Source organism: Pseudophryne corroboree, chromosome 11 (genome assembly GCF_028390025.1).
Source record: "Pseudophryne corroboree isolate aPseCor3 chromosome 11, aPseCor3.hap2, whole genome shotgun sequence".
Lineage (NCBI taxonomy): Eukaryota > Metazoa > Chordata > Amphibia > Anura > Myobatrachidae > Pseudophryne > Pseudophryne corroboree.
The window spans coordinates 183,209,512-183,281,600 of record NC_086454.1 but is presented as its reverse complement, the minus strand read 5'-3'; the positions used below and the strand labels follow the sequence as shown (position 1 = coordinate 183,281,600).

The following is a 72,089-nucleotide window of genomic DNA, read 5'->3' as shown; positions in this document are numbered from 1 at the left end:
AAGTCTTTTCAGAGAAGCTCAGTAGAGCTCCCTAGAGTGCATCCAGTCTGCCTGGGGACATTTCTAAAACTGAGGTCTGGAGGAGGGGCATAGAGGGAGGAGCCAGTACACACCCATTGAAAAGTCGTAAGAGTGCCCATGGCTCCTGCGGAACCGTCTATACCCCATGGTCATGAAGTGGACCCCAGCATCCTCTAGGACGTATGAGAAATTTAATCTATCAATTTGCGTTCGCGGATGACAAACTGAATTTGCAAATGAGCACATTTTTCAATGTAATAAATTACAGTAGGTAGAAAAAATAAGAATCTACTTACCGATAATTCTATTTCTCGTAGTCCGTAGTGGATGCTGGGAACTCCGTAAGGACCATGGGGAATAGCGGCTCCGCAGGAGACTGGGCACAAAAGTAAAGCTTTAGGACTACCTGGTGTGCACTGGCTCCTCCCCCTATGACCCTCCTCCAAGCCTCAGTTAGGATACTGTGCCCGGACGAGCGTACACAATAAGGAAGGATTTTGAATCCCGGGTAAGACTCATACCAGCCACACCAATCACACCGTACAACCTGTGATCTGAACCCAGTTAACAGCATAATAACAGAGGAGCCTCTGAAAAGATGGCTCACAACAATAATAACCCGATTTTTGTAACAATAACTATGTACAAGTATTGCAGACAATCCGCACTTGGGATGGGCGCCCAGCATCCACTACGGACTACGAGAAATAGAATTATCGGTAAGTAAATTCTTATTTTCTCTGACGTCCTAGTGGATGCTGGGAACTCCGTAAGGACCATGGGGATTATACCAAAGCTCCCAAACGGGCGGGAGAGTGCGGATGACTCTGCAGCACCGAATGAGAGAACTCCAGGTCCTCCTCAGCCAGGGTATCAAATTTGTAGAATTTAGCAAACGTGTTTGCCCCTGACCAAGTAGCTGCTCGGCAAAGTTGTAACGCCGAGACCCCTCGGGCAGCCGCCCAAGATGAGCCCACCTTCCTTGTGGAATGGGCTTTTACAGATTTTGGCTGTGGCAGGCCCGCCACAGAATGTGCAAGCTGAATTGTACTACAAATCCAACGAGCAATAGTCTGCTTAGAAGCAGGAGCACCCAGCTTGTTGGGTGCATACAGGATAAACAGCGAGTCAGATTTCCTGACTCCAGCCGTCCTGGAAACATATATTTTCAAGGCCCTGACTACGTCCAACAACTTGGAGTCCTCCAAGTCACTAGTAGCCGCAGGTACCACAATAGGTTGGTTCAGATGAAACACTGAAACCACCTTAGGGAGAAAATGAGGACGAGTCCTCAATTCTGCCCTGTCTGAATGGAAGATCAGATAAGGGCTTTTACAGGATAAAGCCCGCCAATTCTGACACGTGCCTGGCCGAGGCCAGGGCCAACAACATGACCACTTTCCATGTGAGATATTTTAACTCCACAGATTCAAGTGGTTCAAACCAATGTGACTTTAGGAACCCCAAAACTACATTGAGATCCCAAGGTGCCACTGGAGGCACAAAAGGAGGCTGTATATGCAGTACCCCTTTTACAGACGTCTGAACTTCAGGTAGTGAAGCTAGTTCTTTCTGGAAGAAAATTGACAGGGCCGAAATTTGAACCTTAATGGACCCCAATTTTAGGCCCATAGACACTCCTGTTTACAGGAAATGCAGGAATCGACCTAGTTGAAATTCCTCCATCGGGGCCTTACTGGCCTCGCACCACGCAACATATTTTCGCCAAATGCGGTGATAATGCTTTGCGGTTACATCCTTCCTGGCTTGACCAGGGTAGGGATGACTTCATCCGGAATGCCTTTTTCCTTCAGGATCCGGCGTTCAACCGCCCTGCCGTCAAACGCAGCCGCGGTAAGTCTTGGAATAGACAGGGTCCTTGCTGGAGCAGGTCCCTTCTTAGAGGTAGAGGCCACGGGTCCTCCGTGAGCATCTCTTGAAGTTCCGGGTACCAAGTCCTTCTTGGCCAATCCGGAGCCACGAGTATAGTTCTTACTCCCCTCTGTCTTATAATTCTCAGTACTTTTAGTATGAGAGGAAGAGGAGGGAACACATACACTGACTGGTACACCCACGGTGTTACCAGAGCGTCCACAGCTATTGCCTGAGGGTCCCTTGACCTGGCGCAATACCTGTCCAATTTTTTGTTTAGGCGGGACGCCATCATGTCCACCTTTGGTTTTTCCCAATGGTTCACAATCATGTGGAAGACTTCTGGGTGAAGTCCCCACTCTCCCGGGTAGAGGTCGTGCCTGCTGAGGAAGTCTGCTTCCCAGTTGTCCACTCCCGGAATGAACACTGCTGACAGTGCCATCACATGATTTTCCGCCCAGCGAAAAATCCTTGCAGCTTCTGCCATTGCCCTCCTGCTTCTTGTGCCGCCCCGTCTGTTTATGTGGGCAACTGCCGTGATATTGTCCGACTGGATCAGCACCGGCTGACCTTGAAGCAGAGGTCTTGCTTGGCTTAGGGCATTGTAAATGGCCCTTAGCTCCAAAATATTTATGTGAAGTGATGTCTCCAGGCTTGACCACAAGCCCTGGAAATTTCTTCCCTGTGTGACTGCTCCCCAGCCTCGCAGGCTGGCATCCGTGGTCACCAGGACCCAGTCCTGAATGCCGAATCTGCGGCCCTCTAGAAGATGAGCACTCTGCAACCACCACAGGAGAGACACCCTTGTCTTTGGTGACAGGGTTATCCGTTGATGCATCTGAAGATGCGATCCGGACCATTTGTCCAGCAGGTCCCACTGGAAAGTTCTTGCGTGGAATCTGCCGAATGGAATTGCTTCGTAGGAAGCCACCATTTTTCCCAGGACCCTTGTGCACTGATGCACTGACACTTGGCCTGGTTTAGGAGGTTTCTGACTAGTTCGGATAACTCCCTGGCTTTCTCCTCTGGGAGAAAACACCTTTTTCTGGACTGTGTCCAGGATCATCCCTAGGAATAGAAGGCGTGTCGACGGGATCAGCTGCGATTTTGGAATATTGAGACTCCAACCGTGCTGCCGCAGCACTATCAGAGATAGTGCTACCCCGACTTCCAACTGTTCCCTGGATCTTGCCCTTATCAGGAGATCGTCCAAGTAAGGGATAACTAAAACTCCCTTCTTTCGAAGGAGTATCAACATTTCGGCCATTACCTTGGTAAAGACCCGGGGTGCCGTGGACAATCCAAACGGCAGCGTCTGTACCACAAACCTGAGGTACCCTTGGAGAAGGGTAAATTGGGACATGTAGGTAAGCATCTTTGATGTCCAGAGAGACCATATAGTCCCCTTCTTCCAGGTTTGCAATCACTGCTCTGAGTGACTCCATCTTGAATTTGAACCTTTGTATGTAAGTGTTCAAGGATTTTAGATTTAAAATTGGTCTCACCGAGCCGTCCGGCTTCGGTACCACAATAGTGTGGAATAGTACCCCTTTCCCTGTTGCAGGAGGGGTACCTTGATTATCACCTGCTGGGAATACAGCCTGTGAATGGCTTGCAATACTGTCTCCCTGTCTGAGGGAGACGTCGGTAAAGCAGACTTTATGAAACGGCGAGGGAGAGACGTCTCGAATTTCTTGAGACGGGCCCCCACCGTGCCTGAGACCGCTTGTAAAGCCCCAGCGTCATGCTGAGGACTTTGCGGAGGCGGGAGAGGGCTTTTGTTCCTGGGAATTGGCTGTTTGCTGCAGCCTTTTTCCTCTCCCTCTGCCAGGGTGCAGAAATGAGGCGCCTTTTGCCCGCTTGCCCTTATGGGGCCGAAAGGACTGCGCCTGATAATACGGCGTCTTCTTAGGTTGAGAAGCTACCTGGGGTAAAAATGTGGATTTTCCAGCCGTTGCCGTGGCCACCAGGTCTGTTAGACCTACCCCAAATAACTCTTCCCTTTTATAAGGCGATACTTCCATATGCCTTTTGGAATCAGCATCACCTGACCACTGTCTTGTCCATAGCCCTCTTCTGGCAGAAATGGACAGCGCACTTACTCTTGATGCCAGTCAGCAAATATCCCTCTGTGCATCACGCATATATAGACATGCATCTTTTAAATGCTCTATAGTTAGTAATATACTGTCCCTATCTAGGGTATCAATATTGTCAGTCAGGGAATCCGACCAAGCCACCCCAGCACTGCACATCCAGGCTGAGGCGATTGCTGGTCGCAGTATCACACCCGTGTGAGTGTATATACATTTTAGGATATTTTACTGCTTTCTGTCAGCAGGTTCCTTAAGGGCGGCCGTATCCGGGGACGGTAGTGCCACCTGTTTAGACAAGCGTGTGAGCGCTTTATTCACCCTAAGGGGTGTTTCCCAACGTGCCCTATCCTCTGGCGGGAAGGGGTATGATGCTAATAACTTTTTAGGAATTAACAGTTTTTATCGGGGGAAACCCACGCATCATCACACACTTCATTTAATTCCTCAGATGCAGGAAAAACTACAGGCAGTTTTTTCTCACCCAACATAATACCCTTTTTAGTGGTACTGGTATTATCAGAAATGTGTAAAAACATTTTCCATAGCCTCAATCATGTAACGTGTGGCCCTACTGGAAGTCACATTAGTCTCTTAATCGTCGACACTGGAGTCAGTATCCGTGTCGGCGTCTGTATCTGCCACCTGCGGTAACGGGCGTTTTAGAGCCCCAGATGGCTTTTGAGACACCTGGACAGGCACAGGCTGAGTCGCCGGCTGTCTCATGTCATCAATCTTTTGTAAAGAGCTGACACTGTCACATAATTCCTTCCATAAGCTCATCCACTCAGGTGTCGACTCCCTAGGGGGTGACATCTCTGTTACAGGCAATTGCTCCGCCTCCACCTCATTTTCCTCCTCATACATCTCGACACAACGTACCGACACACAGCACACACACAGGGAATGCTCTGATAGAGGACAGGACCCCACTAGCCCTTTGGGGAGACAGAGGGAGAGTATGCCAGCACACACCAGAGCGCTATATATATATATATATGTAATACACTCTTAGTTGATATTAAGGCTGTGTAATTACTCTCTCTCTGAAGACGTACCTTTCCCTGGATTCTTCCTTAGTTTAACAAAGATGGTAAGTTGATGGACGTACACTCCACCAGTATTGGATAGTTCTAAAAGTATAGTCCGTTTTATTTGTAAACAAAGGAATATAACTGAATTGTTTTAGTTTTAGTAGGTGGCATTAGCAGAAGACAATGAATTACAATTAATACAATTTGTACCCACCTTTGTTTTTACAGATATATTAAAGAATTCTCCTCTGGAATGCAATATTCAGGTAAGTAAATCCTTAAATATTTTATTAAGACTTCTATATCTTATTCATATATAGATATATAGGTAGCATCAAACTTTGAGCAGTTGACCATTTTATACCATATCATAACAGGTTACAATTAATAACATAACAATACATTAATACAATAGGTACCCTCTTGTTATTTCACCCTAACGTACAGATCTATAAGAATGTATTTTTAGAACCGGTTCTAAAGGATAGTTGATACCAACCAAATGATTTACAGCATGTATAATTAAAATCCCGACCCTATTGGGTGGTATTCTAGTGGTATCTCATCGTGGCGTTTAATATTAGGATGAGGAGCTAGTCGTTGGTGCACAGTTGGGGCCCTTAAGTTCACTTTATATATATATTCCAATAGCGGAGATAGTATAGCCGTAAACTCCTTCAAAGGGATTTTAGTATGATGGTGACCAAGATGCAACTTGTTAATCCCTTGTTTCTTTAATGGAAGCAATCCGTAGTCAAATATATAATTCCTCCGCCCCTGGAGGTAAATATGGATGGATTCAGAAATGCTTCCCCAACTATAATGTTTATACTATCAAGAAGGGATGACTTCAATAAGGGTATATGGGGAATCCGTTTACACTTTATCCACTTTATCCCCCTCTGGAGGTAGCATATATATATATCTCGTCTGTCCTGAACTAACCGATTCAAGAAATTTATTGCCTCTTAGTAGTAGCAAACTGTGACGCCATTGGGTAACCATGCAGCTGCGAAGCTTCTCCTCTAACTTTATCTATTAACAGTATGATCTGCAGAGTGGCGCTATACTTGTCTTTTGTCAGGCTGGCGGAGTAGTAAATATATATATATATATAGTATAACAGGGTCATATGACGAATAATCAGTTCCTGACTCAATAGGCTTCAAATACCGCAGTTATCGCTAATTTCCTGGCTGCTTCTTAAGGCGGTTTCTGATAATGAGGGTGTCAAGAATATTACCAATTACAGCTTATTTTGGTATTCCGCTAAGACACTTATTTGTTATAATGTTGTGTCGCTTAGGGATTGTAACTGCCACTGATAATGTCCCTCAAGTAGGTTCACTTAAGCTGTACTCCTTAGCAAGGGCTATTCATGACGTGTATTGGCAGTAATTACATCAGTTACTATAATAACTATCCTGATGTGCTGCCACCGTCAACTACACAGTCTACCTTATAAGGGATTTAGGGTTCTTCATCCAAGACCGCCCGCTGCTTAGTTTGCGGGGGGGAAGATCCGAGGGTTATCCCCACCTGCCACTCACTGCTCAGTCCCGCCTCGGTAAATTCAATCCCCGGCAGCTCTATCAATGGTCCGCCCAGAGGGAGGTGCCGCTCTCAGATCCCTTTGTTCGCACTCCCCACAGCCGCACTGAACATCACTCGGAGCCGCCTCCTCTGTTCCTCCCCACAGCAGATGACTATGGCGGATCCCGCTGCTGCTCACCGCTCCGGTCTCTGCTGAAGCCTCGTCCCACCCAATAGCCACCGGGTGTTCTCCGCCGCCGGGTACAGCTAAACTCAGGTACCTCAGTCTGTTCCACTGCCCGTCTCTGGTGAGTGCTGTCGGGAATCGCGATACTGTGTAGCTGGGTTAGTCGCTCGGCGTCTTTTCTCTATGTGCAGCTCACCTTGCTCCGTCTGCACTCTAGTCGTTGTCGATCTCTCTCAACGGTCTGCCAGCTCCCTCCCTTTATCCTCTCTTTCCTCGTGGCTCTCTCTTCACGTGCATTGCACGCACTTACTGTCCCTCGTGCAGGCTCACAGCACAGCTCAGTCCCTGGAGCCTCGCTCATGTTTCTGTTGGGCCACCAACCGCTCCCGCTGCCCTATCTACCCTCCATGAGGGGTTTACAATAAAAGTACTTTCCCTCTGTGATGGCAGCACCACGTTAATAACCTTACCATACATACATCTACTTTTATTATATTACTCTTTTATCTTACCTAGGGATTATTATATCACATATACACATATGTGAGGGTATTACATACATATGTGAGGGTATTACATATATATATATATATATATATATTCAAATTTGTACTCCGGCGGCACTCACTCAGGACTTGTACAGCAAATCAATAAAGCAGAGACAACGCTCTTAACTTAGTTAACGTTTCAGATTTATATCTTTCGTCAGAACAGCATATACACAATAATCCACGTACCTTTATACCCTTCACCATCACCCGTGCACTGTATCCCAGGCTCGTCCACGCCGGCGGGGGACGGATGACGTCATCAACCTGCACCACTCTCCCAGACGCTCCTCCCCGTCGACGTCCCGGTTGCCATAGGGACCATCTATAAACAACAAGAGTGCAATATACATTATACCACGTCTCCAGTAAAAACGCTGGAGTCAGCTACCAAGTTACGCATGACTAACAATCAATCATAATAAGTTTCAAGTATAAAATCATTTTGACCTATATATTATCCACTTTTAATCTATAAAACAGTTTAAGCTAAAATGCTCATTAAGCCCACCTGGGGCAACTGTATTTAAACGGTGTATCCACCTGGCTTCCCGCTGTAATAACAACCTACCTCTATCGCCACCGCGAATATTTTTAGGTTGTTGGTCAATGATTTTATATTTGAGGGTTGCCAACCCATGTCTAAACTTGGCAAAATGCCTGGCCACTGGTTGTGCCTGGCTCTGTCCCTCAATAGCTGCACGGATCGCGGACCTATGCATGGCCATTCTCTCGCGAAATTGTCGTGTGGTTTTACCCACATAAAAAAGCCCACATGGGCATCTTATATAATAAATCACATGGGTACAAGTACACGTCAGAATTTTGTCTATTTTTATGAACTTCCCCGTATGGGGATGTGAAAACCCAGGGCCCACCTCCATGTAGCTGCAAGTTGTGCAGCCCACACATCTGTAACACCCTGGTTTTTTAGTCAAAAATGTAGTTTTCTGGATAGGTCGAAAAGAAGAAATGTCATTATGTACCAAGTAATCCTTCAGGTTCCTATTCCTAGTATAACTAGGCAATAGGGACATATCCTTGAAGGTACTTGTTTCCTTATCCGATGCAATGATTGACCAGGCTTCCCTCGTATGTTTAGAGATTTCACCACTAATAGTTGTAAATCTCTGAACAAAGGGGATTTTATACTGCGTCTTATCTATCTTAGCACTTGATTTTCTAAGTAGATCCCTTCTATCTAGCTTTAAAACCTTCACTTTAGTTTTCATCAGTTCCTTCCAATTATATCCCCTTGACTGAAAATTACGGGCCATACCATCTATCTCCAATTCAGTATTAACAATATTATCTGAGATTCTGTGTGCCCTTAGGAACTGGGAATATGGTAAACTATATTTGGTTGTAGCGGGGTGAAAGCTAGAAGCCTGCAATAGGGTGTTTTTATCGGTCGGTTTTTTGTAGAGACCAGTATGCAACCGTCCTTCTGACAGAGTAATTTCGACATCCAAATAATTTACCCGTACCTCACTAATAATTGCAGTAAACTTAATGTTTACATCGCTCTGATTGATCTCTGAGATCAATAGATCAAGGGATTCCCTGGTTCCAGACCAAATAAGAAGCAGGTCATCTATGTAACGAGTAAAGAATATTATTCTTTTTGCGTTACTTGGGTTAGAGAAGAACAAATCTTTTTCTATCTCGAACATAAAGCAGTTCGCAAATGCTGGGGATACGCAACTACCCATTGCGCACCCCTGCAGTTGTTCGAACCACCTGCTGTCGAACAGAAAGTAATTATGTGTCAGGGTCAGTCTCAACAAGTCTAAAAAGAATTGTAAATCCGGGCCCTGATACAATGCGTGACTGGATAACAGACGTCTTGCCGCCTCTATACCCCTATCATGTGGGATGTTGGTATAGAGGCTGACCACATCCAGCGTACACAATATGGTCTCAGCAGGCAGATTGGGCAATGATTGTAATTTACTAATTAATGATGTTGTGTCCTTAAGGTATGTAGACTGTGCCTGAATTACAGGCTGGAAATAATGATCTAAATATTGCGACACCTTGTAAAAGACAGAGTTGCGGGCTGAAATGATCGGACGACCCGGTGGCTCTGTCATATTTTTATGAATTTTAGGTATTGTATAGAAGAAAGGAGCCACCGGGAAGTCCTGTACCAGTGCCTCCCGCAGAGCTGTAGTAATTAAACCCTCCTGCACTGCTTCCTCTAACATGTCTTTAAGTTCACAATTATATATGTCTGTCGGATCTATCAACAAACTTCTATATACCGAAGTATCTAATAATTGTTTGTACGCTTCCTTCTTATATTGGCATAGACTCTGTACAACGATACCACCCCCCTTATCTGCAGGGCGTATAACTATGCCCTGATCATTACTCAGCTTGACCAATGCTTCCCTTTCCCCTTTCGATAAATTAGACCTCTGCTTCTGATGGGATTTAGCTGATTCCCCTACTTTAGAGTCTAAGACCCTCGCAAAGCACTTGAGTGAAGTATTAGATGTAACAGGGTCAAAGTTCGAGCGTTTTTTCAATGAGCTGGGAATGTCCGACCTCTTTGTCAATTGTGGTTGTATTGAGAAATGTTCTTTTAACCTTAGCCTTCTATTGACGTTATAAGAATCAATTTTCCACTGGAAATCATTAAACTCTGTAGTAGGTATGAATGACAGGTCTTTACCTAATACTGAGAGTTCATCTGTGGTTAACACCCGTCCTGATAGATTGAAAATTATGTTGTTTTCTTCGTTTTGGTGGTTGTTTTTTTTACTGATTCTTTGGTTTTGCTTACTGCGCCTTGTGATGTATCTGCTTTGGCGCCTCGCATGGCTCTTGTATTGACCCCCAAAGGGGGCTTATTTCTCTGTGATCGGCCAGCTGACTCATTTTCACTAAAAGTGGACTGTTCACCACTAGATGTGTCTGTCCCATATCCCCTACGGGGTCTCTGCTTGAATCCACGTCGTTATTGTTGGCGTCGGCCGTCCGGGTTATTAACCCAGCTGTAAACGGTACCTTCCTGATAGTCCTTCTGTACCGTAAGTAATTTACGCCTTTTGAACTGTACTAGCTCCTGTTTGTATGCTTCCAATTGCTCTGTTAATTTATCCATCCATTTTACTTCTGGATCAGCCCTAAGTGCAGTCAGGTGTTTCTCCTCAAATGCCACAGTCATCTCTTTCAACAGATTCATTTCACGTGCCGATTCCTCTATTACTAGAAGAATCAGATCGAGACTACACTTATTGAGAATGCCTATCCATTTCCGGCAAAATTCAATATTGTACTTTCCTATCGTAGGAATGTTACGCACCCTGAAACCCCGTGGAATCTGGCGGTTTCGGTGATAATCCGATAACGTTACACCATGCATAAAAAAGTCCGTTTGTTTCTTATGTAAACGCAATAATTTCTGATAAATAATATCATTGCTTTCCAGGCCACCTGACGTGGCCAAATCTTCTTTAAATCTGATATTTTCCGCGTCAGCATCTGAAAAAGACCATATGTCGCATGCGGCAACATCGATATGCCGGTAACCTCCAGGTTCTCCTGGATCCGTACCATGTGCCATGGTCACCTTAAACAGCAAACCTTAACTGTGAAACACCAACACCAGATGACTGATTGAAGATAGAAAGTCAGAAAAACGTTGACGGTGCCTTGTATAATCCAGATCAGATACTCTCACTCAGAGTGTCAGTATCCGACTTCAGGACAAAATGCAGTTAATTTGAATACATGCACGAAAGTGACGGAGGGCACCCGGGCGTACTACATTTAAGACAGTGAGTGCCGGTAATTTGTCTTATATATATATATATATATATATATATATATATAGGGATAACCTTATATAAGTGTTTTTCCCCTTATAGCTGCTGTATTGTTATACTGCGCCTAATTAGTGCCCCCCTCTCTTTTTTAACCCCTTTCTGTAGTGTAGTAACTGTAGGGGAGAGCCAGGGAGCTTCCCTCCAACGGAGCTGTGAGAGAAAATGGCGCCAGTGTGCTGAGGAGATAGGCTCCGCCCCCTTCTCGGTGGCCTTTTCTCCCGTTTTTCTGTGGAATCTGGCAGGGGTTAAAATTCATCCATATAGCCCTGGGGGCTATATGTGATGTATTTTCGCCAGCCAAGGTGTTTTTATTGCTGCTCAGGGCGCCCCCCCCCTAGCGCCCTGCACCCTCAGTGACCGAAGTGTGAAGTGTGCTGAGGAGCAATGGCGCACAGCTGCAGTGCTGTGCGCTACCTTGGTGAAGACAGGATGTCGTCTGCCGCCGATTTTTCCGGACCTCTTCTTGCTTCTGGCTCTGTAAGGGGGCCAGCGGCGCGGCTCTGGGACCGAGCTCCGAGGCTGGACCTGTGTTCGGTCCCTCTGGAGCTAATGGTGTCCAGTAGCCTAAGAAGCCCAATCCACTCAGCACGCAGGTGAGTTCGCTTCTTCTCCCCTTAGTCCCTCGATGCAGTGAGCCTGTTGCCAGCAGGTCTCACTGAAAATAAAAAACCTAAAACTAAACTTTCACTAAGAAGCTCAGGAGAGCCCCTAGTGTGCACCCTTCTCGGCCGGGCACAAAAATCTAACTGAGGCTTGGAGGAGGGTCATAGGGGGAGGAGCCAGTGCACACCAGGTAGTCCTAAAGCTTTACTTTTGTGCCCAGTCTCCTGCGGAGCCGCTATTCCCCATGGTCCTTACGGAGTTCCCAGCATCCACTAGGACGTCAGAGAAAAAACATTACTGCATTTACCTGGCTCTAATGAGGAGCATACAGAGAATAGCGTATCTAGATGCACAGTCGCTCATTTGCATTTGGCACCTATTCAACTATGCAATTTCGTCACGGTACGTAGGAAATCAGTGCTGTATCACCTATGTGTGGTACAATAAGAGTTTAAATACCCTTACCTTCACATCTCGTGTCTGCAGCTCCCTCCCTCTTTATTGTCTCCATCCAATTGGATGTACAGGTTGTACTACCTGCAGCCATATGATGGCTGGCAAATATTTCTTCCATCCACATACGGGCCGCAGGTATGAAATTAGACATTCTGTAACATGCACGAGTTCATACATTGTCTATCTGATTAAATGTCCATGTGGACTTTGTTATGTAGGGAAAACCATCCGGACCTGTCGGGAACGGATGGCCCTACACAGATCCGCAATTAGAGCGGCATTGGGTGGCAAATGCTCTGAACAACCGATTGCCAGACATTTTAAAGAGGCCAGGCACAACATGGCCAATTTACGACATATGATTATAGATCATATCCCCGATGACGGTAGATTGGGGGACCGACGTAAGAAGCTCCTACAATGTGAGGCCAGGTGGATTCACCTCTTGGAAACAGTAAAACCTAAAAGGGTTAAACGATCAATTAAATTTAAGTGTATTTCTATAACTAGTTCACGGTTTACATTTATCAGAATGTTATCTCAGGTTGCCTTTAGGGATTATACAGTATCATCTATTATAGGTTTTGTGACATTGGAGACTGAGTAACCTTTTGTTTTTAATTTCAATATTATTGATTGTTTTTAAATGTTTTGTATTTTCACATGGTGTTTTTTCTTTCATGTGATGTGTTTCAGTGATCCCGACCGCGCTACCAGCAGGCTGTCTTACATACTGGCCCCGGGGAAGCACGGGAAACCCTACATGCCAGCACTGGTGAGAGAGCTATGCTATGGTTAGCGGCAGGTTGCTATGGCAACGGACAGCGAGTACTGTGCGAGGGACAACGATGCTGCACCCGGAAGCCGGAAGTGACGCCTGTGGGCTACCTGTATGCTTTGATTACACTTTTCATATACTTAAATCCTCGAGTGTCGCTGTCTTCATTTGGGAGTTTGCAAATTTGTCTCAGAAGGCACCGGGGTATAGGAGCAAGCCAGGAGAGTGCCGGTCCATTCTACAATATAAATATATATATATATATATATATATATATATATATATATATATATATATATATATATTGTGGCAGAGACAGCAGTTTCCATGTGAAAGTAATGTGGAGGATCCAGACCAGGTTTTAGAAGCAGTAGCAGACTGCCAGGTGTGTGATCAGCAGCACCTGGGATTTCCTGATATAAGGGTTTCCAGGACAGAGTCACCTTGCTCTCGACGGTGGAATAGCTACCTGAGTGATAGCCCGGGTTGTGTGGGTTAGACTAGGGACCACTGGAGCCTATCAAAAGTCTGCTATGCTGTGAGTACCTGTATGCTACTGCCTGCAAGAAGGCAGCCACACCATTTTCTACAGTGGCCCGGCTCCTGCCGCACCAAACAAAAATGGAATTCCCTGAGATAGGAGGTGGGGTTATAGGGAGGCTGGACCATTGCACACTGGGAGTTCAAAAGCTTTAACCGTTTGGTGCCCGTTCCTCTGACGCCACCTACAACCCACGGTATATCCTGTGGATACTACTGTGGACACTGAAGGAGAAATAGTGCACTTACTTGCAACTCAAAATAGTATAAAAGAATGTATCCATTAATTTAACATGATGTGAAGCCAGTAAGCAACAATGATGATGAATGTCAAATCTTGAGTGTTCCCCCCGCAAAAAAACTGCACCACCAAAAGACTATGGCAGGCTAACCGGGAATCTCCCAGCATGGGGTCTAAATAAAATATTCTGTATTTCAATACTTATAGACTGAGCTTTTAAGAAAGGACACATGAAAATGTTAGAGAAAATCATTTTTAATGAAAAAGAATCTCGAAACATTTCATCAGTGCATATTACAAACATCATCCAAATAACATAAAACAAGTTTTAAATAAAAAATACAAAAATAAAATTTCCATTTCTTGTCCAATATCATTACCATTCTCAAATGTCTGACGTAATCAATGCTACTTAAAAATTGGTCTAAAAAGTATTGTGCAGCAGAAAATGTTTATATATTACAAATGCTTGTCTAATGTAAAGCTACAGTATGGATCCGGTATGAAATATTGGCTGCAAGTTCCCTCGCGGGCTTGCTGCGCTCGACGTGCTACGGGCCCGATGGCAAGTTCAGCAAGGATATTCTAGCTATCCTTTTACTGAATGTACTAATGATAGCAAGACTTTGATTGGTTGTTATGGGCAAAACCTCCCCTGTCATCTTTAGGAGGATTGAAAAATCTCCTCCATAGGCTCTTAATGACATTTCACAATCTGTCTGGAAATCAGACAAGCATTGCTACCAGTCACCGTAAACAAGATCTTTAAAAAAGACCTAAAGGAGTATGTATGGAAACAGTTTGCGACTAGACATTAATCTGCTATGCTGCTGCATCACGGTAAACCTGCTATAAGAAACTAATAAATCTGCTTTGATGATCAAAGAAAGCTTACAACAGACAACAATCATTACACATGCAAGGTGGTCGATTACATGCTAGAAGGTACAAGCTCTCTGAAGGTACGTGCACATTAATAACCCCCTTCTGCTCACAGAGAGTGCCATTTGATTTTATGTGCATGACTGTTTTGCTACTGGGTCTGAAAAAATTCCCGTTAACATAAGATTAGGCAGTAGACTTCTAAGTGGACTTTTCTCTGAGGGACTGTTTGCTACAGAAGCAAAATATTATAGCATCAAGATCCTAATGTTTAACTTATGCAATTGGTTTGTCATAACTAAGGTAGCTGGCTTTCAACACATTCTGCCAGTTTTAGTTAGTACAGTTGTCGCATTATTATATTTAATGTATGCTGTTTAGTTTTTAAAATATTTCTTTCTAAATTCAGTAACATTGAGCCATGTGTCAGTAAATGACGCCAATTGATTTACTGCTTTTACATATTCTATAGGAGCACTATTTCTTACTTTATAGGCGTGCCAAGTTGAAGTGTTTTATGTAAAAACTAGCAGTGTTAGCAGATTTTACACAGCAGAAGACACCTGCAAAATAATAAATCATTTATAGCAGCCTGAAGGAACAAAGAAAGGAAAGATGGTTAATTACAAAAGAAACAAAAAAACAACATTTTTTTCATGGGATTCTGCTATAAGCTCATTTTTTTTTTACATGCAGAAGCCTTTTTCAACCACTAGATGTCATATTGAATCAAACAATTAAACCCAATGAAATTAACTCTGCAGCAGATAAGTAAAAACAGCAGCTTGAACATGCCACCTGAACTGACCCAGAAAAGGCTGTTAGGCTCAGCAATTTCCCAACAGTGATGTTTATTTTCAAATTGTAAAAAAATAGGATTTTGGTTACCTACCGGTAAATCCTTTTCTCGTAGTCCGTAGAGGATGCTGGGGTCCATATTAGTACCATGGGGGTTAGACGGTTCCACCAGGAGCCATTGGCACTTTAAGAGTTTAACAGTGTGGGCTGGCACCTCCCTCTACACCCCTCCTACCAGACTCCGTCTAGAAAGTGTGCCCGAGGAGACGACATACTTCGAGAGGAAATACACAGATCGTGACGAGATTCATACCAGTTCACACAACAAGGCAAATCCGGCCAACACGCCATATACACTCAGCAACAGCTGAACCAGTACTGAAACAGTAAATAACGCAGAACTTACCTAGGAACCAGGCAGTACTGAAGTAAAAAGCACTGCAGGAAAACGAAGCGCTAGGCGGGCACCCAGCATCCTCTACGGACTACGAGAAAAGGATTTACCGGTAGGTAACCAAAAATCCTATTTTCTCTTACGTCCTAGAGGATGCTGGGGTCCATATTAGTACCATGGGGATGTACCAAAGCTCCCAGAACGGGAGGGAAAGCGCGTAGGCTTCTGCAAAACTGCATGACCAAACTTGAGGACATCAGAGGCCAAAGTATCGAACTTGTAAAACTTATCAAATGTGTTCGATCCAGACCAAGTAGCTGCTCGGCAAAGCTGTACAGCCGAGACACCCCGGGCAGCCGCCCAGGAAGAACCCACCTTATGAGTAGAGTGGGCCTTAACAGATTTTGGACACGGCAATCCTGCCGTAGAATATGCATGCTGGATGGTGAACCTTATCCAGCGTGAAAGCAACTGCTTTGAAGCAGGACACCCAATTTTCTTGCGATCATAGAGGACAAACAGAGTCAGAGTCAGCTTTCCTATGACGAGCCATCCTCTTCACATAAATCTTAAAAGCCCTCACAACATCCAAGGCCTCTGAAGCAATTGAGGAGTCAGTAGCCACTTTAAAAAAAACCTTTTACTAAGAAAACTCTGTAGAGCTCCCCTAGCTGTGACCGGCTCCTCTGGGCACACTTTCTAAACTGAGTATGGTAGGAGGGGCATAGGAACGAGGAGCCAGCCCACACTGTTAAACTCTTAAAGTGCCAATGGCTCCTGGTAAACCAGTCTATACCCCATGGTACTAATATGGACCCCAGCATCCTCTAGGACGTAAGAGAAAAACCCATTAATGGCTGAACCAAATATATTTTTTCTCTAACGTCCTAGTGGATGCTGGGGACTCCGTAAGGACCATGGGGAATAGACAGGCTCCGCAGGAGACAGGGCACTTTAAGAAAGAATTAGGAATACTGGTGTGCACTGGCTCCTCCCTCTATGTCCCTCCTCCAGACCTCAGTTAGAATCTGTGCCCGGACGAGCTGGGTGCACTTTAGTGAGCTCTCCTGAGCTTGCTAGATAGAAAGTATTTTGTTAGGATTTTTTATTTTCAGAGAGATCTGCTGGCAACAAACTCTCTGCTACGTGGGACTGAGGGGAGAGAAGCAGCCCTACTAACTGCGGATAGGTCATGCGTCTTAGGCTACTGGACACCATTAGCTCCAGAGGGATCGAACACAGGAACGCACCCTTGGTCGTCCGATCCCAGAGCAGCGCCGCCGTCCCCCTCGCAGAGCCAGAAGCCAGCGTGAGAAGAAGACTTCAAAAGCGGCAGCAGAAGACTCCAGTCTTCATATGAGGTAGCGCACAGCACAGCAGCTGTGCGCCATTGCTCCCACATTACACCCACACACTCCGGTCACTGTAGGGTGCAGGGCGCGGGGGGGGGGGGGCGCCCTGGGTAGCAATTAGAGACCTCTTGGCAAAGTGGGCATATATACAGTTGTATATATGCATGAGCCCCCGCCATTATTTTACACAAAATCGCGGGACAGAAGCCCGCCGCTGAGGGGGCGGGGCTTCTTCCTCAGCACTCACCAGCGCCATTTTCTCTCCACAGCTCCGCTGAGAGGAAGCTCCCCAGGCTCTCCCCTGCAGAAGCACGATAGAAGAGGGTGAAAAAGAGAGGGGGGGGGGGGGGCACATAAATTTGGCGTAAAAACAATATATACAGCAGCTACTGGGTTAACACTACGTTACTGTGCGATTCCTGGGTCATATAGCGCTGTGGTGTGTGCTGGCATACTCTCTCTCTGTCTCTCCAAAGGGCCTTGTGGGGGAACTGTCTTCAAATAGAGCATCCCCTGTGTGTGTGGTGTGTCGGTACGTGTGTGTCGACATGTCTGAGGTAAAAGGCTCCCCTAAGGAGGAGATGGAGCTAATATGTGTGTGAGAGGGTGTCTCCGTCGACAACGCCGACACCTGTTTGGATATGTGTAAGTGCTAAGGTGAATTTATTGCACAAAAGATTAGAGAATAGACAGGAAATCTACCCATGTCTGTCCCTATGGCGCAGAGACCTTCAGAGTCTCACAATGCTCACTATCCAAAATAATAGACACTGATATCGACACGGAGTTTGACTCCAGTGTCGACTACGATAATGCAAAGTTACAGCCAAAATGGCAGAAAAGTATTCAATATATGATTATTGTAATAAAGATGATTTGCATATCACTGATGACTCATCTGTCCCTGACACAAGGGTACACATTTTAAAGGGGAAGAAAGCGGAGGTAAATTTACCCCCTCTCATGAGGAAAAAGAGCGGGAATCTCCAGACAAGAGACTGCAGCTTCCCACAAAGAATTCTCAGGCAGTATCCTTTCCCCACTAGGGCCAGGATGTGATGGGAATCTTGCCCTAGGGTGTCGAGTTTGCCCAAAAGGTAGCCCTAGCTATTCTCAGGGATCCTGCAGATAGCGTGCACATTTTGGTACACTACTCAGACCGGCGATTGTGTCGGCATTGGTTTATAGCGCTGTGGCGGTGTGGACAGGTACCTTATCAGCAGAAATTGAGACCCTAGTATGTATGTGTATATATATATATATATATATATATATATATATATATATATATATAGATAGATATACATATATATATATATATATATATAGATATATATATATATAGAGAGAGATTTATATATATATATATATATATATATATATATAGATAGAGAGAGATTTATATATATATATATATATATATATATATATATATATATAGAGAGAGAGAGAGAGAGAGAGAGAGAGAGAGATATTAAAGATGCTGTCTTAAGAGATATATATCATAAAACATGCCCAAAGAGACATGAGTATACTGGGTCCCAGAGGCAAAGCTATGTCGATTTCTGCTTGACGTATCCTGTAGAATATGCAATGGACAGATGATGCCAACTTAAGTGGCATATGGAATGCAGAGGATTGTGTGGAGAAGGGTTCTCGGACCTGGTCTCCACAGCTATAGCTGGTAATTCTGATATTTTGCCTTGTATTCCTGCACAGCCTAGGAAAGCACGTCATTATCAAATGCAGCCTTTCGAACAAAGAAACAAGAAAGTCCGAGGTGCGTCCTTTCTTGCCAGAGGCGGGGGCAGAGGAAACCAGCTGCACAACACAGATAGTTCCCAGGAACAGAAGTCCTCCCCGGCCTCTACGAAAATCCACCGCATGTCGCTGGGGCTCCACAGGCGGAGCTAGGCCCGGCGGGGGCACGCTTTCATAAGTTCAGCCACAAGTGGGTTCACTCCCTGTTAGATCCCTGGGCAATAGATATTGTGTCTCAGGGATACATGCTGGACTTTGAGAAGATGCCTCCTCACTGACGGCCCTGACGGCTTCCCCCCCCCCCCCCCACCCCGAGAGGGAAACAGGGTTAACTGCAATTCACAAATTGTATCTTCAACAGGTGGTGGTCAAGGTTCCCCTCCTTCAACATGGAGGGGGTTATTATTCGACCATGTTGTAGTCCCGAAACCATATGGTTCGGTCAGACCCATATTGAATTTAAAATCCCTGAACATATACTTGAAAAGTTCAAGATGGAATCGCTCAGAGCGGTCATCGCAAGGGAGGGGGATTTTATGGTGTCTCTGGACATAAGGGATGCTTACCTTCATGTCCCCGTTTATCCACCTCATCAGGAGTACCTCAGATTTGTGGTACAGGATTGTCATTACCAATTCCAGACGTTGCCGTTTGGTCTGTCCACGGCACCGAGAATATTTACCAAGGTAATGGCAGTAATGATGGTGCTCCTGCGAAAGCAAGGAGTCACAATTATCCCATACTTGGACGATCTCCTCACAAAGGCGAGGTCCAGAGAGCAGTTGCTGATTAGTGTAGCACGCTCTCGGGAAGTGTTACAACAGCTGAATATTCCAAAGTCGCAGCTGATTCCTACGACGCGTCTGCCCTTCCTGGGCATGATTCTGGACGCAGACCAGAAGAAGGTTTTTCTCCCGACGGAGAAGGCTCAGGAACTCATGACACTGGTCAGTGACCCTTTTAAAACCAAGACAGGTGTCGGTGCATCACTGCACGAGAGTCCTGGGAAAGATGGTGGCGTCATACGAGGCCATTCCCTTCGGCAGGTTCCATGCGAGGACCTTTTCAATGGGATCTGTTGGACAAGTGGTCCGGATCGCATCTACAGATGCATCGGCTGATCATCCTATCCCCCAGGGCCAGGGTGTCTCTTCTGTGGTGGCTGCAGAGTATTCACCTTCTCGAGGGCCGCAGGTTCGGCATTCAGGACTGGGTCCTGGTGACCACGGATGCAAGCCTCCGAGGGTGGGGGGCAGTCACTCAGGGAAGAAGTTTCCAAGGGCTGTGGTCAAGTCAGGAGACTTGCCTTCACATCAGTATCCTGGAACTAAGGGCCATATACAACGCCCTAAGTCAAGCGGAGACCCTGCTTCGCAACCAATCGGTGCTGATTCAATCAGACAACATCACCGCAGTGGCTCATGTAAACCGCCAAGGCGGCACAAGGAGCAGGGTGGCGATGGCGGAAGCCAATAGAATTCTTCGATGGGCGGAGAATCACGTACGAGCACTGTCAGCAGTGTTCATTCCGGGAGTGGACAACTGGGAAGCAGATTTCCTCAGCAGGCACGACCTCCACCCGGGAGTGGGGGGACTTCATCAAGAAGTCTTTGCGCGGATTGTAAGGCGGTGGGAACTGCCACAGGTGGATATGATGGCATCCCGCCTCAACAAAAAGCTACAGAGGTATTGCGCCAGGTCAAGAGACCCTCAGGCCATAGCTGTAGACGCAATGGTGACACCGTGGATGTTCCTGTCGGTTTATGTGTTTCCTCCTCTTCCTCTCATACCCAAGGTGCTGAGAATCAAAAGAGGAGTGAGAACGATACTCATTGTTCCGGATTGGCCAAGAAGGATTTGGTATCCAGAGCTGCAGGAAATGCTCACAGAGGACCCATGGCCTCTGCCTCTAAGGCAGGATCTGTTGCAGCAGGGACCTTGTCTGTTCCAAGACTTACCGCGGCTGCGTTTGACGGCATGGCGGTTGAACGCCGGATCCTAGTAGAAAAAGGGATTCCGGATGAGGTTAGCTAATAAAGGCTAGGAAGGACGTGACGGCTAAACATTATCACCGTATACGGCGAAAATATGTTGCTTGGTGTGAGGCCAGGAATGCCCCTACAGAGGAATTCCAGCTGGGCCGTTTCCTTCACTTCCTACAGTCGGGAGTGACTTTGGGCCTAAAATTGGGGTCCACTAAGGTCCAGATTTCGGCCCTATCCATTTTCTTTCAAAAAGAACTAGCTTCTCTACCTGAAGTTCAGACGTCTGTAAAGGGAGGGCTGCATATTCAGCCCCCGTTTGTGCCTCCAGGGCACCTTGGGATCTTAACGTGGTGTTGAGTTTCCTGAAATCACACTGGTTTGAGCCACTTAAAACCGTGGAGTTAAAATCTCACGTGGACGGTGGTCATGCTATTAGCCTTGGCTTCGGCTAGGCGTGTGTCAGAATTGGCGGCTTGGTCACATAAAAGCCCCTATTTGGTTTTCCATATGGACAGGGCAGAATTGCAGACTCGTCCGCAATTTCTGCCAAATGTGGTGTCATCTTTTCATATGAACCAACCTATTGTGGTGCCTGTGGCTACTCGTGACTTGGAGGATTCCGAGTTACTGGATGTAGTCAGGGCTTTGAAGGTTTATGTAGCCAGAACGGCTAGAGTCAGGAAAACTGACTCGCTGTTTATCCTGTATGCGTCCAACAAGCTGGGTGCTCCTGCTTCAAAGCAAACTATTGCTCGCTGGATCTGTAACACGATCCAGCAGGCTCATTCTGCGGCTGGCTTGCCGCTTCCAAAATCAGTAAAAGCCCACTCCACAAGGAAGGTGGGCTCTTCTTGGGCGGCTGCCCGAGGGGTCTCGGCATTACAGCTTTGCCGAGCGGCTACTTGGTCAGGTTCATACACCTTTGCAAAGTTCTACAAGTTTGATACCCTGGCTGAGGAGGACCTTGTGTTTGCTCATTCGGTGCTGCAGAGTCATCCGCACTCTCCCGCCCGTTTGGGAGCTTTGGTATAATCCCCATGGTCCTTACGGAGTCCCCAGCATCCACTAGGACGTTAGAGAAAATAAGATTTTACTTACCGGTAAATCTATTTCTCGTAGTCCGTAGTGGATGCTGGGCGCCCGTCCCAAGTGCGGACTTCTTCTGCAATACTTGTATATAGTTATTGCTTAAATAAGGATTATGTTATGGTTGCATCAGGTTTGTCTGATGCTCTGTTGTTGTTCATACTGTTAACTGGGTAAGTTTATCACGAGTTATACGGTGTGATTGGTGTGGCTGGTATCAGTCTTACCCTGGATTCCAAAATCCTTTCCTTGTACTGTCAGCTCTTCCGGACACAGTTTCCTTAACTGAGGTCTGGAGGAGGGACATAGAGGGAGGAGCCAGTGCACACCAGTATTCCTAATTCTTTCTTAAAGTGCCCTGTCTCCTGCGGAGCCCGTCTATTCCTCATGGTCCTTACGGAGTCCCCAGCATCCACTACGGACTACGAGAAATAGATTTACCGGTAAGTAAAATCTTATTTTTGTTACTAAAATGGTGAGAGAAGTTTATGGGAGTCTTAATTTAAAGGAACATCTTAACCTGTGTGTGTTTACTAAAAGGGATGCTAGTTTTTGAAGGGGTTGATGCTGTTTTTTAGGGCCCCACAGTGACCAGTGCTCACATTATGAAAGTGGGATCCAGCACTGCTGGGTTTCCCTTTTATAGTGTGACTGTCTGAGCGCAGGTTAGTGTCCAAGGTGACTGCATGCTGATCCTCTTCTTTCTTTAGCAAGAGCCAGTAATGGGGGGATTCTATTTCTTAAAACAATGAAATATGCCCAACCCATGTCATCATTATTAAGTTCTTCCCTAGCATTTTGACCAGCTTTAAAAAAACAAAAGCTTTGCATATTTGATATGCGTATCATTGTTCTTAGTTTCGGTGTTGAACTTTACATATTGACATTAATAAACCTCAGCAAACACCAACAAACAATAAAATAAATATTGCAGGAGCACAGGAATTAGAGACTTTTAGGCGAAGTCACATTGGGGATATTTCTGAAAGCTATTTTACAAGCAACTAGGGAAAAAAAAAATAAGGTGTTTCCCCTCAGCAACCAATTACACTCCAGTGGATCTATTAGAAAAGGAAAACATCTGCTTGCTGTGAGCAGCACCACATGTATTGAATGTACAGTTTCAGTAGATAAATAAAGGCGAGCACTAATTTAGTGCCATTATCCGGCATTCTTTTGCAGAAAACCAGTAAGTATTTTTTAAGCATTCAAAAGTGTTTTCATCCATCCAATATAAAACATATGATAAACATGTTCAAACAGCATATACATTTTTTATGAAGTCATTAAGACAGAAAAAAATTAAAGTATTATTAAACCGTCAAACAGAAATATTTCCTATACTAAATGTAAAATGCATTATTTTTCATAAAACACCATCTACAGTACTAGCTGCCAAATATCTGGTTAAAATATGAAAGATTTGAGGAAAGTGTAAAATCAGCGGTGGCGCCGGATTCCAGGAATTTATATTCCTTTTGTTCTGAATTCGGCGTCAGGAATACAACGGAGTTACTTTTACTTTCTTGTAATCTCTGCCTGCTAAATGCAACGCAGAGAGAAGTATCAGATTGTTCTATGTCCAAGACACAACTGTTGGTACTTCTACCACCATGGCACTGCTTCCTGTGCTACCATGGTGGTTTAAGACATAATCACTCTCTATTCTATGATTCTTGTGTCTTGGAGAACCACACCCCACACACTAACATTGTTCTAAAAAATAGAACCTTTGCCCCTTATGTATTTTCCTTTTTCCTGACAGAACTACAGTATGTACTTTGGCTGACATAGACTTATAATAGGAACTTTGGACAAATTATGGACCCTACAGCAATAATGTAAAAAGTGAAACACGCCACCACCGAGTAACTTTACCGCTTTTACTTAAACACGGTTCCTGAAAAAAATATGCCTTTCTTTTAAAGCATTTTTCCAGTTCTCTATCCAAAAGGATCCTTAAGTGGAGCTCCTTCTTCTAAAGCACAGGTTCTCAAACTCGGTCCTCAAATCCCACACAGTGCATGTTTTGCAGGTCTCCTCACAGAATCACAAGTGAAATAATTAGCTCCACCTGTGGATGTTTTAAAATGTGTCAGTTAGTAATTAATACACCTGTGCACCTGCGGGGTTACCTGCAAAACATGCATTGTGTGAGTTTGAGAACCTGTGTACTAAAGGAATAGTTGACAGACCGCCCACAGTGCCATCAATTTTAGGCATTAATGTCCAGTTTAAAGCTTTTTTATCGATAAGGGTAACATAGCATTAAGGAGCCCATTTATCAATGAACAATATGCGGTCTGTGCGCAATATTAGCACCCAGGATTGCATTGCAATATACGATCTTATCAGCTAAATGTATTAATGAGCAACTGCAGGGACAGGGTCTCCAAAAGGAGCCTGCCCCTGCGATGTGCTCAGTGAGCTGCCACGAAATCTGCACATGCGCAATCAGCAAGACCGTACTGCACAGCAGCCACTTTCAGGAATGGTTCCAGGGGAACCCTCTGCCCGGCCAGCAACGTGTAAGCCATAGACATCTTTGCAATCCCATTCTGTAATAATGAGCTCTTTAACCACTTTATGTACTATAAACCCTCTGGTTTTATTATGTTGATTCCTATAAAGTGGATCTTAGGAAGCATCTGAAGCGGAGGTATCTGTTTGAAATTGTTCACATTTAATACTTCAGTGATGCGACTCAGGACTGACCTCTTAAGCATACTAGTGACTTTACCAGCATGCTTCCCATACTAGAATATCAGGATGATGTGAAGCCGCTTCCTTGCATTATATATTACCTGGAACAGCTATACTTACTATTTTGCATTAACAAAAAAAAAGTAGAGCTGTTTCAGGTATCCGCTCCTTTCTTCTAGCTCTCCCGAAGTAGCGTTGCAGGTGCCATAAGGCAAAGGGAACATTAGTTAGAAGACTTAAAATAATAAACACTACACTGCAATATACAGGGGCAGATTTATTAAGCCTGGTGAAGTGATAAAGTGGAAGGTGATAAAGCACCAGCCAGTCAGCTCCTAACTGTCATTTTTCAAACCCAGCCTATGACATGGAAGTTAGGAGCTGATTGGCTGATACTTTATCACCTTCTACTTTATTACTTCACCCGGCTTAATAAATCTGCCCCACAGTCCCGTGCCACACTCAGATATAGAACATACAAGAACAGAAGGAAAGTATATACCTACCAGGGGCCGTTCTTTTATTTGTCTCTACTCAGCTGACGAAGGAATGAACTTATTGGTGGCTGGTTTACATACAGTGAAAAGGAATACTGCTACAATTGTTTTGCTTATCATAATGGCTAACTGATATTTTGGAAAATATAACGGTCGCTCTGAGAAGCTCTTTAACAAATATTAGTAGACTGGTTTACCTATAAACAGATATTTGGTGGGCTAAAATAATATTTACTTACTGCAGCCTATTCAATTTATTAGATAGTAGTGAAGTAAAGGCGTACATCCGTAATCTTTATGGCTGCTAAGAATAGTGTATAGCAGACAGGTTAACTTAATGCCTCAGACAGCCCTAAAAATAAGATTTTACTTTTCGGTAAATCTATTTCTCGTAGTCCGTAGTGGATGCTGGGGACTCCGTAAGGACCATGGGGAATAGACGGGCTCCGCAGGAGACATGGGCACTTTAAGAAAGAATTTAGATTCTGGTGTGCTCTGGCTCCTCCCTCTATGTCCCTCCTCCAGACCTCAGTTAGAGAAACTGTGCCCGGAAGAGCTGACAGTACAAGGAAAGGATTTTGGAAATCCAGGGCAAGACTCATACCAGCCACACCAATCACACCGTATAACTTGTGATAAACTTACCCAGTCAACAGTATGAACAACAACAGAGCATCAGTTCAACCCTGATGCAACAATAACATAGCCCTTATTGCAGCAATAACTATATACAAGTATTGCAGAAGAAGTCCGCACTTGGGACGGGCGCCCAGCATCCACTACGTACTACGAGAAATAGATTTACCGGTAAGTAAAATCTTATTTTCTCTAACGTCCTAGTGGATGCTGGGGACTCCGTAAGGACCATGGGGATTATACCAAAGCTCCCAAAGGGGCGGGAGAGTGCGGATGACTCTGCAGCACCGAATGAGCAAACACAAGGTCCTCCTCAGCCAGGGTATCAAACTTGTAGAACTTTGCAAAAGTGTTTGAACCTGACCAAGTAGCCGCTCGGCACAGCTGTAATGCCGAGATCCCTCGGGCAGCCGCCCAAGAAGAGCCCACCTTCCTAGTGGAATGGGCCTTAACTGATTTTGGCAGCGGCAATCCAGCCGCAGAATGAGCCTGCTGAATCGTCTTACAGAACCAGCGAGCAATAGTTTGCTTTGAAGCAGGAGCACCAAGCTTGTTGGAAGCATACAGGATAAACAAAGATTCTGTTTTCCTGACCCTAGCCGTTCTGGCTTCATAAACCTTCAAAGCCCTGACCACATCAAGTAACTCGGAATCCTCCAAGTCAGTAGTAGCCACAGGCACCATAATAGGTTGGTTTATATGAAAGGATGAAACCACTTTCGGCAGGAATTGTGGACGGGTCCGCAATTCTGCTCTATCCGCATGGAAAACCAGATAGGGGCTTTTACGTGACAAAGCTGCTAATTCTGACACACGCCTAGCCGAAGCCAATGCTAGTAGCATGACCACCTTCCATGTGAGATATTTAAATTCCACCGTTTTGAGTGGTTCAAACCAGTGGGATTTCAGGAAACTCAACACCACGTTAAGATCCCAAGGTGCCACCGGTGGCACAAAAGGAGGCTAAATACGCAGCACTCCCTTCACAAACGTCTGAACTTCTGGTAGAGAAGCCAGCTCTTTTTGAAAGAAAATGGATAGGGCCGAAATCTGGACCTTAATGGAACCCAATTTTAGGCCCAAAGTCACTCCTGACTGTAGGAAGTGAAGGAAACGGCCCAGCTGGAATTCCTCCGTAGGAGCATTCCTGGCCTCGCACCAAGCAACATATTTTCGCCATATACAGTGATAATGTTGAGCTGTCACGTCCTTCCTAGCCTTTATCAGCGTAGGAATGACCTCATCTGGAATGCCTTTTTCCGCTAGGATCCGGCGCTCAATCCCCATGCCGTCAAACGCAGCTGCGGTAAGTCTTGGAACAGACAGGGCCCTTGTTGCAACAAGTCCTGTCTTAGAGGAAGAGGCCACGGGCCCTCTGTGAGCATTTCTTGCAGATCTGGATACCAAGTCCTTCTTGGCCAATCCGGAACAATGAGTATTGTTCTCACTCCTCTTTTTCTTCTGATTCTCAACACCTTGGGTATCAGAGGAAGAAATACATAGACCGATTGGAACACCCACCGTGTCACCAGGGCGTCTACAGCTATCGCCTGGGGGTCTCTTGACCTGGCGCAATACCTCTGTAGTTTCTTGTTGAGGTGGGATGCCATCATGTCCACCTGTGTAAGTTCCCACCGACTTGCAAGCTGTGCGAAGACTTCTTGATGAAGTCCCCACTCCCCCGGGTGGAGGTCGTGCCTGCTGAGGAAGTCTGCTTTCCAGTTGTCTACCCCCAGGATGAACACTGCTGACAGTGCGCTTACATGATTCTCCGCCCAGCGAAGAATTCTGGTGGCTTCCGCCATCGCCACCCTGTCGGTTTACATAAGCCACAGCGGTGATGTTATCTGACTGAATCAGAACTGGTTGACCGCGAAGCAGGGCCCCTGCTTGACGTAGGGCGTTGTAAATGGCCCTTAGTTCCAGGATGTTGATGTGAAGGCAAGTCTCCTGACTTGACCACAGACCTTGGAAATTTCTTCCCTGTGCGACTGCTCCCCACCCTCGGAGGCTTGCAACCGTGGTCATCAGGACCCAGTCCTGAATGCCGAATCTGCGGCCCTCGAGAAGGTGAGCACTCTGCAGCCACCACAGGAGACACACCCTGGCCCTGGGGGATAGGGTGATTAACAGATGCATCTGAAGATGTGATCCGGACCATTTGTCCAGCAAGTCCCATTGAAAGGTCCTCGCATGGAACCTGCCGAAGGGAATGGCCTCGTACGATGCCACCATCTTTCCTAGGACTCGAGTGCAGTGATACACTGACACCTGTTTTGGTTTTAATAGGTCCCTGACCAGTGTCATGAGTTCCTGAACCTTCTCTATCGGGAGATAAACCCTTTTCTGGCCTGTGTCCAGAATCATGCCCAGGAAGGGCAGATGAGTCGTAGGAACCAACTGCGACTTTGGAATATTCATAATCCAGCCGTGTTGCCGTAACACTTCCAGAGAACGTGCTACGCTGATCAGCAACTGCTCTCTTAATCTCGCTTTTATGAGGAGATCGTCCAAGTATGGGATAATTGTGACCCCTTGCTTCCGCAGGAGTACCATAATTTCCGCCATTACCGTGGTAAATATTCTCGGAGCCGTGGAGAGACCAAACGGCAACGTCTGAAATTGGTAATGACAATCCTGTACCACAAACCTGAGGTACGCCTGATGAGGTGGATAAATGGGGACATGAAGGTATGCATCCTTTATGTCCAGAGACACCATAAAATCCCCCCCAGGGGGATTGCAATGACCGCTCTCAGCGATTCTATCTTGAACCGGAACCTTTTTAGGTACACGTTCAGGGATTTTAAATTCAATATGGGTCTGACAGAACTGTCCGGTTTCGGTACCACAAACATGGTCGAATAATAACCCTTTCCTTGTTGAAGGAGGGGAACCTTGACCACCACCTGTTGAAGATACAATTTGTGAATTGCAGTTAACACTATATCCCCCTCTAAGGGGGAAGCTGGCAGGGCCGACTTGAGGTATCGGTGAGGGGGCATCTCTTCGAATTCCAGCATATTTCCCTGAGACACAACATCTATTGCCCAGGGATCCAACTGTGAGTGAACCCACTTGTGGCTGAAATTTCGGAGACGCGCCCCCACCGGGCCTAGCTCCGCCTGTGGAGCCCCAGCGTCATGCAGTGGATTTAGTGGAAGCCGGGGAGGACTTCTGTTCCTGGGAACTAGCTGTGTTGTGCAGCTTCTTTCCTCTGCCCCTGCCTCTGGCAAGAAAGGACGCACCTCGGACTTTCTTGTTTTTCTGTGATCGAAAGGACTGCATTTGGTAATACAATGCTTTCTTAGGTTGTGAGGAAACATGGCAAAACATTTGACTTCCCAGCCGTAGCTGTGGAGACCAGGTCCGAGAGACCCTCCCCAAACAATTCCTCACCCTTGTAAGGTAAAACCTCCATGTGCCTTTTTGAGTCGGCATCACCTGTCCATTGCCGAGTCCACAGGACCCTTCTGGCAGAAATCGACATAGCATTTATTTTAGAACCTAGTAGGCTAATGTCTCTCTGAGCATCTCTCATATAAAGGACAGTGTCTTTAATATGCCCTAGGGTCATTAATATAGTATCCTTGTCTAAGGTATCAAGTTCCTCAGATTAGGTATCCATCCAAGCTGCTACAGCACTACACACCCAAGCCGACGCGATTGCCGGCCTCAGTAAGGAACCTGAATGTGTATAAATGGACTTCAGGGTAACCTCCTGTTTGCGATCCGCAGCATCTTTGAGTGTAGCCGTATCCTGTGATGGCAGGGCTACCTTCTTGGATAAGCGTGTCAAAGCTTTGTCCACCCTAGGGGAGGATTCCCAGCGTAACCTGTCCGCTGGCGGGAAAGGATACGCCATAAGAATCTTTTTGGAAATCTGCAGTTTTTTATCTGGAGATTCCCAAGCCTTTTCACATAACTCATTGAGCTCGTGTGAGGGGGGAAAAGTTACCTGCGGCTTTTTTCCCCCATACATATGAACCCTCCTGTCAGGGACTGGGGTTTCCTCTGTGATGTGCAACACATCCTTAATAGCTATAATCATATAACGGATGGATTTAGCCAATTTTGGCTGTAACTTTGCATCATCGTAATCGACACTGGAGTCAGAATCCATGTCGGTATCCGTGTCAATAATTTGGGATAGTGGGCACTTCTGAGACCCTGTCGGCCTCTGCGACATAGGATCAGGCATGGGTTGGGACCCTGACTGTCCTGAGGTTTCAGCTTTGTCTAACCTTTTATGCAAGGAATTAACATTATCATTTAAAAACCTTCCACATATCCATCCAGTCAGGTGTCGGCGGAGACACCACATTAATTTGCTCCCGCTCTGCTTCCACATAGCCTTCCTCATCAGACATGTCGACACAAGCGTACCGACACACCACACACACAGGGAATGCCCTTTTTGAAGACAGTTCCCCCACAAGGCCCTTTGGTGAGACAGAGAGAGAGTATGCCAGCACACACCCCAGCGCTATATAACCCAGGAATAACACAGTAACTTAATGTATTTGTGTTTTTATCGCCTAATTATGTGCCCCCCCTCTCTTTTTACCCTTTTTCTACCGTGATCAGCAGGGGAGAGCCTGGGGAGCTTCTTCTCAGCGGAGCTGTGAAGAAAAAATGGCGCTGGTGAGTGCTGAGGGAGAAGCCCCGCCCCCTCGACGGCGGGCTTCTGTCCCGCTAAAATACATATCTTTTTGGCGGGGGCTCATACATATATACAGTGCCCAACTGTATATATGCTTACTTTTACCAACAGAGGTCCATATGCTGCCCAGGGCCAGGCCCCCTGCGCCCTGCACCCTTACAGTGACCAGAGTATGTGAGGTGTGTATGGAGCAATGGCGCACAGCTGCAGTGCTGTGCGTTAACGCATGCTTCTCATACTCACCCGGCTTCTGTCTTCCGGCTCTGCGAGGGGGACGGTGGCGCGGCTCTGGGATCCTGTGTACGATCCCTCTGGAGCTAATGGTGTCCAGTAGCCTAAGAAGCAGGACCTATCTTCAGAGAGTAGGGCTGCTTCTCTCCCCTCTGTCCCACGATGCAGGGAGTCTGTTGCCAGCAGAGCTCCCTGAAAATAAAAAACCTTACAAAATACTTTCTTACAGCAAGCTCGTCCGGGCACAGATTCAAACTGAGGTCTGGAGGAGGGACATAGAGGGAGGAGCCAGAGCACACCAGAATCTAAATTCTTTCTTAAAGTGCCCATGTCTCCTGCGGAGCCCGTCTATTCCCCATGGTCCTTACGGAGTCCCCAGCATCCACTAGGACGTTAGAGAAACTAAGGGTAAATACTGCCCTTGTATATTGCCGTCTTCATACTGTAGTGAAACATCACGTATACAATTTTGCCCTTAAAGATGAAAATATGCCCTCCTCACTGATCAAGTGCAGGGTGCTAGAATGAATACTAAGGGGTATATTTACTAAAGTGTGGGTTTTCAAAAGTGGAGATGTTAACCATAGCAACCAATCAGATGCTACCTATTTATCTAGCACCTTCTAGAAGATAATGACTAGAATCTGATTGGTTGCTATCGGCAAAATCTCCACTTCTAAAAACCTGCACTGTAGTAATATACCCCTAGGTACTTCCATAACAAAAACATAGTTTGAGGTTCACATATACAGGGAAAGCAGAATCTACTGGGTATATTTCTTGGATGACACACTAACAGAAAGATTCACAGGCTCAAAAGGTAATTCCATCTCCAGGCAATCTTGAATGAATCCATGGTGACAACCAAACCAGGTACCACCTTTCTCCCAGAAAGTTTGGGACGTTTTTCTTCCAACCATAGTTATAATCGTTTGCATGGCCACTGAACCATTCTTTGGTGGATGCCCCACGATAAAGAAGAACACAGTGCAGCATAAGGAAAGCAAGACAAAACAGGAAGCCAACAACACAGGTATCAGCCACAAAGGCAAAAATAAAGGTTGATGCAGTCACTTGGCCTATAAAACAATGAAAACAGTAGAGTTTTAGTAATTGTCAGATGAAGAAGATTAACCGTAAGATTTAACTGGTTCATAAAACAAACAAACAAACAAAAACAGCAGTGAGCTAGAAGAATATTATAGGGGTATACATTTTAACAGCTTCATAGGACAATTATACAAATGTAGATGTAAACACTAGCATACACACATACAAAGAATGGTGGAGAATGAATGGGGGTTGAACTCACCATTTTTATAAAAGTATTTCAAATAGCACTTTTAACTTGTGCTATGCCAGATTTGTTCTGGAGACAAGTGCTCAACAATGTCAGTCTTTTAATACATTATTATTTTATGTGGCAAGTTTTAGCAATCAATGGCCCTGAAACAAAGTCCCGGCCCCCAGAGGTGCAAGGAGCCAGAAAATAATTATTATGTTCACTGTTGCATAGACACAGCCCTTTAATGAGCTCCAATAAAGTAAGAGATTGGTCTCTGACCTTACAATAATAACTGGATCCTGGTGTGTCGACCCTTTTACAAATAATGAATGTGTGAGTATCTATTGGTAGAGTTTGTACTGCATACTCTCTGGTCTGATAAACACATAATTGAATGTATGCCTTATTATTATAAAGCAGCATTTCACTGGTCCACTAGAATGGACAGATAATATTTCATCTTACATCAACAATGTAATACATTAGGTTAGGATCATTAATATCTGTAAACGTGTTTACCTATCCATAGAAACGTAAAGAGAAGAAAGTTTAACACCAGCTAGAATTTTTCAACCTTTAAATGAGCACTTTGCAACGGATGTTTGCTACCTTTTTGGTTTGTGTAACTGTGCATGTGCCCAGTTTAAAATGATGGTGTGTATGTGTATATGGTAACTGTTGTAACGGACCAAAACATCCAAAAGAAAATGTAATTACTGTACATGTTGTACGTTACAAGCAGTACGATGGTTCAGAAACAACAATATTGGTGTGTTGAATCATAAAAAATAAAAACCAGTATGACGGATATAAACATAAAGAAAATAAGATTTTACTTACCGATAAATCTATTTCTCGTAGTCCGTAGTGGATGCTGGGACTCCGTCAGGACCATGGGGATTAGCGGCTCCGCAAGAGACAGGGCACAAAAATAAAAGCTTTAGGACTAGGTGGTGTGCACTGGCTCCTCCCCCTATGACCCTCCTCCAAGCCTCAGTTAGGATACTGTGCCCGGACGAGCGTACACAATAAGGAAGGATTTTGAATCCCGGGTAAGACTCATACCAGCCACACCAATCACACCGTACAACTTGTGATCTGAACCCAGTTAACAGTATGACAAACGTAGGAGCCTCTGAACAGACGGCTCACAACAATAACAACCCGATTTTTTTGTAACAATAACTATGTACAAGCACTGCAGACAATCCGCACTTGGGATGGGCGCCCAGCATCCACTACGGACTACGAGAAATAGATTTATCGGTAAGTAAAATCTTATTTTCTCTGACGTCCTAGTGGATGCTGGGACTCCGTCAGGACCATGGGGATTATACCAAAGCTCCCAAACGGGCGGGAGAGTGCGGATGACTCTGCAGCACCGAATGAGAGAACTCCAGGTCCTCTTTAGCCAGGGTATCAAATTTGTAGAATTTTACAAACGTGTTCTCCCCCGACCACGTAGCTGCTCGGCAGAGTTGTAATGCCGAGACCCCTCGGGCAGCCGCCCAAGATGAGCCCACCTTCCTTGTGGAATGGGCCTTGATAGATTTAGGCTGTGGCAGGCCTGCCACAGAATATGCAAGTTGAATTGTGCTACAAATCCAACAAGCAATCGTCTGCTTAGAAGCAGGAGCACCCAGCTTGTTGGGTGCATACAGTATAAACAGCGAGTCAGATTTTCTGACTCCAGCCGTCCTTGAAATATATATTTTCAATGCCCTGACAACGTCCAGCAACTTGGAATCCTCCAAATCGCTAGTAGCCGCAGGCACCACAATAGGCTGGTTCAGGTGAAACGCTGAAACCACCTTAGGCAGAAACTGAGGACGCGTCCGCAGTTCTGCCCTGTCCGAATGGAAAATCAGATATGGGCTTTTATACGATAAAGCCGCCAATTCTGACACTCTCCTGGCTGAAGCCAGGGCCAGTAGCATGGTTACTTTCCATGTAAGATATTTCAAATCCACCGATTTGAGTGGCTCAAACCAATGGGATTTGAGAAAATCCAAAACTACATTAAGATCCCACGGAGCCACTGGGGGCACAACCGGGGGCTGTATACGTAGTACTCCTTTTACAAAAGTCTGGACTTCAGGAACTGAAGCCAATTCTTTCTGGAAGAAAATCGACAGGGCCGAAATTTGAACCTTAATGGACCCTAATTTGAGGCCCATAGACAATCCTGTTTGCAGGAAATGTAGGAATCGACCCAGTTGAAATTCCTCCGTCGGGGCCTTCCTGGCCTCACACCACGCAACATATTTTCTCCAAATACGGTGATAATGTTGTGCAGTCACCTCCTTCCTGGCTTTTACCAGGGTAGGGATGACCTCTTCCGGAATGCCTTTTTCCCTTAGAATTCGGCGTTCAACCGCCATGCCGTCAAACGCAGCCGCGGTAAGTCTTGGAATAGACACGGTCCCTGCTGAAGCAGGTCCCGTCTTAGAGGTAGAGGCCACGGATCTTCCGTGAGCATCTCCTGAAGTTCCGGGTACCAAGTTCTTCTTGGCCAATCCGGAGCCACGAGTATCGTTCTTACTCCCCTTTGCCGTATAATTCTCAGTACTTTTGGTATGAGAGGCAGAGGAGGAAACACATACACTGACTGGAACACCCACGGTGTTACCAGAGCGTCCACAGCTATTGCCTGAGGGTCTCTTGACCTGGCGCAATACCTGTCCAGTTTTTAGTTGAGGCGGGACGCCATCATATCCACCTTTGGTTTTTCCCAACGGTTCACAATCATGTGGAAGACTTCTGGATGAAGTCCCCACTCTCCCGGGTGTAGATCGTGTCTGCTGAGGAAGTCCGCTTCCCAGTTGTCCACTCCCGGAATGAACACTGCTGACAGTGCTATCACATGATCTTCCGCCCAGCGAAGAATCCTTGCAGCTTCTGCCATTGCCCTCCTGCTTCTTGTGCCGCCCTGTCTGTTTACGTGGGCGACTGCCGTGATGTTGTCCGACTGGATCAACACCGGCTGACCCTGAAGCAGGGGTTTTGCCAGGCTTAGAGCATTGTAAATCGCTCTTAGCTCCAGTATATTTATGTGAAGAGACATCTCCAGGCTTGACCACACTCCCTGGAAGTTTTTTCCCTTTGTGACCGCTCCCCAGCCTCTCAGACTGGCATCCGTGGTCACCAGGACCCAGTCCTGTATGCCGAATCTGCGGCCCTCTAACAGATGAGCACTCTGCAACCACCACAGAAGAGACACCCTTGTCCGTGGAGACAAAGTTATCCGCTGATGCATCTGCAGATGCGATCCGGACCATTTGTCCAGCAGATCCCACTGAAAAGTTCGTGCGTGGAATCTGCCGAATGGAATCGCTTCGTAAGAAGCCACCATTTTTCCCAGGACTCTTGTGCATTGATGCACAGACACTTTTCCTGGTTTTAGGAGGTTCCTGACAAGTTCGGATAACTCCCTGGCTTTCTCCTCCGGAAGAAACACCTTTTTCTGAACCGTGTCCAGAATCATTCCCAGGAACAGCAGACTGTGTCGTCGGGAACAATGAGGATTTTGGAATATTCAGAATCACCCGTGCTGTGCTAGCACTACTTGGTTAGAGTGCTACTACGACCTCCAACTGTTCTCTGGACCTTGCCTCTTATCCAAGGAGGGATTACGTCCATTTTTCTTTCGCAGAGAATCATCATTTCGGCCATTACCTTGGTAAAGACCCGAGGGTGCCGTGGACAATCCAAAACGGCAAGCGTCTGAAACTGATAGTGACAGTTTGCTACCACGAACCTGAGGTACCCTTGAGTGAGAAGGGCCAAATTGGGACATGGCAGGTAAGTATCCTGATGTCCAGGGACACCATATAGTCCCCTTCTTCCAGGATTCGCTATCACTGCTCTGAGTGACTCCATCTTGACTTTGAACTTTTGTATGTAGTTCAAAGATTTCAGATTTAGAATTGGTCTTACCGAGCCTTCCTGCTTCGGTACCACAAATAGTGTGGAATAATACCCCTTTCCTTGTTGTAGGAGGGGTACCTTTGACTATCACCTGCTGAGAATACAGCTTGTGAATTGCTTTCCAATACTCGTCTCCCCTGTCGGAGGGAGACGTTGGCAAGCAGACTTAGGAACCTGCGAGGGGGAACGTCTCGAATTTCAATCCTGTACCCTGAGATACTACCTGCTAGGATCCAGGGGTCCACCTGTGAGTGAGCCCACTGTGCGCTGAAATTCTTGAGTCGACCCCCCACCGCCCCTGAGTCCGCTTGTAAACTTGTAAAGCCCCAACGTCATGCTGAGGGCTTTGCAGAAGCCGGGGAGGGCTTCTGCTCCTGGGAGGGAGCTGCTTGGTGCACTCTCTTACCCTTTCCTTTGCCTCGGGGCAGATATGACTGTCCTTTTGCCCGCTTGTTCTTATAGGAACGAAAGGACTGCGGCTGAAAAGACGGTGTCTTTTTCTGTTGGGAGGGGACCTGAGGTAAAAAGGTGGATTTCCCGGCTGTTGCCGTTGCCACCAAATCCGATAGACCGACCCCAAATAATTCCTCCCCTTTATACGGCAATACTTCCATATGCCGTTTGGAATCCGCATCACCTGACCACTGTCGCGTCCATAAACTTCTTCTGGCAGATATGGACATCGCACTTACTCTCGATGCCAGAGTGCAAATATCCCTCTGAGCATCTCGCATATAAAGAAAAGCATCCTTTAAGTGCTCTATAGTCAATAAAATACTGTCCCTATCCAGGGTATCAATATTTTCAGTCAGGGAATCCGACCAAACCACCCCAGCACTGCACATCCATGCAGAGGCGATGGCTGGTCGCAGTATAACACCACTATGAGTGTATATACTTTTCAGGGTAGTTTCCAGCCTCCTATCAGCTGGATCCTTGAGGGCGGCCGTTTCAGGAGACGGTAACGCCACTTGTTTTGATAAGCGTGTGAGTGCCTTATCCACCCTAGGGGGTGTTTCCCAGCGCGCCCTAACCTCTGGCGGGAAAGGATATAATGCCAATAACTTCTTTGAAATTAGCAGTTTTCTATCGGGGTTAACCCACGCTTCATCACACACTTCATTCAATTCCTCTGATTCAGGAAAAACTACAGGTAGTTTTTTCAGACCCCACATAATACCCCTTTTTGTGGTACTTGCAGTATCAGAGATATGCAAAGCCTCCTTCATTGCCGTGATCATATAACGTGTGGCCCTACTGGAAAATACGTTTGTTTCTTCACCATCGACACTAGATTTGGTGTCCGTGTCTGGGTCTGTGTCGACCGACTGAGGTAAAGGGCGTTTTACAGCCCCTGACGGTGTCTGAGACGCCTGGACAGGTACTAACTGGTTTGCCGGCCGTCTCATGTCGTCAACTGATTTTTGTAACGTGCTGACATTATCACGTAATTCCATAAACAAAGCCATCCATTCCGGTGTCGACTCCCTAGGGGGTGACATCACCATTACCGGCAATTGCTCCGCCTCCACACCAACATCGTCCTCATACATGTCGACACACACGTACCGACACACAGCAGACACACAGGGAATGCTCTTATCGAAGACAGGACCCCACTAGCCCTTTGGGGAGACAGAGGGAGAGTTTGCCAGCACACACCCAAGCGCTATAAATATATAGGAACAACCCTACAGAAGTGTTGTTTCCTTTATAGCAGCTTAATATATCAATATCGCCAAAAAAGTGCCCCCCCTCTCTGTTTTTTTACCCTGTTTCTGTAGTGCAGTGCAGGGGAGAGTCCTGGGAGCCTTCCTCGCAGCGGAGCTGTGCAGGAAAATGGCGCTGTGTGCTGAGGAGATAGGCCCCGCCCCCTAATTCGGCGGGCTCTTCTCCCGGTGTTTGTGAGACCTGGCAGGGGTTAAATACATCCATATAGCCCCAGGGGCTATATGTGATGTATTTTTAGCCAGAACAAGGTATTATCATTGCTGCCCAGGGCGCCCCCCCCCCAGCGCCCTGCACCCTCAGTGACCGCTGGTGTGAAGTGTGCTGACAACAATGGCGCACAGCTGCAGTGCTGTGCGCTACCTCATGAAGACTGAAAAGTCTTCTGCCGCCGGTTTCTGGACCTCTTCACTTTTCGGCATCTGCAAGGGGGTCGGCGGCGCGGCTCCGGGACCGGACTCCATGGCTGGGCCTGTGTTCGATCCCTCTGGAGCTAATGGTGTCCAGTAGCCTAAGAAGCCAATCCATCCTGCACGCAGGTGAGTTCACTTCTTCTCCCCTAAGTCCCTCGTTGCAGTGAGCCTGTTGCCAGCAGGACTCACTGAAAATAAAAAACCTAATAACTTTTTCTAAGCAGCTCTTTAGGAGAGCAACCTAGATTGCACCCTGCTCGGACGGGCACAAAAACCTAACTGAGGCTTGGAGGAGGGTCATAGGGGGAGGAGCCAGTGCACACCACCTAGTCCTAAAGCTTTTATTTTTGTGCCCTGTCTCCTGCGGAGCCGCTAATCCCCATGGTCCTGACGGAGTCCCAGCATCCACTAGGACGTCAGAGAAATAGACCTACTGTAATTCACAAATGATGAATGATGCCAGTTAAATAATCTGTAATAGTTACCTATGATCAACATCATCCACGGCATGATAAGCAGAAAGAAGCTGTGAAGACTGAAACCCTCATGCATCAAGTCTACAAAAATTTCAGCATTAAGAATGGTGGCAAGAAGTAGAGCAAGTAACCCATGAAGTAATGCACACAGGAAGTATCGATAGTTTGAGTAACCCACGCATTTTCCAAGTAAAGTGCAGTGGTGGTCACGTCGAAGAACACACACGTTGCAATCATAGCAGTGGTGGCACCTTGGAGGAATGTGTGTCTGACAGGTGTAACAGTACCTAAAATAAAGAGATGGAGTAATCATGCCAGTACCTAACGAAGAGCACACCAAATTATAATACCACTACTACTACTACAAATGTAACTTTAGTACCAATTCACAGAAACGTTGTAGTAGAGGACCAAAATATTTTCAATTATACAAGTGGCAAATGGTTACAGCTTAAACCTAAAGTATAACCAAAACATACAAGTTGGATACATATTAAGGGGCATATTCAATTAAAGTCGCATACTCTGCGATGAAGGATCCGAAACTACACTACTCAATAGCGGGCCGTTTCCCCTCCCATTTCAACCATTAGTTTCCGCCCTCTCTTATAGGCGAAAATGAATCGTCGAAAACGGCCCGTTTCGACAGCAGCGGGGTCAAAAACACATGGATTCCGCTCATCCATGTGTTTTCGACAGGGCGGAAGAACGGCACTTCAATTGAATATTAAAGTGTCGGAAAGTTCTGATTATCAGCGGAAAGTGCAGTCTTTCCGCCCTGTCGGAACTTCCCACCATAATTGAATACTCCCCAAAGTGGTATTTCCAACATATGTGTAAAAAAACAACCAAAAACAGAGCGATGTTGTACAATGAGCGGGAAAGTGTTACCAAATGTAATACAGAACAGTTCATATAATACACACAGCACATTGCAATTAATTTACTTGAATGTCGGGGCACAAGCAGCAAGAGCAATAATAAACTGTAGCATAATTGGAGGAAAGCTGATAATGACTGATTTGGCACTGGGTGTGCTACACTGGTGTGTATTGTGTGATTGGCGGTCAGCATACCGACGCTGGCATCCCGGCAGCAGAATGCCAGCAAAAGAGGGGGAGGGGCAAGTGCAACAAGCACCTTGTGGGCTCGCTGCGCATGCTACGGGTTCTATTCCCACTTGTGGACACCCATGAGTGGGAATAGTCCCTGTTGGTCGGTATGCCACCAGGATTGCGAGGGTGCAGGATGTAAGGGGAGGTAAAGTGACCGGCGGTCACATAACTACATCCTGAGCTGCACATAAAAAAGCTTCAATTGTAATAAAAGAATAGTGTTAAACATGAAACACAGGTGTATACTCGGAACAAAGCACACATTATACTCACAACCAGCCTTGACCAGTGCTGCCATGCTCCAGGAAGACACCTTTGATGGTAGCATTACTTTGGACAAACTTTAACATGTTCCCCACTACATTAAACAAGAGGTACAATGTTAGCATCAGAAGAGGAAACTGTTCACTCCCTGAATTTGTGAGGATCAGATATAACATCTCCAGAGTTACAGAAGACACAAGAATACACGTAATGCACACAGGTAGCACTAGTGCAGGGTTCCAGCGGCTCCTCTGCATGATTTCACTCCTGTAAAACACAAATGAATATTATAAATCAGAAACCTCAGTAAATATTTGAAAACTTGTGTTCAAGTAACAATACGTAATGGTCTATATTTGTGTTACAGCAACTTATTCTTGTTAATCAGTGTAATTGCACACAAGTCTACACATGGGACAAATCCTACTTCACCCCAGAGCTTTCATCAAATTTTCATATACAGGTTGAGTATCCCTTATCCAAAATGCTTGGGACCAGAGAAATTTTGGATATGGTATTTTTCCGTATTTTGGAATAATTGCATACCATAATGAGATATCATGGTGATGGGACCTAAGTCTAAGCACAGAATGCATTTACACCTTATACATACAGCCTGAAGGTCATTTTAGCCAATATTTTTTATAACTTTGTGCATTAAACAAAGTGTGTGTACATTCACACAATTCATTTATGTTTCATATACACCTTATACACACAGCCTGAAGGTCATTTAATACAATATTTTTAATAACGTGTATTAAACAAAGTTTGTGTACATTGAGCCATCAAAAAACAAAGGTTTCACTATCTCACACTCACTCAAAAAGGTCCGTATTTCTGAATATTTGGATATGGGATACTCAACCTGTATATCTCTTTCATTAATGAGAGAAGACATTCAATGCCCTAGACCAGTGGTTCTAAAACTGTGGGGCAGATGTATTAACCTGGAGAAGGCATAAGGAAGTGATAAACCAGTGATATGTGCAAGGTGATAAACGAACCAGCCAATCGGCTCCAATATGTAAATTAACAGTTAGGAGCTGATTGGCTGGTTCGTTTATCACCTTGCACATATCACTGGTTTATTACTTCCTTATGCCTTCTCCAGGTTAATACATCTGCCCCTGTGTGCCTAGGCACCCTGGGGTGCCTCATGACACTTGCAGGGGTGCCTTGGATTGGTGGTCCTGGACCAATTCAAATTACTTATGGTCAATGTAACAGGCAAAACCAATGGTTGACAAATTATAAAATATGTGGACACACAGAAGCGAATCCTGTCCTTCACCACACAATTGATCCTAAGGATGACATATAAATACAATTTACTTAATTTAATATTTCTTTCTAAATTTCTCAATAAGAAACTTTTGGCCTTGGGAGGCCTAGAAAAACATTCTGATAGTCTAGGGCTCTGTGATTAAAAACAAAACAAAAAAAAACCTCTGCCCTAAAATATGAAATAGTAAGTTGCAGTAGTGAAACCATAAAGATCCAGCGTGAGCATGCCCTAATGCTGTACTCCAATAAAAAAAAATTCAAAAAGGTCACAAATTGTTGATTTTTTTAAATTAATTAATTAGGTGAATTAAAACAGGATTTTGGTACTCACCGTTAAATCCTTTTCTCCTAGTCCGTAGAGGATGCTGGGGACTCCAAAAGGACCATGGGGTATAGACGGGATCCGCAGGAGCTTGGGCACACTAAAAAGACTTAAAACTGGGTGTGAACTGGCTCCTCCCTCTATGCCCCTCCTCCAGACCTCAGTTATAGGAACTGTGCCCAGGAGAGACGGACAGTACAAGGTAAGATTTTTGTTTTAACTAAGGGCTACCAAACTACCAGCCCACACCATAAAAACATACCGTACAACCGGAATAACGCCAAACCAGATAACAGTATGCATAAAACTCCAGCAACCAGCTGCAACAAACCAATACACAACTCGTGTACAAACTAACTTAACCAGTAAGGAAACACACTGCAAGTAATAGTCCGCACTGGGACGGGCGCCCAGCATCCTCTACGGACTAGGAGAAAAGGATTTAACGGGGAGTACCAAAATCCTGTTTTCTCTTACGTCCTAAAGGATGCTGAGGACTCCAAAAGGACCATGGGGATTATACCAAAGCTCCAGAACGGGCGGGAGAGTGTGGACGACTCTGCAGCACCGACTGAGCAAACGCCAGGTCCTCATCGGCCAGGGTATCAAACTTATAGAACTTAGCAAAAGTGTTCGAACCCGACCAAGTAGCTGCTCGGCAAAGCTGTAGCGCCGAGACACCTCGGGCAGCCGCCCAAGATGAGCCCACTTTCCTGGTAGAATGGGCTTTAACCAATTTCGGCACCGGCAGTCCTACCGAAGAATGAGCCTGCTGGATCGTACTACAAATCCAGCGTGCAATAGTCTGTTTTGAAGCGGGATGACCAATCTTGTTGGCCGCATACAAAACAAACAACGCTTCAGTTTTCCTAGTAACAGCTGTCCTAGAAACATATATTTTTAACGCTCTTACAACATCCAGAGATTTTGGAATCGCCACCTCTTCCGTAGCTACCGGAACCACAATAGGTTGGTTAATGTGAAATGAAGAAACCACCTTCGGTAGAAATTGTTGACGAGTCCTCAATTCCGCCCTATCCGAATGAAAAATCAAGTACGGGCTCTTATGAGATAAAGGTTCAAACCAGGAAGACATGAGAAACCGTAAGACGACATCGAGGTCCCATGGAGCTACAGGAGGTACAAACGGCGGATTGATATGCATTACACCCTTCACAAAGGTCTGAACCTCTGGGAGGGTAGCTATCTCTTTTTAAAAGAAAATAGACAAAGCCGAAATTTGCACTTTGATGGAACCCAGTTTCAGGCCTGCATCTACGCCCACCTGTAAAAAGTGGAGAAAACGACCCAAGTGAAAATCCTCCGCAGGAGCCTTTTTAAGCTCACACCAGGAAACATACTTCCTCCAGATACGGTGATAGTGTTTCGCCGTAACCTCTTTCCTAGCCTTAATGAGAGTTGGAATGACTTCCCTGGAAATACCCTTACGAGCTAAGATCTGGCGCTCAACCTCCATGCCGTCAAACGCAGCAAGTCTGGAAACACGCATGGACCCTGCAACAACAGATCCTCTCTTAGAGGAAGCGGCCAAGGATCTTCCACCAGCAAGTCCTGAAGATCCGGGTACCAGGCCCTTCTTGGCCAGTCTGGAACGACGAGAATCGCCTGAACCCTTGCTCGACGAATGATCCCCAGCACCTTTGGAATGAGAGGAAGTGGAGGGAACACATACACCGACTGGAAGACCCACGGAGACACCAGGGCGTCCACTGCAGTGGCTTGGCTTGTGGGTCCCTTGACCTGGAACAATACCTCGGGAGCTTCTTGTTGAGCCGAGACGCCATCATGTCTATCAACGGATTTCCCCAGCGTCTTGTCACTTCTGTAAATACCTCTTGGTGCAGAGCCCACTCTCCCGGATGGAGGTCGTGTCTGCTGAGGAAATCCGCTTCCCAGTTGTCCACCCCTGGTAGGAAAACTGCTGACAGTGCGCTGACGTGTTGTTCCGCCCAGCGAAGGATCTTTGTGGCCTCCGCCATTGCCGCTCTGCTCCTCGTTCCGCCTTGCCGGTTTATATGGGCCACCTCTGTGATGTTGTCTGACTGTACCAGGACCGGTCGATCCTGAAGAAGACTTCTTGTTTGGATCAGGTCGTTGTAAATGGCTCTTAACTCGAGAATATTTATGTGGAGACAGGCTTCCTGGAGCGACCATTTTCCCTGGAAATTCTTCCTTGGGTGACTGCGCCCCAGCCCCGGAGACTTGCATCTGTCGTCAGAAGTACCCAATCCTGGATACCGAATCGGCGTCCCCCCAGGAGGTGATGAGCTTGTAGCCACCACAGGAGAGAAATTCTGGCTCTGGGAGATAGACTTATCTTCCGGTGAATGTGTAGATGAGATCCGGACCATTTGCTCAGCAAGTCCCACTGAAACACGCGGGCGTGAAATCTGCCAAATGGAATGGCTTGTACGCCGCAACCATCTTCCCCAGAACCAGAGTACAATAATGGATCGACACACTCGTTGGCTTCAGAAGTTCTCTGACCATCGTCTGCAGTTCCCGAGCCTTTTCTTCTGGAAGGAATACCGTCTGTAACTCCGTGTCCAGAATCATGCCCAGAAAAGGAAGCAGAGTGGTCGGAATCAACTGGGATTTCGGCAAATTGAGCACCCAACCGTGTTGTCGCAGAACCGATAGTGACAACTCTACACTTCTCAGCAACCGTTCCTCGGACCTCGCCTTTATCAGGAGATCGTCCAAGTACGGGATAATTGAAACCCCTTGTTTGCAAAGAAGAACCATCATTTCTGCCATGACCTTGGTGAAAATCCTCGGAGCCGTGGGAAAGCACAAACGGCTACGTCTGAAATTGGTAATGAGAATCCTGTATCGCAAACCTGAGGAAAGCCTGATGTGGAGGATATATCGGCACATGTAAGTAGGCATCCTTTATGTCGACTGACGCCATAAAATCTCCCCCCCCTCCAAGCTGGCAATCACCGCTCGAAGGGATTCCATCTTGAACTTGAAGACTTTCAAGTATGGATTGAGTGATTTTAGATTTAGAATTGGTCTGACCGAACCGTCCGGTTTCGGTACCACAAAGAGGCTCGAGTAGAACCCCTGCCCCCGCTGGGACGGAGGGACGGGAACAATGACCTTCTGTAGACACAATTTTTGAATCGCCGCCCGGACCACCTCCCTGTCCGGAAGAACCACTGGTAATGCCGAAATGAAGAACCGGTGAGGGGGCATCTCCTGAAACACCAGTTTGTATCCTTGAGACACGATTTCTAACACCCAAGGATCCAGGTCTGATTGAATCCAGACCTGGCTGAATACCTGAAGACGGCCTTCCACCGTTCCGGACTCCCCCAGGGAAGCCCCAGCGTCATGCGGTGGACTTGGTAGCAGCCGGGGAGGACTTCTGGTCCTGTGCGCCTGAGGCTGCAGGAAGTTTTCTTCCCCGTCCTCTATCCTTTGAGGCGAGGAAAGATGAACCTTTCCCACGCCTGTATTTATTGTGACGAAAGGACTGCATTTGGTGATGCGGTGTCTTTTTCTGTTGTGTGGGAACATAAGGAAGAAAAGAGGACTTACCCGCAGTCGCGGTCGAGACTAGGGCCGCCAGGCCGTCCCCAAACAAGACAGTACCTTTAAAGGGTAGAGCTTCCATAGACCTCTTGGAGTCGGCATCAGCATTCCATTGATGGATCCACAAGGCCATCCTGGCAGATATCGACATGGCATTGGTCCTTGATCCCAAGAGACAGACATCCCTTGCCGCGTCCTTTAGGTAATCCGCAGCGTCCTTAATATAACCGAGAGTTAGAAGGACATTATCTTTATCAAGAGTATCCATGTCACTAGCTAAATTCTCAGCCCATTTAGCAATAGCACTACTCACCCATACCGACGCCACAGCAGGTCTGAGCAATGCACCCGTATTAGCGAAAATGGACTTCAGACACGTCTCCAACTTGCGATCCGCCGGATCCTTGAGAGCTGCCGTGTCAGGAGATGGAAGCGCCACCTTCTTGGACAAACGGGATAGAGCTTTATCAACAGTTGGAGATGTCTCCCATTTTTCCCTGTCATCAGAGGGGAAAGGATACGCCATATAAATCCTCTTGGGAATCTGCCATTTCTTATCCGGCGACTCCCAAGCCTTTTCACAAAGAGTATTCATTTCATGAGAGGGGGGAAACTTCACCTCAGGTTTCTTTCCCTTGAACAAGCAAATCCTTGTTTCCTATACCGCAGGTTCATCAGATATCTGCAAAACATCCTTTATAGCCACAATCATGTACTGAATACTCTTAACTAATCGTGGATGTAACGCAGCCTCAGTGAAATCGACCTCGGAATCAGAGTCCGTGTCGGTATCCGTATCCCCCACCTGAGTAAAAGGCCTCTTATGGGACCCGGATGGGGTCTGTACCTGAGATAAAGCCTCCTCCATGGACTTTTTCCACACCTGCGTCTGTGACTCAGACTTATCTAACCTCTTAGATAAAGAAGCTACATTGGAATTTATTGTATTAAGGAGTGCTAGTAAATCAGGAGTCGGCTGCGTCGACAGTGCTACATCTAGCCCCGCATCCCCACCTCCCATAACCTTCTCTGGTGAATAACATTCAGGCTCCGACATGTCGACACACAACACACACAGAACCGTCCCAGCAAGGTGACAGGCCCACAATGCAGCCCAGAAGAGGAGACAGAGGGAGTATGCCAGCTCACACCCCAGCGCCTGTATATTGGTACACGAATATATGTACCCAGCGCTGCCTTATTATCAAAAAGACTGGTACCCCACTGCGGCTCCCCTCTGGAGATGCCCCTTTTACTTGAAATCAGCGTGGAGGTCCCGGCAGCGTCTCTCCCTCCGTCTGGTGCAGGGAGAAAATGGCGCGTGTGAGCCGCGGACCGAAGCTCCGCCCCCTTCCAGGCGGCTTCGGCCCGCCAAATTCAAACTCATGTAAAATGCCGGCGGGGGTCTGTAAAAGGTGCCTCGGCACCCACAATCATATGCCGCCCTTACAAAACTACAGTAACATGCCTCCCAGAGCGCCCCCCCCCACCCAGCGCCTTGCACCCAGTGACAACCGTTGGTGATATGTGTGTGGGAGAATGGAGCACAGCGTTACCGCTGTGCTTTACCTTCCGTCACTGAAGTCTTCTGCCGTCCTGAAGTCTTCTGATCTTCTCATACTCACCCGACTTCTGCCTTCTGGCTTCTGTGAGGGGGTGACGGCGTGGCTCCGGGAACAAGCAGCTAGGCGCACCAAGTGATCGAACCCTCTGGAGCTAATGGTGTCCAGTAGCCGAGAAGCAGAGCCTTGAAACTCACAGAAGTAGGTCCTGCTTCTCTCCGCTCACTCCCACGCTGCAGGGAGCCTGTAGCCAGCAGGGCTCCCTGAAAATAAAAAAACCTAACAAAAGTCTTTTTCTAGAGAAACTCAGTAGAGCTCCCCCTAGTGTGCATCCAGTCACTCCTGGGCACAAAATCTAACTGAGGTCTGGAGGAGGGGCATAGTGGGAGGAGCCAGTTCACACCCAGTTTTAAGTCTTTTTAGTGTGCCCAAGCTCCTGCGGATCCCGTCTATACCCCATGGTCCTTTTGGAGTCCCCAGCATCCTCTAGGACGTAAGAGAAATGTATTTGAAAACATTTAATACAACTGTATATAAAAAATGTCTTACACATCCCTTTATGGCCTTATCTGTAAACTTTGATCAACAACTTGTAGCATTACTCCCCCACTCCACCCCAGTGACCATAGATACCTCTATATGCTCCTCCCCTCCTCCACCGCACTCTTAACCACTCCATCTCTAATTGTGTGCACACACGGTGAGATATTTTCATACGATTTTTACTATATAGTCAAAATCGTAAGAAAAGTTAGTGCAGATCGCAAGGTCAAAGTCACCTTGCGATGCCGATGCGCGGTCGGCATCGCAAGCCTACAGTAGATAGTCAAAATCGCACAGTCAGTATCGCAAGCACAGTCATTATGTGCTTGCGATGCCGACCTAGCCCCTATCGCACAGTGAGAATTGGGGTTAGCCCGAATCTCACTGTGTGTATGCACCTTTAACCTTATGCAAGGCGCAGCTGAGCTTTGAACCATGCAGCTCAGAGGGGACAGATCAGTACCCTCTGAACAGGCTGCAGCAGAGCAAGGGCTCTGCAGCACTTAGAGGGGCTGATGATCACACATCAGGCAGCTATAATTGCACAGATTATGATTTTGTGCTCAGAGAGAGGTTAACTTCCAATCATTTTGACATTTAGGGACGCACAAAGGACACGTGATGTTGGTGGGATCAGCAGGCCGCGAGATGGCCAGGGAAGGATATTGCCCTTTTTACTTTTCTATTTAATTGCTTACCTGGCATACATCATTACTCCCTCCCAATCTCCACTATGAGCCACGCAAGCTTCTTTTTTCAGTTGTGCCCTATTTCAATTAGAATGTGAGCTCTCTATTTAAGGTGCCCATTTATCATTTAATATTTGTGGGGTAACCACAAATATTTAGTATTCCCCAAATGTAGGACATGGAGATCACGGCAGATATATCCATTGCGATCCCTCCATTACTGCCAACAGCAGCAATCCCCATAGGTTTCTATGGTAGATGTGATGCTGCCATATTTACCAAAAGATTGGCCACCCGAAGCTATCACCATCTAAAGATGGCATTAGTCTGCTGTAGCCTTCGTGCTACAGATTGCATAATTAGCCTAGGATCCCCCGGAAACCCTCCCCAGAAATGGACAGTATCCGGTAGACAATAAAAAGGAGGACAGTCAATAGGTTGACTACTAATGATCAACATGCATAAGGGCAACATGGTCAAAAGGTCGAATCGTTTTCTTTACAATTTTTTTGTTTGTTTTTTACTTTTTTATCCAGATGGACTACGATTGCAAATAGCACACCTGCCCGAAGCATGGGGAGCCATGAGAGAAGACGTGGTACACCGATAGGGTTCCCGGTAGTTGGATAGAGTAAACAAAAAACACACACACACACACACACACACACACACACACACACACACACACACACAACTTCATGTCAACCTTTTCCTGTGTACACCATTCCCATGTCTTCCGCCCCTTATCCTGGTGAGCAAACCCAAATCCTGTTTTCTCTTAAGTCCGAGTGGATACTGGGAATCCATTTAGTACCATGGGGAAGTACCAAAGCTCCCAAACCGGGTGGGAGAGTGCCGAGGTTCCTGCAGAACTAATTGACCAAACTGGAGGTCCTCAGAGGTCAAAGTATCGAACTTGTAAAACTTTGCAAACGTGTTTGAACCTGACCAAGTAGCAGCTCGGCAGAGCTGTACAGCCGAGACACCCCGGGCAGCCAACCAAGAAGAACCCACCGACCTAGTAGAGTGGTCTTGTACAGATTTTGGAACCGGCAATCCTGCCGTGGAATAAGCATGCTGGATAGTGAGCCTAATCCAGCGTGCGATAGACTGCTTTGAAGCGGGACACCCAATTTTATTGGGATCATAGAGAACAAAAAGCGAGTCAGATTTTCTGTGACAAGCTGTTCTCTTTACATACACATTCAAAAACTTTTACTCACAGCCGGAACCACAATAGGTTGGTTGATGTGAAAAGCGGACACCACCTCAGGAAGAAATTGCTGACGAGTTCTGAGTTCAGCTCTGTCCTCATGGAAAATTAAGTAGAGACTCTTGAGAGACAACGCCCCTAGCTCCGACACACGTCTTGTTGAGGCCAAGGCCAACAGTCTCACGGTCTTCCACGTAAGGTACTTGACGTCAACCTCCTGTAACGGTTCAAACCAGTCCGATTGGAGGAACTGCAGCACCAAATTGAAATCCCAAAGTGCCGTGGGAAGCACAAAGGGAGGCTGGATGTGCAGTACACTTTTCAAGAACGTCTGGACCTCAGGGAGAGAAGCTTTTTCTGAAAGAAAATAGACAAGGCCGAAATCTGGACTTTAATAGAGCCGAAGCACAGGCCCACATCTACTCCTGACTGCAGAAAAAGCAGGAAACATCCCAGATGAAATTCCACCGCGAAATATTGTCTGCTCTCACACCAAGAGAAATACTTCATCCACATACGGTGGTAATGTTTTGACGTTACCCCCTTCCTGGCTTGGATCATAGTCGGGTTGACCTTGTCCGGAATCCCTCTCCTGGCTAGAATCAGCCGCTCAACTTCCATGCCGTTAAACGTAGCCGCAGTAAGTCCTGATAGACGAACGGGCCCTGTTACAGAAGATCTTCGCGAAGAGGTAGAGGCCACGGATGTTCTATCAGCATCTCGAGAAGATCCGTGTACCAGGCCCTTTGAGGCAAGTCCGGAGCAATGAGGATTGCTTGAACCTTTTCCCTTTTTATTCTTTTTAGAATTCTTGGGATCAGAGGAAGTGGAGGAAACATGTACACCATTTGTTAGACCCACGGAGTTGTCAGAGTGTCTACCGCCACTGCTTGTGGGTCTCTCAACATGGAACAATACCGCTTGAGCTTCTTGAGAGGCTATCATGTCGTTCTGTGGATATCCCCACCGACGGGACAACCACCAGAACACCTCCGGGTGGAGGACCCACTCCCCTGGGTGCAGGTCGTGTCTGCTGAGAAAATCTGCTTCCCAGTTGTCTATTCCTGGAATGAAGACTGCCGACAACGCCACAGCGTGTTTTTCCGCCCAGAGGAGAATTCTTGACACCTCTGACACTGCTGCTCTGCTTTTCGTTCCGCCCTGTCGGTTTATGTACATTACCATCGTTACATTGTCCGACTGGACTTGAATGGCCTGATTCCGAAGTAGAGTTGATGCCTGCAGAAGGGCGTTGTAGATTGCCCTGAGTTCCAAGATATTTATTGGAAGGACTTCCCGACTTGACCATATTCCTTGAAACTGCACCCCCTGGGTGACTGCTCCCCAACCTCTGAGGCTTGCGTCTGTGGTTAGCAGAATCCAATTCTGAATCTCAAACCTCCGACCCTTGACGAGGTGAGAAGTCTGTAGCCACCACAGAAGGGAGATCCTGGCCTTTGGAGACCGAAGAGATCTAGTGTTCACTCTAGGCTGTTTTAGCAGGGCGCCGCGCCCTGCCCGTTTTTTAGCAGGCAAAACCCGCCCTGCCCCTTTTGCGGCGCCCTGCTAGAACAGCCGCCCGCTTGCTGCCCTCCCAGTGTGTATAGATGCCGTGCGCATGCGCGCGGCATCCATTCACGCATTGGGAGAGGGCTGGGGTAAGCCCAGCACCGACGGAGGTGCTGGGCACGCCCCCAACAGTGACGTCGCCGGCCACAGACGCTCTCTATAGTAGCGTCTGTGGGCCGCACCGCCCCCTAAAATGACGTAGGCGTGGCCACGCCCCCTGATTTGGGTGGCCGCGCCCCCATTTCGGGCGCTTCGCCGCGCGCGGCACATGTGCCCTCGGAGTCCGGCGCCCTGCCCCTTTTCACTCCTAGAGTGAACACTAGGATCCTCTGGTGCATGTGAAGATGCGATCTGGACCATTTGACCAACAGATCCAGCTGGAAGGGCCTTGCATGAAACCTTCCGTACTGATGCGCCTTGTAAGAGGCCACCATTTTCCCCAGAAGGCGAATGCAGAGATGCCCAAACCATTGACTGGATTTCCATAGCCTTCTCCAAGGGCAGGAACACTCTCTGAGAGTCTGTGTCCAGTATCATTCCCAGGAAGGGCAGCCTCTGCGTCGGTTCCAGGTGAGATTTCGGCAAGTTCAGAATCCACCAGTGATCGAGGAGTAGTCTGGTTGAGAGGCCAATGCTGTCCAACAACCGCTCCCTGGACGGTGCCTTTATCAGAAAATCGTCCAGGTACGGAATTATGTTCACTCCGTTTGCGGAGCAGAAACAGAATCTCTGCCATCACCTTGGTGAACACTCTCAGTGCCGTGGAGAGACCAAATGGCAGGGCCTAGAACAGGTAGCGGCAATCCAAATCGTAGATAAGCCTGATGAGGCGGCCAGATCGGAATGTTAAGGTACGCATCCTTGATATCCAGAGACACTAGGAATACCCCCTCCTCCAGACCGGAGATCACCAGAGACTCCATCTTGAATTTGAACACTCGTAAGTACGGTTTCAACGACTTGAGGTTCAAAATCGGTCTTACCGAACCGTCCGGTTTCAGTACTATAAACAAACTGGAATAATATCCCTTGTTTTGCAGATGAAGTGGAACTGGAACATTGACCTGAGTCTGTACCAATTTTTGAATGGCATCCTGTAAGGTTATACTTGCTTCCTGTGAAACTGGTAAGCCTGATTTGAAGAATCTGTGAGGCGGGAGCTCCTAAAACTCCATTCTATAGCCCTGGGAAATAAGATCTATGACCCAGGGATCCTGGCAAGATGTTGTCCAGATGTGACTGAAAAATTTTAGTCAGGCTCCCACCTGCCAGTCCTCCAGGCATCGTGGGCCACCGTCATACTGAAGGCACTGAGGAAGCAGAGCTTGTGCTCTGTTCATGTGAACCAGTAGTTGCCGATTTTCGTGGTTTACCTCTAGCGCCTCTGGTGGCTGTAGAAGAACCTCTGGTTTTGCCCTGAAACTTGGCAGTCCGAAAGGACTGTAGATTAGGTGCTGAGTAGGCCTTCCCGGCTGGGGGAGCTGCAGAAGGAAGATACGTGGACTTACCCGTAGTAGCTTTGGAGATCCATTTGTCGAGTTCATCTCCAAATAATGCCTCTTATGTGAAGGGTAGGCCTTCCACGCCTTTCCTGGAGTCCAAGTCAGCAGTCCACTGGCGTAGCCATAAGCCTCTGCGTGCTGTCACTGCCATAGCAGTGGTGCGTGCATTAAGCAATCCTATTTCTTTTATGGCTTCCACCATGAAATTTGCAGTCCTGTATATGTTGCAGGAGTAGAATAATCTCCCCCTGAGGCAAGGTACCTAACCCCGCAATTAGGTTACCCGACCATTTGGCGATGGCCTTAGTAACCCACCCACATGCTATAGTGGGTCTCTGGGCCACCCCAGCAGCTGTATACAAAGATTTGAGTGTATTCTCAATTCTACGATCAGACGTGTCTTTTAGGGAAGCTGCACCCGGGACAGCCAGTACAATTTTCTGTGACAGCATGGATACTGATGCATCCACTATCGGTGGATTTTGCTATTTTTTCCTATCCTCAGGAGGAAAAAGGAAAAGATGATAGGAAACTTCAAATCCCTAAAACGTTGCTATCAGGATTAACCCACGGTTCTTCAAACAGGGTATTTAGGGGGTAATTCCAAGTTGATCGCAGCAGGATTTTTTTTAGCAATTGGGCAAAACCATGTGCACTGCAGGGGAGGCAGATATAACATGTGCAGAAAGAGTTAGATTTGGGTGGGTTATTTTGTTTCTGTGCAAGGTAAATACTGGCTGCTTTATTTTTACACTGCAAATTAGATTGCAGATTGAATACACCCCACCCAAATCTAACTCTCTCTGCACATGTTATATCTGCCTCCCCTGCAATGCACATGGTTTTACCCAATTGCTAAAAAAAATAAATAAGATTTTACTCACCGTTAAATCTATTTCTCGTAGTCCGTAGTGGATGCTGGGAACTCCGTAAGGACCATGGGGAATAGACGGGCTCCGCAGGAGACTGGGCACTCTAAGAAAGAATTAGTACTACTGGTGTGCACTGGCTCCTCCCTCTATGCCCCTCCTCCAGACCTCAGTTAAGGAAACTGTGCCCGGAAGAGCTGACATTACAAGGAAAGGATTTTGGAATCCAGGGTAAGACTCATACCAGCCACACCAATCACACCGTATAACTGGTGAGAACATACCCAGTTAACAGTATGAACAACAACAGAGCATCAAACAACAGATGCCAACATAACATAACCCTTTTATTAAGCAATAACTATATACACGTATTGCAGAAAGTCCGCACTACGGACTACGAGAAATAGATTTACCGGTGAGTAAAATCTTATTTTCTCTAACGTCCTAGTGGATGCTGGGGACTCCGTAAGGACCATGGGGATCATACCAAAGCTCCCAAACGGGCGGGAGAGTGCGGATGACTCTGCAGCACCGAATGGGCAAACACAAGGTCCTCCAGGGTATCAAACTTATTGAACTTTGCAAAGGTGTTTGAACCCGACCAAGTAGCTGCTCGGCAAAGTTGTAATGCCGAGACCCCTCGGGCAGCCGCCCAAAAAGAGCCCACTTTCCTTGTGGAATGGGCTTTCACTGATTTTGGATGCGGCAAACCAGCCGCAGAATGAGCCTGCTGAATCGTGTTACAGATCCAGCGAGCAATAGTCTGCTTTGAAGCAGGAGCACCCAGCTTGTTGGATGCATACAGGATAAACAGCGAGTCAGTTTTCCTGACTCCAGCCGTCCTGGCTACATAAATCTTCAAAGCCCTGACTACATCAAGCAACTTGGAATCCTCCAAGTCACGAGTAGCCGCAGGCACCACAATAGGTTGGTTCAAATGAAAAGATGACACCACCTTCGGCAGAAATTGCGGACAAGTCCGTAATTCTGCCCTGTCCATATGGAAAACCAGATAGGGGCTTTTACATGACAAAGCCGCCAATTCTGACACACACCTAGCCGAAGCTAAGGCCAATAGCATGACCACTTTCCACGTGAGATACTTTAGCTCCACGGTCTTAAGTGGCTCAAACCAGTGAGATTTCAGGAAACTCAACACCACGTTAAGATACCAAGGTGCCACTGGTGGCACAAAAGGGGGTTGAATATGCAGCACTCCCTTTACAAACGTCTGAACTTCAGGAAGCGAAGCCAGTTCCTTTTGAAAGAAAATGGATAGGGCCGAAATCTGGACCTTTATGGACCCTAATTTTAAGCCCATACTCACTCCTGACTGTAGGAAGTGCAGGAACCGGCCCAGCTGGAATTCCTCTGTAGGGGCCTTCCTGGCCTCACATCAAGCAACATATTTTCGCCATATACGGTGATAATGTTTTGCTATCACGTCCTTCCTAGCCTTTATCAGCGTAGGAATAACTTCATTCGTAATGCCTTTCTCCGCTAGGATCCATCGTTCAACCGCCATGCCGTCAAACGCAGCCGCGGTAAGTCTTGGAACAGACAGGGACCCTGTTGCAACAGATCCTGTCTGAGAGGCAGAGGCCATGGGTCCTCTGAGAGCATTTCTTGCAGTTCCGGGTACCAAGTCCTTCTTGGCCAATCCGGAACAATGAGTATTGTTCTCACTCCTCTTTTTCTTACGATTCTCAGCACCTTGGGTATGAGAGGAAGAGGAGGAAACACATAGACCGACTGTAACACCCACGGTGTTACTAGTGCGTCCACAGCTATCGCCTGAGGGTCTCTTGACCTGGCGCAATACCTTTGTAGCTTTTTGTTGAGGCGGGATGCCATCATCTCCACCTGTGGCAGTTCCCATCGATTTGTAATCTGTGTGAAGACTTCTTGATGAAGTCCCCACTCTCCCGGGTGGAGGTCGTGCCTGCTGAGGAAGTCTGCTTCCCAGTTGTCCACTCCCGGAATGAACACTGCTGATAGTGCTTGCACGCGATTCTCCGCCCAACGAAGAATCCTGGTGGCTTCCGCCATCGCTACCCTGCTTCTTGTGCCGCCCTGGCGGTTTACATGAGCCACTGCGGTGATGTTGTCTGACTGAATCAGCACCGGTTGGTTGCGAAGCAGAGGCTCCGCTTGACTCAGGGCGTTGTATATGGCCCTTAGTTCCAGGATATTGATGTGCAGACAAGCCTCCTGACTTGACCACAGCCCTTGGAAGTTTCTTCCCTGAGTGACTGCCCCCCATCCTCGGAGGCTTGCATCCGTGGTCACCAGGACCCAGTCCTGTATGCCGAACCTGCGGCCCTCGAGAAGGTGAGCACTCTGCAGCCACCACAGAAGAGACACCCTGGCCCTGGGGGATAGGGTGATCAGCCGATGCATCTGAAGATGCGATCCGAACCACTTGTCCAACTGATCCCACTGAAAGGTCCTCGCATGGAACCTGCCGAAGGGAATGGCTTCGTATGACGCCACCATCTTTCCCAGGACTCGCGTGCAGTGATGCACTGACACCTGTTTTGGTTTTAAGAGTTCTCTGACCAGAGTCAAGAGCTCCTGAGCCTTCTCCGCCGGGAGAAACACCTTTTTCTGGTCCGAGTCCAGAATCATGCCCAGGAAGGGCAGACGAGTCGTAGGGATCAGCTGCGACTTTGGAATGTTCAAAATCCAGCCGTGCTGTTGCAACACTTCCTGAGAGTGTGCTACGCTGATCAGCAACTGCTCTCTGGACCTCGCCTTTATGAGGAGATCGTCCAAGTATGGGATAACTGTGACACCCTGCTTTCGAAGGAGCACCATCATTTCCGCCATTACCTTGGTAAATATTCTTGGTGCCGTGGAGAGACCAAACGGCAACGTCTGGAATTTGTAATGACAGTCCTGTACCACAAATCTGAGGTACTCCTGATGAGGTGGATAAATGGGGACATGCAGGTAAGCATCCTTTATGTCCAGAGACACCATAAAATCCCCCTCTTCCAGGCTTGCAATGACCGCTGTGAGCGATTCCATCTTGAACTTGAACCTTTTCAGGTAAATGTTCAGGGATTTTAAATTCAATATGGGTGTGACCGAACCGTCCGGTTTCGGAACTACAAACATTGTGGAATAGTAACCCCTTCCCTGTTGAGGGAGGGGAACCTGTACCACCACCTGCTGGAGATATAATTTGTGAATTGCCGCTAACACTACTTCCCTTTCTATGGGGGAAGCAGGCAGGGCTGATTTTAGGTAACGGGCTGATTTTAGGTAACGGTGAGGGGGCATCACTTCGAATTCCAGCTTGTATCCCTGAGACACAATCTGTATAGCCCAGGGATCCACCTGTGAGCGAACCCACTGGTGGCTGAATTTTCGGAGACGCGCCCCCACCGCTCCCGGCTCCACCTGTGGAGCCCCAGCGTCATGCGGTGGATTTAGTGGAAGCCGGGGAGGACTTCTGTTCCTGGGAACTAGCTGTATGGTGCAGCTTCTTTCCTCTACCCCTGCCAAGAAAGGAAGCACCTCTGACTTTCTTGCCTTTTTGTGATCGAAAGGACTGCATTTGGTAATACGGTGCTTTCTTAGGCTGTGAGGGAATATATGGCAAAAAATTTGACTTCCCAGCTGTAGCTGTGGAAACTAGGTCCGAGAGACCGTCCCCAAACAATTCCTCACCCTTGTAGGGTAAAACCCTACAGCACTACACATCCAGGCCGACGCAATTGCCGGCCGCAGTATGGTACCTGAATGTGTATAAACAGACTTCAGGATACCTTCCTGCTTCCTATCCGCAGGATCCTTTAGGGAGGCCGTATCCTGTGACGGCAGGGCCACCTTCTTAGATAAGCGTGTCAGAGCTTTGTCTACCCTAGGGGAGGATTCCCAGCGGTTCCTGTCCGTTGGCGGGAAGGGGTACGCCATAAGTAACCTTTTGGAAATCAGCACTTTTCTATCAGGAGAATCCCAAGCTTTTTCACATAACTCATTTAACTCATGTGAAGGGGGAAAAGTCACCTCTTGCTTTTTCTCCCCAAACATATAAACCCTCGTCAGGGACAGGGTTTACCTCTGATATGTGCAATACATCCTTCATTGCTACAATCATGTAATGGATGGCTTTAGCCATTTTAGGCTGCAATTTTGCATCATCGCCATCGACACTGGAGTCAGAATCCGTGACGATATCTGTGTCAACAATATGATATAGTGGGCATGGGCTGAGACCCCGACTGTCCCAAGGCTTCAGCCTTATACAACCTTTTATACAAGGAGTTTACATTATCATTTAACACCTTCCACATATCCATCCAATCAGGTGTCGGCGCCGTCTGCGGGGACACCTCATTCATCTGCACCTGCTCTGCCTCCACATAGCCCTCCTCGTCAAACATGTCGACACAAGCGTACCAACACACCACACACACAGGGAATGCTCTATATGAGGACAGGACCCCCACAAGGCCTTTTGGAGAGACAGAGAGAGAGTATGCCAGCACACACCCCAGCGCTATATGACCCAGGAATCACACAGTAACTTGGTGTTTACCCAGTAGCTGCTGTATATAGGATTATTGCGCTAAATTTATGTGCCCCCCCTCTCTTTTTACCCTCTTTCTACCGTGAGTCTGCAGAAGAGAGCCTGGGGAGCTTCCTCTCAGCGGAGCTGTGGAGAGAAAATGGCGCTGGTGAGTGCTGAGGAAGAAGCCCCGCACCCTCAGCGGCGGGCTTCTGTCCCGCGATTTGGTATAAAAAATGGCGGGGGCTCATGCATATATACAGTGCCCAGCTGTATGTATGCTGCTTTTGCCAGGAGGTACTCAATTGCTGCCCAGGGCGCCCCCCCCTGCGCCCTGCACCCTATAGTGACCGGAGTGTGTGGGTTAGTGTGGGCGCAATGGCGCACAGCTGCAGTGCTGTGCGCTACCTCATGTGAAGACAGGAGTCTTCTGTCGCCGATTTTGACGTCTTCTTGCTTCATCCGCCGGCTTCTGTCTTCTGGCTCTGCGAGGGGGACGGCGGCGCGGCTCCGGGAACGGACGACCAAGGTTAAGTTCCGGTGTTCGAACCCTCTGGAGCTAATGGTGTCCAGTAGCCTAAGAAGCGCAACCTAGCCGCAGTTAGTAGGTTTGCTTCTCTCCCCTCAGTCCCACGTAGCAGAGAGTCTGTTGCCAGCAGAAGCTCTCTGAAAATAAAAAAACCTAACTAAAATACTTTCTTAATAGCAAGCTCAGGAGAGCTCACTAAAATGCACCCAGCTCCTTCCGGGCACAGATTCTAACTGAGGTCTGGAGGAGGGGCATAGAGGGAGGAGCCAGTGCACACCAGTAGTACTAATTCTTTCTTAGAGTGCCCAGTCTCCTGTGGAGCCCGTCTATTCCCCATGGTCCTTACGGAGTCCCCAGCATCCACTAGGATGTTAGAGAAATCCTGCTGCGATCAACTTGGAATTACCCCCTTAGTTCTTTTGACACAGGAAAAGTGACTGAGGATTTCATTTTTTTTTTTAAGTATTTTTTATTGAAAATTTTCACAAAATACAATACAAAAAAAACTCTGCTAACAATAACATGAATTGCCATCAATAAACAATCACATTGAAAAAAAAACAAATCTGCATATGTGCCGTATTGTATGTTATCATCTCGTTGGGTGTAGTATGGTATGCCGGCGGCCGGGCTCCCGGCGACCAGCATACCGGCGCCGGGAGCACGGCCGCCGGCATACAGACAGTGTGACGAGCGCAAATGAGCCCCTTGCGGGCTCGCTGCGCTCGCCACGCTGCGGGCACGGTGCACGCTATTTTATTCTCCCTCCAGGGGGGTCGTGGACCCCCACGAGGGAGAATATATGTCGGTATGCCGGGTGTCGGGATTCCGGCGCCGGTATACTGTGTGCCGGGATCCCGACATTCGGCATACTGAAGACCACCCCATCTCGTTGCCTGCATGTTGGGAGGACGTATAGTAACAAATATGCTATTCATCAATTATCCACATAGACCAAAGTATAATAAACCAAGAGTCATAAAACAAGCCGTGTACTAGAAAGCCAGCCAGTATTACAGTCGATACATCCAGCCCTCTCTTACCATCAGGAAGCTGCGGTAGCCCCCCTCTCCCTGCCCAGTCTTGATTAACACCACCTTTCATGAAACCTGGACATAGAGTTACGTGCCTTAAAACATATGCCTTTCACGTCGTACCACATCATTAACCAATGCTCTCCACTTGTGCACATCAGGGGAGTCCGTTGAGAACCAGACTCTCGCTATTATCACTTTATCCAGTGTAGTGAGACACAGGACATATTTATATATTATCAAAGAGTGCGTCTCTTCAAGATCTAATCCAAATAGACAGAGTTTCGAAATTAGATCAGGAAGGGAAGGGGTTGTCAACAGCACATCCTCCCAAACTTTTTCCCAAAAGGAATAGACTAATAGACAATCCCATACCATGTGCCAGAAGCCAGCATTCTCAGCTTGGCTTTTAGGACAAAGAGAAACAGCTCTAAGCCCAGCTCGCTGCAGGGATACAGGTGTAAACTCTATGCAGCACATAAAAAAAACACTTGCTGGTATCTAATACAGGAAGTGGTATACTTGATGGATCTAAGAATTTGGATCCAGTGCTTATTAGAGAGGAGTCTGAGGATTTATTTTTTATATTAAAATAAGTCTCCTCTGTTACCTTATCAGGGATATGCAGAACTTCTCTGATAGCTTGTATGAGAGACTCTATTACTTGTGACAGTAGCCTCCCCTATCTCTGAGTCCACCTCCCCCTCCTCCATGTCTGACCCATCATCATCAGAGTCAGACTGCAGGATATGAGCCAAAGGACGTTTCTGCGGACAAATGGCAGGGGACTGAGACGCTGGTTTGGGTACTGAGTCTCTGTTCATAAACTCAGTCATCGATTGTCTTAAATATTGCGTGTTTCTCATTGCGGGACAATTCAAAAGAGATATTGGAAATCATTTCCCTAATGGAATCCAGCCAAGCTGGCTCTGCCCCGCTAGCCTGGGAGGGTACACTGCACTGAGTACACTGGAGTGAACCCCCTGGAGAAGAAGAACACTGTGCCTTACATGAAACACACTCTTTGTCTGACATACTGTGAAAGTGACAGCACACACAGGAAAAGGTGAAATACACAATTAACCCACAAAGAGCCCTTCAAGAGAGACCCTGAGATAGCCTGGAGACAGCACACAGCGCCCTTACTGCTATTGCCAAGCTTAGCCAGGTCGCAGACTGAGTGCCCAGATTGGGGACTTAGTACACTAGTAAGCCCCCCCCCCCTGCTATGACCCCCTGGTACCGCTGAGGTAATCTGGAGTCTCTCCGGATGAGCTGCGCATCCCTGTCAGTCAGCGTCTTTTTCCACTGCAGAGCTGGTGAGCTGCTGGATCCGCTCATAGTGAATACCTGCCCCGTCAATGGCGCGTGGTCTTCCTGCTTTTTTATACTGGCTGAGGTAATTTTAGTGCTTAAAATAGAGTCAGTCGCCTTTTATGTCTGTAATGCCAGTCTGGGTACTGTGTACACCTGTAGTGTACTTACACTCAGTTCGCTCCCTCAGAAGCGGTGCGCCTGCACTGTGTACCGAGTTTGAAGACTCCACCGCCCCCGTAGAAGCCGTGCGTCTCTGTATCCTTGTGCCGCCATAATGGCCGGGAACTCGCTAACCGGGACGCCGACTTAGTACTCACCACTCTTCTATCTTCTGGCTCTGTTAGGGGTGGAGGCGTGCTGCGGGAATGTATGCTTGCCATGGAGGGGCATGCGAATAGAACACTAGCTCCTGAGGGAACTGTCAGCTGGAAACGGGTCCTTTAACACTTCAAGAGGTTGGGCCGCCCCCTGGGCCACCCCCCCAAAGTCACACGGAGCAGGCAGGCCGCCTGAAAATAACAAACAGATAAAATAAATGCAGAAAACTCTTCAGGAGCTTCCATGCGACGTGACCGGCTCCTCCCGGCACATTTTCTAAACTGAGTCTGGTAGGAGGGGCATAGAGGGAGAAGCCAGCGCACACTATCAAACTCTTGAAGTGCCCAAGGCTGCTAGTGGTCTATACCCCATGGTACTAAATGGATTCCCAGTATCCTCTAGGACTTAAGAGAAATTTACTTTTCTGGCTCACATTGATAAGGTTTCAAAGGAAAGAAAAAGGAGGGGCTAGGGACTGCTATGAGCAGACACAAACAGCCAATCAGCACCTTTTTCTGAAACTCGAGTTGCATATCCCGAGTCAGAGGCTTGCACATTGCACAGCGACTTGGGTCCTACCAGGGTTTAACAAGGTTGAAATGCTGGGTTGCTCACTTTGGCGCTTTCACACTGCAACTCGACCCAGCAACAATCCAGTAATAACCCGGGTAATTCTGGTGATGTGAAAGGGGTATCAGAGACACCTGGGCCATCCATTAATATTATCATGTCTTTATACAGTAATTCTTTGTAGGCAGATGCTGGAGTTTACGTGGGTAAGTCATTTATGTTAAATATAGCATTTTACAGCTGTATTTTTGTTTGACTTTTTTTATGGTAGATATTAACTAAACTCCATGTAGCACCATCCAGGGTTTTTATCTAGCAGATATTAATTATTAGGACTTCTTTGTGCAAACAGCCATAACTTAATGTCTCATGTGCCTTACAGTGCCAGGCACTATAATATCATCCCGCTGTATTTTGTGGCAGTGCTTCTAGTAGCGGGTTATACTGTACCTACCATTAGATCTTTGCTACACAGAGCTGTGCTTTATTATTAAATTGAGATTTCCACAGGGCACGAAGGAAGGGCTCCAAAATCACTCAGGCTCCCCTGCCTGCTTATAGTGTGACAGTATCACCACACTGACAGCCTAGCTTATATTCTTGCATGTAACCTCACGCTGATCATCCTTTTAGTACATCCCCTCACGCTGTTGCCACTCACAATACAATACTATTTATATATTTATGTAAAAAACACCTCACCTATTGGGACCCTCAGTCATTAGTGAGATAGTGTGTAAACACTGACGACACACATCACATGCCAAAATATTGAAACAAAGTAACCACTTACTCAGTACCACATACACTGTATGTTATCTCACTGCAGCGCCAACTCTCACCTTCCTGACGAAGCCATCGTGGGTCTCCGGGCACGGCAGCAGCTGACCACCGGCCGGCCCGTCTTTCTGACAGCAGCAGTGGCCCCGCCCAGCCCGGAAGTGTCACTACGCTAAGCTCGCTCCCTCTCTGCTGGGCGGGAACGTGCATTGGCGGGTGCAGGTGTGAAGCGCCCTGTACTGTGTGTGACTGTGATTCCCTGGGGAGAAAGGGCGGGAGCTAACTTGAATGGGAAGAAGTTGGGAACTACATTACTGTGCAGTGCACGGGAAAGAGTGATGCTGCGGCTGACCTGCTGTACAGGGTGGATGCAAAGGTTAGTTCTATAACTGTACTGCTGGCGTAGCTCCTCCCCACTGTGTCGTGGCTCCTCCCCCTGACGGAAAAGGTCCCTTAGGCCACTTGGATCTAGCCTCAACCGTGGATGCAAATGTCGCTGCGTCTGCGATTTTGCACGCAGCATGTTGTGGGATGCGTCTTGTGTAGAAAGATGCCCACTGCTGGCTCTTATAGGGCCTAATTCTGAGTTGATCGCAGCAGCAAATTTGTTAGCAGTTGGGCAAAACCATGTGCACTGCGGAGGGGACAGATATAACGGGGATTCGGTGAAAGCCGGACCGGACCAAGTTCCGGAACGCCGGACGAGACCCGCTCGCTGGAGCGACCCCTGTCGCTGAGGAGCTTTGTAGGCGCGTGTCCGTGCGGGGGGCGTGTACCTAACAGGCAGTCAGCGGGGAGAAGGGGAGCGAGAGCTTAGAGCCGGCTTCCCTCACGAAGCTGCGGCTGCTGCTCCCGTGAGACTGTCAGCCCTGCACACACAGCGGACGGGCGGACGGGTCCGTGCGCTGCTGTGTGCGGGGAGACATAACAGCCTCCTGCCCCGCTGCTGCTGTGCCCGCACAGAGGGAGGGGGGAGCAGCACAGGGAGATGCTGGTGCTGTGCTGCATACATATATACAGGGGGGAGGGGGGGGCATGTATACAATAAGGCATTGTATATAATAAATAATGAATTGCCAGTTGAAGGTGTGGGAGGGGGCCACACAGGCACATATATATATTTTTTACTTCAATTATAGCTGCACAGGGGTCACCTGGATGAGGCTCCTGCTGTCCGCCCTCCTTGTGCAGCTACGTCTGATCATTGGCCCTTACTCAGAGATGGACACAGCCGCTGCGTTCGCATGCAGCAGCTGCGGCCATAGGGTCAGCGCACGCCTGGCGGCCATAATGCGCGTGGGAGACTTTTCATCATGCGATTGCATCCCAGAAGGATGCGATTACTAGGTGATTGACAGGCGAAGGACGGCAACACAGAATTGAAGGAGAGGACATCGGGAAACGCAGGTGTGTCATGGACGTTTTGGGGGCAAGTCTATGATGTCGCCTGCATTTCCTGCATATGGAAACATGGCGGTTGTGCCAGGCTGCGCAAGCAGAGGTCAATCTCTAATTGTTGTGTTCACAATTGAATTGCGAACGCATCGCAGTTTGGCACCACACATGCTGGACGGCCACCGTCATGTGAGTCTATGGTCGCAGATTTTACTGCGAGTGAAACATTTCTGCAAACAACTCTGAATAGCCCCCACAGCAAATAGAAGTGTAATAAGGGTGGGGCGACCGGTGTATGTGCCGGGGGAGTCAGTCGGCAGGCTTGCTTATATGGTCGGAGCTGGGCGCCGGCCACATAGTCCCCTCTGCATGTCCCACATTCCAGCCAGTGGCGGATTGCCGTTGCCCTGGCAGAAATATGCACTCAGATAGCAGCGTCGGTACCTGGCCTCCGGCAGCGTCGCACATCTGCTGTAATGAAGACGCAATGCTGCCGGACAAAAGAGCCAGGAGAAGGCAGAAGGCTTCAATATTTTGAGAGATCGAGGCAAGTGGTCCGTGGCAGGGGAAAAGGGGTTGGCACTGTAACCAAAAAACACAGACAGGAGAGGAGAAGATGATTAAAAAAAACAGAAAAGTGGGAGCACTTTCCGGTTGCCGGAATAGGGCAAGGACCACTGTAGATGGCCGTTCCGGGTGCTTGAAGTAGGTGCATAAAACTCAGACCGCATTACACAGCCATTCCGGGTGCCGGACCAGGCAGCAGATCACAGTAGATAGCATTCCGTGTGCCGGAACGGGGCGCAGTCCACCTTATAGTGCTGTTCCCAGTGCCTGAATGGAGTGTAGAACACCCAGTCAACCTTAGATACCTGTTCCAGGTGCCGGAATGGAGTACAGAACGCTCAGACAACCTTAGATAGCTATTCCGGGAGATGGAATGGAACGCAGGCCACCTTAGATAGTCGTTACAGCTGCCATAATAGTACACAGACCAGCTTAGATACCTGTTCCTGGTAACGGAACGGGGTGCAGAACACTCAAACAACCTTAGAGAGCCATTCAGTGTGCCGGAATGGTGTACAGAACACCCAAATAACCTTAGATAGCTGTTTTGGGTGCCGGAAAAGGACACGGGCCACCTTAGATGCACGTTCCGGGTGCCGGAATGGTGTGCAGAACACCCAAATAACTTTAGATAGCTGTTCCGGGTGCCGAAACGGGGTGCAGAACACTTAGACAACCTTAAATAGCTAATCCGGGAGATGGAATGGAATGCAGACCACTTTAGAAAGTCGTTTCGAGTGCCGGAGCAGGATGCAGGCAATCTTCGATACCGGTTCCCGGTGCTGGAATGGTTTGCAGAACAACCAAATAACCTTAGATAGTTGTCTCAGGTGCTGGAACACGATGCAGACCACTATAGATAGCTGTTTCATGTGCCGGAATGGTGTGCAGGACACCCAGACAACCTTAGATAGCTGTTCAGGGTGTCAGAATAGAGCGCAGACCACCTTAGATACCTGTTCCGGGTGCCGACACAGGACTCAAACCATCATAGACAACCGTTCCGGGTGCTGGAACAGGATGCAGACCACCTTAGATAGCTGTTTCATGTGCCGGAATGGTGTGCAGGACACCAAGACAACCTTATATAGCTGTTCAGGGTGCCGAGATAGGGCTCAGACCACCTTAGATCCCTGTTCCGGGTGCCGGAACAGGGCTCAAACCATCAGAGTCAACCATTCCAGGTGCCGGAACAGGATGCAGACCACATTAGCTAGCCGTTTTATGTGCCAAAATGGTGTGCAGGACACCCAGACAACCTTAGATAGCTGTTCAGGGTGCCAGAATAGGGGGCAGACCACCAGAGACTCCTGTTCCAGGTGCCGGAACAGGGTGCAGACCAGCTTATACAACCGTTCCGGGTGCCGGAACAGGATGCACACCACATTAGATTGCTGTTTCATGTGCCGAAATGGTGTGCAGGACACCCAGACAACCTTAGATAGCTGTTCAGGGTGACGTAAAAGGCCGCAGACCACCTTAGATACCTGTTCCGGGTGCCGGAACAGGGCTCAAATCATCTTAGACAACCGGTCCGGGTGCCGGAACAGGATGCAGACCATCTTAGATAGCAGTTTCATGTGCCGGAATGGTGTACAGAACACCCAGACAACCTTAGATAGCTGTTCCGGTTGCCGGAATAGGGCGCAGACCACCTTAGATACCTGTTCCGGGTGCCGGAACAGGGCTTAAACCATCTTAGACAACCAGTCCGGGTGCCGGAACAGGATGCAGACCATCTTAGATAGCGGTTTCAGGTGCCGGAATAGTGTACAGAACACCCAGACAACCTTAGATAGCTGTTCAGGGTGCCGGAATAGGGTGCAGAACACCTTAGATACCTGTTCCGGGTGCCGGAACACGGCTCAAACCATCTTAGACAACCGGTCCAGGTGCCGGAACAGGATGCAGACCATCTTAGATAGCGGTTTCATGTGCCGGAATGGTGTACAGAACACCCAGACAACCTTAGATAGCTGTTCCGGTTGCCGGAATAGGGCGCAGACCACCTTAGATACCTGATCCGGGTGCCGGAACAGGGCTCAAACCATCTTAGACAACCGGTCCGGGTGCCGGAACAGGATGCAGACCATCTTAGATAGTGGTTTCATGTGCCGGAATGGTGTACAGAACACCCAGACAACCTTAGATAGCTGTTCCGGTTGCCGGAATAGGGCGCAGACCACCTTAGATACCTGATCCGGGTGCCGGAACAGGGCTCAAACCATCTTAGACAACCGATCCGGGTGCCAGAACAGGATGCAGACCATCTTAGATAGCGGTTCCATGTGCCGGAATGGTGTACAGAACACCCAGACAACCTTAGATAGCTGTTCCGGTTGCCGGAATAGGCCGCAGACCACCTAAGATACCTGTTCCGGGTGCCGGAACAGGGCTCAAACCATCTTAGACAACCGGTCCGGGTGCCGGAACAGTAGGCAGACCATTTTAGATAGCTGTTTCATGTGCCGGAATGGTGTGCAGGACACCAAGACAACCTTAGATAGCTGTTCCGGTTGCCGGAATAGGGCGCAGACCACCTTAGATACCTGTTCCGGGTGCCGGAACAGGGCTAAAACCATCTTAGACAACCGGTCCGGGTGCCGGAACAGGATGCAGACCATCTTAGATAGCGGTTTCAGGTGCCGGAATAGTGTACAGAACACCCAGACAACCTTAGATAGCTGTTCAGGGTGCCGGAATAGGGTGCAGAACACCTTAGATACCTGTTCCGGGTGCCGGAACAGGGCTCAAACCATCTTAGACAACCGGTCCGGGTGCCGGAACAGGAGGCAGACCATTTCAGATAGCGGTTTCATGTGCCGGAATGGTGTGCAGGACACCAAGACAACCTTAGATAGCTGTTCCGGTTGCCGGAATAGGGCGCAGACCACCTTAGATACCTGTTCCGGGTGCCGGAACAGGGCTCAAACCATCTTAGACAACCGATCCGGGTGCCAGAACAGGGTGCAGACCATCTTAGATAGCGGTTTCATGTGCCGGAATGGTGTACAGAACACCCGGACAACCTTAGATAGCTGTTCCGGTTGCCGGAATAGGCCGCAGACCACCTTAGATACCTGTTCCGGGTGCCGGAACAGGGCTCAAACCATCTTAGACAACCGGTCCGGGTGCCGGAACAGTAGGCAGACCATTTTAGATAGCTGTTTCATGTGCCGGAATGGTGTGCAGGACACCCAGACAACCTTAGATAGCTGTTCCGGTTGCCGGAATAGGGCGCAGACCACCTTAGATACCTGATCCGGGTGCCGGTACAGGGCTCAAACCATCTTAGACAACCGGTCCGGGTGCCGGAACAGAATGCAGACCATCTTAGATAGCGGTTTCATGTGCCGGAATGGTGTACAGAACACCCAGACAACCTTAGATAGCTGTTCCGGTTGCCGGAATAGGGCGCAGACCACCATAGATACCTGATCCGGGTGCCGGTACAGGGCTCAAACCATCTTAGACAACCGGTCCGGGTGCCGGAACAGAATGCAGACCATCTTAGATAGCGGTTTCATGTGCCGGAATGGTGTACAGAACACCCAGACAACCTTAGATAGCTGTTCCGGTTGCCGGAATAGGGCGCAGACCACCTTAGATACCTGTTCCGGGTGCCGGAACAGGGCTCAAACCATCTTAGACAACTGATCCGGGTGCCAGAACAGGATGCAGACCATCTTAGATAGCGGTTTCATGTGCCGGAATGGTGTACAGAACACCCAGACAACCTTAGATAGCTGTTCCGGTTGCCGGAATAGGCCGCAGACCACCTTAGATACCTGTTCTGGGTGCCGGAACAGGGTTCAAACCATCTTAGACAACCAGTCCGGGTGCCGGAACAGGAGGCAGACCATTTCAGATAGCTGTTTCATGTGCCGGAATGGTGTGCAGGACACCAAGACAACCTTAGATAGCTGTTCCGGTTGCCGGAATAGGGCGCAGACCACCTTAGATACCTGTTCCGGGTGCCGGAACAGGGCTCAAACCATCTTAGACAACCGGTCCGGGTGCCGGAACAGGATGCAGACCATCTTAGATAGCGGTTTCAGGTGCCGGAATAGTGTACAGAACACCCAGACAACCTTAGATAGCTGTTCAGGGTGCCGGAATAGGGTGCAGAACACCTTAGATACCTGTTCCGGGTGCCGGAACAGGGCTCAAACCTTCTTAGACAACCGGTCCGGGTGCCGGAACAGGATGCAGACCATCTTAGATAGCGGTTTCATGTGCCGGAATGGTGTACAGAACACCCAGACAACCTTAGATAGCTGTTCTGGTTGCCGGAATAGGGCGCAGACCACCTTAGATACCTGTTCCGGGTGCTGGAACAGGGCTCAAACCATCTTAGACAACCGGTCCGGGTGCCGGAACAGGATGCAGACCATCTTAGATAGCGGTTTCATGTGCCGGAATGGTGTACAGAACACCCAGACAACCTTAGATAGCTGTTCAGGGTGCCGGAATAGGGTGCAGAACACCTTAGATACCTGTGCCGGAACAGGGCTCAAACCTTCTTAGACAACCGGTCCGGGTGCCGGAACAGGATGCAGACCATCTTAGATAGCGGTTTCATGTGCCGGAATGGTGTACAGAACACCCAGACAACCTTAGATAGCTGTTCTGGTTGCCGGAATAGGGCGCAGACCACCTTAGATACCTGTTCCGGGTGCTGGAACAGGGCTCAAACCATCTTAGACAACCGGACCGGGTGCCGGAACAGGATGCAGACCATCTTAGATAGCGGTTTCATGTGCCGGAATGGTGTACAGAACACCCAGACAACCTTAGATAGCTGTTCCGGTTGCCGGAATAGGGCGCAGACCACCTTAGATACCTGTTCCGGGTGCCGGAACAGGGCTAAAACCATCTTAGACAACCGGTCCGGGTGCCGGAACAGGATGCAGACCATCTTAGATAGCGGTTTCAGGTGCCGGAATAGTGTACAGAACACCCAGACAACCTTAGATAGCTGTTCAGGGTGCCGGAATAGGGTGCAGAACACCTTAGATACCTGTTCCGGGTGCCGGAACAGGGCTCAAACCATCTTAGACAACCGGTCCGGGTGCCGGAACAGGAGGCAGACCATTTCAGATAGCGGTTTCATGTGCCGGAATGGTGTGCAGGACACCAAGACAACCTTAGATAGCTGTTCCGGTTGCCGGAATAGGGCGCAGACCACCTTAGATACCTGTTCCGGGTGCCGGAACAGGGCTCAAACCATCTTAGACAACCGATCCGGGTGCCAGAACAGGGTGCAGACCATCTTAGATAGCGGTTTCATGTGCCGGAATGGTGTACAGAACACCCGGACAACCTTAGATAGCTGTTCCGGTTGCCGGAATAGGCCGCAGACCACCTTAGATACCTGTTCCGGGTGCCGGAACAGGGCTCAAACCATCTTAGACAACCGGTCCGGGTGCCGGAACAGTAGGCAGACCATTTTAGATAGCTGTTTCATGTGCCGGAATGGTGTGCAGGACACCCAGACAACCTTAGATAGCTGTTCCGGTTGCCGGAATAGGGCGCAGACCACCTTAGATACCTGATCCGGGTGCCGGTACAGGGCTCAAACCATCTTAGACAACCGGTCCGGGTGCCGGAACAGAATGCAGACCATCTTAGATAGCGGTTTCATGTGCCGGAATGGTGTACAGAACACCCAGACAACCTTAGATAGCTGTTCCGGTTGCCGGAATAGGGCGCAGACCACCATAGATACCTGATCCGGGTGCCGGTACAGGGCTCAAACCATCTTAGACAACCGGTCCGGGTGCCGGAACAGAATGCAGACCATCTTAGATAGCGGTTTCATGTGCCGGAATGGTGTACAGAACACCCAGACAACCTTAGATAGCTGTTCCGGTTGCCGGAATAGGGCGCAGACCACCTTAGATACCTGTTCCGGGTGCCGGAACAGGGCTCAAACCATCTTAGACAACCGGTCCGGGTGCCGGAACAGGATGCAGACCATCTTAGATAGCGGTTTCAGGTGCCGGAATAGTGTACAGAACACCCAGACAACCTTAGATAGCTGTTCAGGGTGCCGGAATAGGGTGCAGAACACCTTAGATACCTGTTCCGGGTGCCGGAACAGGGCTCAAACTATCTTAGACAACCGGTCCGGGTGCCGGAACAGGAGGCAGACCATTTCAGATAGCGGTTTCATGTGCCGGAATGGTGTGCAGGACACCAAGACAACCTTAGATAGCTGTTCCGGTTGCCGGAATAGGGCGCAGACCACCTTAGATACCTGTTCCGGGTGCCGGAACAGGGCTCAAACCATCTTAGACAACTGATCCGGGTGCCAGAACAGGATGCAGACCATCTTAGATAGCGGTTTCATGTGCCGGAATGGTGTACAGAACACCCAGACAACCTTAGATAGCTGTTCCGGTTGCCGGAATAGGCCGCAGACCACCTTAGATACCTGTTCTGGGTGCCGGAACAGGGCTCAAACCATCTTAGACAACCAGTCCGGGTGCCGGAACAGGAGGCAGACCATTTCAGATAGCTGTTTCATGTGCCGGAATGGTGTGCAGGACACCAAGACAACCTTAGATAGCTGTTCCGGTTGCCGGAATAGGGCGCAGACCACCTTAGATACCTGTTCCGGGTGCCGGAACAGGGCTCAAACCATCTTAGACAACCGGTCCGGGTGCCGGAACAGGATGCAGACCATCTTAGATAGCGGTTTCAGGTGCCGGAATAGTGTACAGAACACCCAGACAACCTTAGATAGCTGTTCAGGGTGCCGGAATAGGGTGCAGAACACCTTAGATACCTGTTCCGGGTGCCGGAACAGGGCTCAAACCTTCTTAGACAACCGGTCCGGGTGCCGGAACAGGATGCAGACCATCTTAGATAGCGGTTTCATGTGCCGGAATGGTGTACAGAACACCCAGACAACCTTAGATAGCTGTTCTGGTTGCCGGAATAGGGCGCAGACCACCTTAGATACCTGTTCCGGGTGCTGGAACAGGGCTCAAACCATCTTAGACAACCGGTCCGGGTGCCGGAACAGGATGCAGACCATCTTAGATAGCGGTTTCATGTGCCGGAATGGTGTACAGAACACCCAGACAACCTTAGATAGCTGTTCCAGTTGCCGGAATAGGCCGCAGACCACCTTAGATACCTGTTCCGGGTGCCAGAACAGGGCTCAAACCATCTTAGACAACCGGTCCGGGTGCCGGAACAGGAGGCAGACCATTTTAGATAGCTGTTTCATGTGCCGGAATGGTGTGCAGGACACCAAGACAACCTTAGATAGCTGTTCCGGTTGCCGGAATAGGGCGCAGACCACCTTAGATACCTGATCCGGGTGCCGGAACAGGGCTCAAACCATCTTAGACAACCGGTCCGGGTGCCGGAACAGGAGGCAGACCATCTTAGATAGCGGTTTCAGGTGCCGGAATAGTGTACATAACACCCAGACAACCTTAGATAGCTATTCCGGTTGCCGGAATAGGGCGCAGACCACCTTAGATACCTGATCCGGGTGCCGGTACAGGGCTCAAACCATCTTAGACAACCGGTCCGGGTGCCGGAACAGGATGCAGACCATCTTAGATAGCGGTTTCATGTGCCGGAATGGTGTACAGAACACCCAGACAACCTTAGATAGCTGTTCCGGTTGCCGGAATAGGGCGCAGACCACCTTAGATACCTGTTCCGGGTGCCGGAACAGGGCTCAAACCATCTTAGACAACCGGTCCGGGTGCCGGAACAGGATGCAGACCATCTTAGATAGCGGTTTCAGGTGCCGGAATAGTGTACAGAACACCCAGACAACCTTAGATAGCTGTTCAGGGTGCCGGAATAGGGTGCAGAACACCTTAGATACCTGTTCCGGGTGCCGGAACAGGGCTCAAACCATCTTAGACAACCGGTCCGGGTGCCGGAACAGGAGGCAGACCATTTCAGATAGCGGTTTCATGTGCCGGAATGGTGTGCAGGACACCAAGACAACCTTAGATAGCTGTTCCGGTTGCCGGAATAGGGC

At 47.9% G+C, this 72,089-nt stretch overlaps 1 protein-coding gene across 2 annotated transcripts; it reads right to left on the bottom strand.

Annotated features, from left to right (window-relative positions):
• Window positions 1–31,056: 31,056 nt before the first annotated feature.
• On the bottom strand, window positions 31,057–62,457 carry ZDHHC24 (zinc finger DHHC-type containing 24). Of its 2 annotated transcripts, none has more exons than XM_063945142.1 (4): window positions 62,130–62,457; window positions 39,945–40,202; window positions 38,566–38,843; window positions 31,057–31,806 (listed from the first exon to the last, which is right to left on the bottom strand). In XM_063945142.1, exons 1-4 carry the CDS (start codon window positions 62,324–62,326, stop codon window positions 31,541–31,543), a joined length of 999 nt encoding a protein of 332 aa, XP_063801212.1. In that variant the 5' UTR covers window positions 62,327–62,457; the 3' UTR covers window positions 31,057–31,540. The 2 variants fall into 2 exon arrangements, with proteins under 2 accessions (XP_063801212.1, XP_063801213.1); XM_063945143.1 differs by having other exon boundaries at window positions 62,179–62,286.
• Window positions 62,458–72,089: the final 9,632 nt, after the last annotated feature.

Excerpts from the sequence above, each read along its gene's own strand:
- ZDHHC24 (XM_063945142.1), bottom strand. The coding sequence starts at position 62,326 with ATGCACGTTCCCGCCCAGCAGAGAGGGAGCGAGCTTAGCGTAGTGACA. Across the intron at positions 40,203-62,129 it reads TACAGTGTATGTGGTACTGA|GAGTGAAATCATGCAGAGGA; the intron begins GTAAGTGGTTAC and ends TGTGTTTTACAG. Across the intron at positions 31,807-38,565 it reads GTGGATGATGTTGATCATAG|GCCAAGTGACTGCATCAACC; the intron begins GTAACTATTACA and ends ATTGTTTTATAG.